General features: G+C 41.9%; 1 protein-coding gene across 2 annotated transcripts; it reads left to right on the plus strand.

Annotated features, from left to right (window-relative positions):
* The first annotated feature begins 34,271 nt into the window (after positions 1 to 34,271).
* Positions 34,272 to 38,036, plus strand: LOC136522213 (anthranilate O-methyltransferase 2). 2 transcript variants are annotated; one of them, XM_066516006.1, is made up of 4 exons: positions 34,272 to 34,409; positions 36,577 to 37,005; positions 37,131 to 37,394; positions 37,486 to 38,036. In XM_066516006.1, exons 1-4 carry the CDS (start codon positions 34,329 to 34,331, stop codon positions 37,852 to 37,854), a joined length of 1,143 nt encoding a protein of 380 aa, XP_066372103.1. In that variant the 5' UTR covers positions 34,272 to 34,328; the 3' UTR covers positions 37,855 to 38,036. The 2 variants fall into 2 exon arrangements, with proteins under 2 accessions (XP_066372103.1, XP_066372104.1); XM_066516007.1 differs by lacking the exon at positions 34,272 to 34,409 and adding an exon at positions 36,035 to 36,365.
* The last annotated feature ends 34,053 nt before the right edge of the window (positions 38,037 to 72,089 follow it).

The raw sequence follows: 72,089 nt of genomic DNA on the forward strand, positions 1-72,089 counted from the left end.
AGCACTTCACCGAGAGTAACCCAGTTTTATATTGAACCCAAAGGAACATGTATGAGAATAACCAAATCTAACTTATCCCAACTTCACAATCAAGGCTAGATAATAGGAGCAGAGAGGAGACTACTAAGGCCTTCTAGTTCTAACTTCGGTAAGCTTTGTCTTCGATTATTCAATTCTAGGGATAATACTAGAGAAAACACAAACAGAGTATGTTTCATATAGCAATACTGTCCTACTAGTCCTATTAACGAGAGGTGGACTACAAAGGATTCAATGAGGCTATAAAAGTCACCCTCGTCAGCTACCACCAATCCGGAAAATAGGGTACATCTACGAGTAACCGAGTCTAAGCATCATGCTTACACTATGAATACTACTTTAACATAGGAGCTACAAGGATTAAAGTACTCAAAAGAGAGTCGCAAACCTAAAGAACAATATGAACAAGATGCTTACTTGAATTAGAAGTTTATTACCAGAGAAATCTCAGAAGCAAGCTCAAGAAGAACTTGAATCCACCAGGTAGAAGCCATAGAAAGAGCACCGACAAGCTGGTACTCCTCTAGAACTCTTCCCTCACACTCGATCTCTCTATTTCTAGAACTAGACTAGATCCTATGGAGGACTAATCTTCTCTTCATTGCTAGCTCTGATCCTGGTGGACATATGAATTAGGGTTCCTGGCTTCTTGGCTCTTAGGATCAAATGAGCATTGCCTCAAGGGGGGGTATAGGCTAGATTATAGAGCCCTAGGTGTCCAACGTGAGCCCTTGGATCAAACCAACTTAAGCAATGACCTAGATGCATCCTCAAAGGCGGTGGGAAACCGACATAGGAAGCTAGTTGATAGGTGGGCCTACCAAGGGTCGGGCGGCCCCACATGTCAGCCACTCAGGCTTTGCTTTGGTGATGTGGCTTCTAGATACTTCTAGAGTCTTCCCATATAGATACCACAGTGGGATTTCGTATTTTCCTTTGACGATTAGGTCATCCTTGGATGTTTTCTGATTAAATCCTACTAGAAACATAGATTCACCAAAACTCATAGAATTTGTTAGTTTAAACCCCTAAGTCTACTTTAGTGATTCATTTATACCCTTATGCATGTTTAATTGATGGATAAAATATGTATGATAACTACCATCAACAACTCCCCCCACACTTAGGCTTTTACTCGTCCTCGATAAAAGGTTGGATTACTCAAGACATAACCTTAGGACAGGATATCAACATAAAATCATTCTCAGTTATGCATGTATTGTAGGATTCAAAGTGTCTACCATGAAACTTTGGACGGTTGAAGAATGGACCAGCTTGAAACAGATCACCATCTTCCGTCAGTCAAGTCAATTGGAGAAACATTTTAAGATTTTTTTAAAAACAAAACATAGCTTACCTTCTCCTTTTTGTGGTACTCTCAAATCACTCTGTATATATGGTATTTTTGGATCCTCACCAAGGCATAGATGTCTTTGCCTTCTTTTTACCTTCTCCTAAAAGCTTATGTGGAGCTTAGGTAGAGATAAATGTGAAAACAAACTTGCATTGCATATATTGTAAAGTCAAAACGAGGATCTGAGGAGAAAGATATCATACTCTTAGATCAAGATATGCATGTGTGTGGATATGTATATATGATGGCTAACCTAATTCTACTATGCTCCTTAAAACATATCTCTCTTGATTGAAACTTGGAAAACACTTTGCAAGGAAATATGGGCTATCTTATTCATCTCTTTTTCTCTCTTTTATCAGGCGGGCATCTAGGTACCCTTTGTTTTCAATATCTCGGACACTTGTCCATTTTTTCAATACTTTTTCTTTGAATAACTTTTGCATAGCCACATGCCTAGTTTCTGCAATTGAAACTTTTCAAGAAAGACATTTACAATAACTTGGAGCATTTATCCTATCAAACATATTTTGTGTCTATTCCCAGCGTAGAAGTAGAACATTTTTTGGTGGATGAAAAACATGGTGTTGCATACCCCTAGTGTAGGAGCAGCAGATATATGTGGAGTGTATGTGATCTTGATCTCGGGAGTATATGTAGAAGGTTTTCTAGTCTATCATATCTCATTCGGCTCTCATAGGACATTGTTTACCACAAAGGAGAGGTGTAGCTATTCATTTTTATTTTTTAAATAAAATTCTCCAATAACAAGACATCAAGAATCAAGTTCTCATTATTCTACTATATCTCATTCCACAACAACTTAAGTGACATGGGGTCCTTAATAATAAGTTCCCAACAAAAGCATGACTTGCAGGAAAAGTATTATGTGAGTCTACCCTTAAGTCATGACTAAAATAATCTTTCCTTAGGTTTTAAAGTTGTTTATTAATGGATTTTCAATTTGGTTTGAAATGGAAAGCGAAACATATAAAAATAGAGTGTATTGCGCTCATACTTGACCGTGGACGAAGCACGAGGTGAGGCGGTGCTGTGGTGGGTCGGGCGGCCCATGTAGGAGGCTGGGTGACCTGCTCTCAAACCCATCTCGGTCCAACTTTGGAGAGCACGGTTCTTGGTCCATTGCTTCCTGAATTTCATGATCTTCACGATTGGATCTTGTCTTTGTCGTCACGGTGTGTCTCCCCCACACTTGTTTTCCTGTATACCTTTATGCACAACATGTGGAGACAAACACATATCCAAAAGAAATAGCGAGCATATATTAAGAAGACTTTATTAATATATAAGGCACTTTATTACACAAGCACACATTAAGCACACACTTTTTTCTGACCTAACACAAACTTTTAACTATCTAAGCTAAGCGACAAACCTAAACATTAAACACGATCACACTTTTAACTATCCGATGGCAATAGGTGCCCACAGCGGTGGTGGCGGCTCGCCGAAGGGGTCACAACGATGTTGTGTGATGGACTCAGCCTTAAAGGCCTTATTCTAAGAAACTAACTACGTGTACGTGAGTGTGGGTGGGTGAGGAGTATAGTGGTCATGGTGGTGTGCCCTGGGGTGGCCTTGCCGATGATGGCCGACAGCTATGGTGGCTCGATGGAGCAGGGCGCACGTGGGTAGCACAACATAGAGACCTAGATCATCAACTAGCTACGGAAAATAGAAAAGGAGAAGCTTGGGGACTCACCGGTCACTCCAATCGGCCAGGGACACAGCGGTGAAGGAGAAGAGAGAGGGCGGCGCAAATGGCGCCAGTGAACTCCCGAATTGGGGAAAATGGAAGAAAGTGGAAAGGAGGAGGGGAAAGGGGAAGAGGAGGGGGAGATGAGGTGTTCCCGCCCTCGGCGGAGCGGATGGTGGAGAGGGCGAGGCGAGAGTGTCGCCGGCCAAGCCTATTTATAGGCCAGCTAGGCTGGTGTCCCGGCGGCGAGATATTTCTTGTGGCCATGCTAATCCACCATGCGGGCCCGCTGTTGACCTCATTAGGTCACATCACCATGGTTGGAGCTTGCCCATGCTCATGATGAGGTGCCTTGGTGGCTACTCCGGTCGCTCGGCGTGGAGGCGACCATGCAGCTGGCGTTGAAAAGCTCATAGTGAGGGGAAGAGAGGAGAGGAGGAGAAAGGAGGGGCGCCATGGGTCCTGTCGTGTCGCTGTGTCGCCGTTGACGTTCGCTGGCACTGGGGTGGTGCTGGTGGGCGTTGACACACGGGCTGCGCCATGTACTGCTGCCGGCAGCGAGGTTGACGACAGAGCTGACGGGTGGGGCCTAGGCATCCGCGGGAGGAAGAGGGGAGAAGGGAAGGGCAGGGCGAGCTAGGCCGCGGCCGCTGCGGCGTTGCTGGGCTGGCTCGCACGGGAGAAGGGGAGGAAGAGGGGAAGGGGTTGGGCTACTACGGTGGGCCGAGAGGGAGAGAGGGGAGAGATTGATCCCAAGTGGCTTTATCTATTTCCATTTCCTTTTTCTTTTTCCCAGCTCAAATATGCATATGTTTAAATGATTTTAAATTCAAATTTGAATGCATGAATGTGCAAAAATATACCACCATTAGTTCAACAAGTCAAGCAATCATTCACACACAAAGTTTCACACATGAATTCTTATGTTCCTATGTTAATTTATTTGTAAAAATTATTTAGGTTGGTTATATATGCTATCTCTTATGCAATATTTAAAAAGTTCAAAATTTTAGTGATTTTTAAACCAGGTCAATTTTTAGGGTGTTACAGTTATGAGCAGGAGAGACACTGATGTATGCTCTTGTCTATCTGTTGAAGAACAAAGCAGAAGGGTTATGCTTTGTGCAAATGAATGAGGAACATAGGATCTTGTGGCTCAAGACCTACCTAAGCACTACCTACTATCCTTAGATGCATCTGAACTTGCCTCTCCACTTTTGCAAATAGCCATGATAATTGTCTTATGCTATAGTTAACTTTTGTGGTGTAGCTCTAGCTAGTGGTGGTGATGACAGACTCCATTAGAAGCCTGACCAAGGCTCCTTGTATTTTTGTATAGCATAGGAAACATGGTGATGGATGTGAGGTTGTGTGGTCTATGTGGTGCAGACGTGAACGCCTGTTATTGTTAGCCTTTATGGTGGGCAGGGAACTTGGTGATGGATGGTAGTGTATCTTTATTGATTTTTAGTTCTTGAACTTGATTGCTACGGCTCATATCACTATGCTAGATTTGCACATCACTGCCGGATTTGTGAGAACCGTCAGTGATGTACCTTCACTGCCGGTTATGAGCTTGAAAATGAAAAAATGATTGGGGCTAGGCAAAAATCAGCAGTGAAGGACCACATCACTGTCGGTTTGTGGCTTGAACCGGCAGTGTTTTGGTGGCCACTCATTAGTACCGGTTTAAGCCAAGAGCCGACAGTGATTGGGCTCTATCACTGTCAGTTCTAGCCAAGAACCGACGGTGATAAGCCTACAACACAAAAAGGCTATAGCCGTCCTCTCCTTCCTCCTCTCTTCCATCCCGAGAACAGAGGCGTGCGTTTGGACCCTTCCCTCCATTATTGCGGCTGCTCTTCACCATGAAGCTAGTGCTTGGATTTTGAAGAATGGCTTGATCTTTTTGCTTTAAGGTTAGTAACAAACATCCACTCCTTTGATTTTGTTGCTTAATTAGCTTCATTTTGATGGCTACATTGCTTGATTCTCATTCTAGTTCTTTCTCCATTCTAGAGAGCACTTTTCCAATTGGACATTTGTGCAAGGCTCAAATTATGGTGAATCCATCATTCAAATGGTTGGTGTCTATGAACACATTTAAATTCCTAGCTAATTATTCCATGGTGGTCAAGATCATCATTGTTAGTATGTGATGCTATAATTAGTTCTTAGAAGTAGAGTAGAATAGATGTTCTTCATTGTTGCGCAATAATTGTTTTTTACTACGATTTTCAATTTACAGGGCCGGGGATACAATTTCAATTTTCCAATAATTAGTGTACAATAATGTTTTCCAAAAATGGTACTTTCGAGCTACAATTGTTGTTCATGAAGCTCGATTTCTTATTAATTCTTTGTAATTACCGTCTCAGTATTTTTGTGCAGAGATGGATCGAGAGTGGATGCATCTGTCCTGAATAGGCAAGCGGTACATGCATGGCGTCAGCCAGTTTATCACCGATGCCAAAGTCCATGCTGGGAATGGGAACCCCGTCTTCTGCCCATGCAAAGATTGCAAGAATCATAGGAACTTTTGTCAAATTGAGTCTATACGATCGCACTTGATTACTAGGGGGTTCATGCCAAACTATACGATATGGACTATGCATGGTGAGGTTGGTGTGAATATTCTATAGGAAAACGATGATGATGTGGACATGCCTGACGTAGCCATCCACGATGTTGACAAGGAACCCGGTGTCAATACGAAACCTATGGCCACAGTTAATAATGTGTTTAGGAACACGCTAGCTGACGACACCGAGGATAACGATGGCATTTCTCAGCTGCTACGTAATGTAGAGACCAGATGTCTTAGTGAAAGATAGCTGAGAAAGCTAGAGAAAATGAGACAAGATGGCAAAACACCATTGTATAGGAATTGTCCAATGAGCAAACTGGAAATTGACATCATGCTGTTAGAGTTCAAATCGACAAACGGATTGAGCGATAAAGGCTTCGATAAGTTGTTAGGTATAATAAGGAAAATGCTCCCAGAAAAAAATGAGTTGCCAGAAAAGACATACTTGGCCAAGCAAATGATCTGCCCCATTGGCCTCGAGGTTGAAAAAATCCACGCGTGTTCCAATAATTGCATATTGTACTGTGGAGAAAAATATAAAGACTTGGACAAGTTCCCCAAATGTGAAGCTCCACGGTATTTTGCTATGATGTGAATACTCCTATTTGGCCAATGATGCAATATTTCACATAACTCGCTGCTTTTCTGTCTTGTTCTTGTTTCTCATGAGTGTCATTGAGCCTGTGTGACACATCCATTCTCTAGCAACAGATCACTATGCCTTTGCTGATGGCTGGGGATGGATGTGTCACAAGGCTTCATGGCTTTCATGATATTTGCTTATCTTTGAATCTATGGTTTCTATGCCACCAATGAATGAGTTTTTTCACTATAGTAGCACACATTCTTGGTATTGAGGCCTATATATTTGATGACTGTGCTGTTATATTTGCCTAATACTTCTCTGTGTTTGGCCAATGATGCAAATTGAAAATTTAACTATGAGGAGGCTGCACTTATTTTTTTTGTCATCTATTATGTGGTTATCATGACTGTCATCAAGCCATGAGACACGTCCATTCCCATGCAACAGCTATTCATACCTTGCTGATGGCTGGGATGGACGTGTCTCATGGTTTCATGCCTCTCATGATCTTGGTTTGCTGCTTTCTCAGTTTATATTTGCCTTGGCAGCCTCCTATGATTGAGAATCTAGAAATTAGAGTAATAGTTGATTAAGTTGAGGCCTCACTGATATGATAATTTGATGATGATGCATCTTAGTGGTGAGACGTTGAATATCATCGATTTGGTCCCATCCAAACTGAAGATCTTCAATGCCTCACTCATGTGTTGTTTTTGCTTCTTTGACATGCCGAGGTTGGTGGAACTTTGATAATCTTGTCATGCCTATGATGATAACAGAACCACCATGTAACCAAGATTGCAATAACATGATGACCTTGAGTTTGTGAGGAACTGGAACTTTTCTCTCTTCTAAGTGGTTTCTTATGCTCCAAGCTCAAGATTAATGAAGGACCAAATGTTATCTAAGGCCAATTTGTTTGCCACTATTTCTTTTGAAAACCATCTTATACTCCTCTGTCTTTGTTGTTTCAAAGGGAAAATGGCTTGGTATGTTGTGTACCGCGGCAGGGAGCCTGGGGTGTATGCAACCTGGGCTAGATGCAATACACAGGTAAGTGGTTTTAAAAACTGCTACTACAAGAGCTTCCCTAACAAAGAAGAGGCAGAAGCATCCTACCTGGAGTTCAAGGGTTGTGAGGATGACAGTTTTTGTCAGGCCTCCACCAAAGGTGGTCAACAACAAACTGGCCTCTGTTATTTGTTGTGGCTATGGTGAAGTCTTTTTTTCTTGCTGGTGCTCGTGTGGCTCATTCTTACTCGTTGCTACACCTGCCTGTGATGCTCAAAAAGTGCCATGCAAACTTGTAATGACAATGACCTTGTGAGGTACTGTGACCCTAATGTTGTTGACTATTATAGGCGAGGACTGTTGTATCGTTTAAATTTGTCACTAGATGCTCCAAGGTCTTTGTCAATGAAAAGGCAAATTGAACTGAGGCAAACAAATCCTTGTTGTCTTGCTTGTTTTCCTGAGAAGTGTGGTAACCTCACCAAAACCATACATTGGTGCCCACACCTGTTGCCATGCGGCAAACCAAACAGCGCAAGGGGCACAAGTTCATACCACTAAACCCTCCATGCTACCAACCAAACAAGATGAAACTAGTATAGCACGCAACACTCAAGTGCAACCAAACACAAGAGGGTGAACGGTGTCAGCTGGGCTGGGAAGATCCTGGATGGTGCCTTCGTCCTGGATGACCGAGCTCGGAGCAACCAATCAGCCCCAACATGAAGAATACTATACTGCTTGATGTAGGGCTCCGAAACCCGAGCCAGGATAAACCGATATGTGTCCCTTGTGTGTTTGGAGTGTCAAAGTCACTAGAGACCCACACACCGTCCTCCGACGAACAACCCCGATGCTCGCCACAGTTTCGAACCCATGACACAACCCTCAATTCATCCTCACCCTAGCCGCTTCCTCTAACTCCTTTGCCTCCATCCGTCACCCTTTAGTAGCCCTGCTCCAAGTGTCTTCAGGCCATTCACGTCCACACCGCATCTCACCCTATATATTGCCTTCCCTGTCTCTGAGGAGGTCTCTCTTGAATTCTCCCCCGATAACCATCGCCACGGTTGCATAGGTGCTCTACGCAGTGCATTGTGTGCCTTAAGGGGATGAAACATGAAAAGACAGCGAGGCATTGTGGCGGCTCCTGGCATGCTCACACGGGTTCCACATCGGTTGCATCGAGTCATTAATTGACATGTGGCTCCACCAGCTCGCATGCGATGTGCCTAGTGTGCAGGTCCCAAATGGTGCTACAGAAGGCCAACAAAGAACCTCTCGAGACTCTTGTGCATCCGTCGCGTGAGCCATCACCACCGCCACCGGTTTAGTTCTGGGCTTCTGGCCAGGGGTGTGCCATGTACCGGCTACAGCCTGCAGGGTAGTTTAATTTCGACATAGAAATAGCTACACCGTTTCGAGATTTTATTGGGTATTTTATACTATGGAATATCTATAATTGTGCCATTTATTGGTTGTATATATGTAGGATAGTTATACATCTTGAGTTCAGATTCCGTATCAAACATGGCTAGACGCGAGTTGTTCTAACTATATATGAGCACAAATCATATGAATTCGGGTCACGTATACATAGTGAAAAACAGGATGAAAGAGACTTTCCACTACTTGATATTTACGGGAGGTGGAAAAAAATAGGATAAAATTTTGGCTCTTTAATATTATACTAGCAAACGTGACCGTGCGTTGCAACCAAATATATACCTTGTTGTATGGTCACATGAGGACTTGTGTCTCAGATATTTTTGTAACAATCATGTTGCAATATATATTGGAATTAGACTCTATAACATCGTTGGATGTATAAATGTAAACGGTTCTAACTTATATGAGCGCGTGTCACGAGTCTAGGTCCTACACCTGACAGTGAGAGACGCCTTATATGAGCATGTATCATGAGTCTAGGTCCCAGACCAGACAATGAGAGAAGCAAAAGCATCGTGGGAAGTAAAAACAGAAAAATTATTTCGCTCTTTAGTATTTTATATTGCATATATCCGTGCGTTGCAATAGAAGAAAAAAAACTATCAACCATTAATGTGAAGTAAAAACAGGAATGTTACATATCTATATATTTATTTTTCCTTTCTATAAAATTTTAGAACTATAGTTAATTTTATGATGACCATATCTATAATATAAGCTAATATTGGCAATAATATCGCAATGTTCTCTAAAATTTGTATCGAATTAAAATACAATATTGATATATATTTTTCTTCCATTGTAAGGCACATAACTCGAGTTTCGTGGCTACTTTTGAGAACCTATAAAAGTATGTAAGTACAATATTTGTTTAAAGTTGGCAAGGAGTTCTATCAAGGATTGGTCTGTTCGCTGATGCTCTCAATTTTTACATGGCAGCCCTCATCGAGAAATGTACTATATATACGTACAACATGGACAAACTAGATAGCACAATACTTAAGCATCCCCGATTTGATTAGTTGGACTATTGGCTGATTCGTGTTGAAATAGTAATAAATTTTATTCCTAGTTAAAACTACATCAATAATTTAAAATGAGAATATTTATTTTATTAGACAAGAGCCAAGAGTTCCACTGCTAGAGAACAGACTTTAGAACGATGTCCCAATTTGGCATTATCCTCGGCATTTTTTGCCACGTGAACCTTTAGTCCCGGTTGGGGTTACCAACCGGGACTAAAGGGTGCGCCAGGTTTGCTCGGCTGGAGGGCCTTTAGTCCCGGTTGGTAACACCAACCGGGACTAAAGGTCCATCTTTAGTCCTGGCTCGATGACCCGGGACTGAAGGTTCCACCTTTAGTCCCGGGATCGTTGTCCCGGCGCGGTAACCAGGACTAAAGGCCGTTACCGCCCGTGACAACAAGTCCATTCTGCAGTAGTGTTCACAAACCCATAATACTAAATAAAAACGCAAGAGTCAATAACTTTTATTTACATTTATAAGAAAAATGGAAGAGGTAAAATAAAAACAAAAAAGTCACAGGATCCAACGTGGGAAAGCCGAAAAGAGCAGACGGTAAAAAAGCAAAAAACAGAAACGAACCCAAAAAGAAAACAAATAAAAAACGAAAAAATCACAGAACCCAGCGTGGACAAGATGGAAAGGCCAAACGGTTAAAAAAACAGACGGGAACGGTTTTTCACATGTAACAAACGTAGCAGACGTATGCATGCGACTTTCCAAGTGGGTGACCGAGCAGGAAACGGAACCAAGAAAGGAAACAGAAACAGATGCGGGAATACCGCGAGAGCAGTAACCGCTCGTTAATTGGGTTGGAAAAAAAATTAATGTTGACAGAAATCTTGTCTCTTTATTATTAGGTACCGATACAGATTAGGTATAGATATAGATATAGATATAGATATAGATATAGATATAGATATAGATAGGACGGCTGATCTTCCCTAGAGAGTCCATCTCATTATACAACGGAGGTTCGGCCATATTAATTTTCCTATAACATCCAAAGTCCGAACCAACAAATGGTTTCCAATCCAATATCAGCCAATTACGTTGAGAGTCCATCTCATTATACAATGGATAGGATGCTTCTCAATCTCAGTTTCTATTATTATGACCATGACAGAAGCAGCTTCCTGTCGCATGAATAGGAAAATAATTAGGATTGGAATTTTATACTAATATCATCGTTGCATATAATATCATCTCCTCAGCTCATGTATGTTGAGAATCGAGATTAGTTCCTCACATTGCTGGATCTGATGAGATTTTTAATGCAGAGAGATACACATAAATCAATGATTTTGGTGCTTGATCCACTAGCAGAGGCATAGAGAAATTCTCCATAAAATAACCATAATAATTCCCCAGGGCACTCTGAAAAAAAACCTGATGACTGGAACATGCATTTTTTTATAAGGGGACATGCAGATTGAGTTTAATTATAAATCCAGCAACTTGTTGTGCACTGTGATTGAATGCATGCATCACTGATATTTAGTACTAGTGATTCTTATGGTTGTTTTATCCTCATGTACTCAAATGTTTACCTCAGCTTTTCTAGTACTTCTCTAGACTGCCCGAAGCTAAATTTTTTTTGGCAAGCATAGATAAATCATATTTTAAGCACCATTGATATTACCGCTTTGTACAATAAAAATGAGGGGCTTTGTTTTGATAACAAGCAGCCAAGCAGGTGTGGTGAACGCACTGTGATCTTACCGCTCTCGAGGTGGCAGGGTGCTACGTTTCACCAGCATTACAGTATGTAATTTTATTCGTCCTCAGCTCTCGTGTACATAAGCATTGATGATGTTTACAAGTTCAGAACCATAAAGTTCTTGCATTGGTTGTTTGGTCGTTTGGTCTTCCTCACCGCATGGGCCTCCTTCATTATTGTACCCGATCTGGTCCGCCACTTGAACACGGCATTTCGCCACCGCATGGGCCTCCTTCACTGTTCCCGATCTGGTCTGCTACATGGAACACTGCATTTCGCGCAGTAGTTAGAACCCATCAACACATCATTCCGTTTCCAATTTTCCATGAATAAAACAGAGTCAAATTCGATGGACGGCATGACAGCGTCAAAGCAAATTTCTTACTATCAAAGCAGGGAGGTTCGGCCGTCGCTCAGGCTAGCCATGTCGCCACAAAAGTTTACAGCCCTTCGATCTTTGATTCGACGTCCAGAGATCGTTTCTTCCACTGTTCGTGCCCGCGGCTTCTGGAGCCTTCGGTCCTTCAGTTATTCTCCGTCTCGGTGCTGTGCCCGTCCTCATCCTCTCGCCTCTACGCTCCTTTCCTCGCTCGCGAGTCGCCACGCGACTGAGGCGACGGCGCCGGCCGAACTCGGCGGTCGACGGCCCTCAGCGCGGCGGCAGCCACACTCCTCCTCCTCGTCTTGCTCCTCCTCCTCCTCCACCAACACCACCGCCACGCCACTTCCTACTCGCGAAGCAAGCCAGCGGGTCGCGCGGCCTAGGGTTTGGCCCCTCATCGCCGGTCGTCCCCACGGCCGCGCTGGCCAGCCACCTGAGGCCCTGACGCGGCGGACGGCTCTGGCGGCGGAGGGGCCTCCGTGGTAGCCGTGGATGGACACGGGGAGGTCACTGTCAGCAAACTCGGCTGGTGGATCTGAAGCGGCCGCTCGAGGGGCCCCTCCCGGCGGAGGATCTGAAGCTGGACCACAGGCCTGGACCTCGCGCCGGCAACGGAGGCGGTCGATCTGCGCCGAGCAGGCGGATTCGAGCGCGAGGCGTCCCCGTCTCCACTGGATCCAACTGGTGCTTTCTTCGCTGTTCTTTTGAGTTTGGCTCCAGCTTCAGCAAATTAATCCTCTATTTTCCAGGGCATACCGTATGACGCTAATGCTTAAAAAAATAGTGAACGTCCACAGGCTTCTTCAGGATTCAGTTGGAGATTATAAAAAGGTACTTTCCTTAGGTATCGCTTCTATGTGTCTTCCTATTGCCTCTACTTCCATTCTATGTGCGAACTTTTTCCAAGTCTTCTTATGTGGGTTTGCTCATCACGAATAGGCAGGAGGAACATGTGGCCAGTAAACTCCATTTCTGTTGGACGGCGAATTATTAGAGTAATACCCACCACCCCTTTAACTGTTCGACAGCTTGCATCAGGTGCAATTCGCTGACAAGGCCATGAGTCATTTTAAACCTATTAATAGTAGTCATATGCAGTATGCGATTGCTCAATGAATGAAAATTTGTTAGGCAGTCTCTGTCATCAGATTAGCTGGTTTGTGTACTTCACCGTTACAAGTCTTAGATTATCTTTTGTAGTGCTATACTAAATCAAATTGTCAGCGGACGTAACAACATGAAACATTACATGATATTTTAACTTCTCAGTCATGTGCTTGGGAGAGATGGCTACTCACCCTGATGAAAACTATGTACGGATTCAATCCCATTGGGAATTCTGGAAAGATGGACACAAATATTTTCATCCTATAACTGGCTTGACGTATGTACCTGATTATGTATGTAACCTAAAAAATAGGATGTCAGTGTTTGAGAGCGAGAATTTTTTTCTATAGCATTACAGTCTGATGAGTTCTGTTGGCTTGACAGACCCTTAGGTTTGGATTTATGATTCCATGCATGAATACCTTTTATGTATCTTGTCCAATTCCGCCTTTGTATTGCATAACTTGATTTTGGCTCTAGGTGTGCATGGGTTTTGTTGCAGTTGTGATAAAAGGATCCCTCTGTGCCACTAATTTATGGTTCCCAAATCTCTTCCATGCAGGCAAAGTATAGGACAACAATGTTGACATAATTCACGGTCGCTGCATCCTCAGGTCTCCAATCCCAGCCCCAAATCCAAATATTATTGCAGCTGGATTTTACTTACTATTTCTGTGTTTGGTTCTTGGTATTTTCTAAAATAATTTGTAATTTTAGGACTAGACCTACATTTAAATTGCTCTATGCTTTGCCATCTGCTGGTCAAAAAAAGGTCTAGTTGCAACAGTGATGCCCCTGCAAAATAGTTAGGGTAAACCCACGGCTTCCAATTAAAATTAATATAGTTGGATATGAGCAACTTTCCACTGCACTCCCATTTAAGATGTCCAACTGATTAAAGAAACTACTCGCATGTCTGCCTCTAAATTACATTAAAGAAACGTTAGTAACTAAGCTACAAAGGACGACCCTTGTCTATATCAAAGTAAGTTCCAAGAAGTTCAATGAGATACAGTAATCCTGCCTAATTTCAGCTCACGATGTTTTGCCTCGCTGCTAAACCCTACAGGTCTCGCAACTTAGAAGCTTTGGCCCGATTTACTTTCTACTGCTCTCGGCTGTTGGTTTTGCATGCAGTTTAGCTTCTAAGCTTTGGGCCAATTTAGTTTCTACTGCTCTCAGCTGTCGGTTTTGCGTACAGTTGTTTTGTACTTAGTTATCGATGATATTAGTATCACAACGAACTCTTGTTTGGTATATTTGAGTCTGGTTGCTTGGACTGCCCAATAATGTAGTACGTATAGATCTTTGGACGTGTCTATTTTATAATCTTTGATTCTATATACATGTATAGGTCAACTAATGATACACTTCTTATATTTGGATAAGGTGCACAGTTTAGATCAACGTTCAAGTTATTTGATCAAGCATCAGGGTGATCGGCTTTTATCAGTCAGCGGCGTTGATGTAAGAGGTCAATCTGCATTTCACGCCTCATCCATGCTGCAAGGTCCAAACGAGAAGTTGGTCACGATGAAGGTAATGGACAATCTAAATAAATTCTGTCTTCTGGATTATCTCAGGAGTCAGGATCTTTCTTAACTATCTGACTATTGTGATCTTCCTTATGTTATCTGTAGGTTAAACATGGTGACTGCGCTCCTGTTAAGACAATGAAGATGCAGAGACGACTGGTTGTTACAACTACAGCTTTATGTGGTTTGCAGAAAAGAGAAAATGATGATTCATCTGTTGGATATATTCACATTAGAGTTCAATGCAGTGTCCAAAAATGATTTTGTTAGTGCTGTGTACCTGGTTTGTTGACCTTATCTTCTGCCCTTTTTCCCTTTTCCATATCCTGAATGCAGTAATTGAGTTGGTCCGTGCCTGGTGCAATCTATTTTTTTGTCTACACTCCCAGCTGCTCACAGTACAGTTAGTAACTCCCTAAAGGGCATGGTCTTTACCTCTCTTAACAAAGGCAAGGGGAACTATCTCCTTATGGTTAGGTTTTCTAAATGTCTAAACTGAGAGATCTATGTTTACATCTGCGATTCCATGCTCCGGTCTTGAAAAAATATGTAGACATGTTTAGATCTGCGATTCCATGCTCTGTTCCTTGTGAAAGTAAACTTATATGTACTGGAAAAGTGATATTCTATAGTTCAATGTGCTGAACCATGCATATCAGTTGATGAAGGTAGGGATCGCATTTTAATCTCTGACAGTAACCAGCATAGGATCATCATTAGCAACAGCCATGGGATAATTCTAGATTATGCAGCCATAGCTTCCTGTTACCTTGAGTTATGATTTTATTTATATGACCACAAGGTTTACATCCATGCAGAGTTATGAATTGCCATTTTCCTCCACTTTGCAGATTGGATCTTCCGTGAACTTTGAGGATTAAGAGTTTGAGTCAGTCAAATTCTTGCACCCACCTTCAGCATTTTAGCATGCTGCCGAAGGCTGTCTATTTATTATAGATTCAGAGGTATTATCCTTAGTAGATTGCCTTCTCCTGTTATTTTTTTAACTATTTAAATCTCCATGATATTTTCTAATCCAATTATGATATGTCTATATTTTCTAGGTTGGGCTCTCTTGCTGATCTAGGGGTAGTATTTTCTCAATCCTGTAGAGAACACCTTCCAAGTTCAGTTCATCGTTTGGGTGAGTTATCCTCTTCCTCTGCCTTTCTTACATGTTATCCTGGGAATGACAATGATTTCTGCTACACACAACACTGATCATGTTCCTTGATCATTGATATGTCCACATTCTTCTTTCTCAATCCTCCCTATTTTTCAAGACATTTGTAAATTTTAGGTTCTGTGGAGGTGTTTCCTGTCTAAAATGATGCAACGTATTTCACATATTAGACAATGTGCATTTGCTATCCGAAAAGAAGATTGTGAACAAATTTACAAGTAGTTAGTTCTTTGATCTATCGTGTGTCCTAAAAAAAGAACATAGTGAAATCAGAAGAGATTTATTGCTCCATGATATTTTCCGATCCAATTATGATATATATGTCCGTATTTTCTAGGTTGGGCTCCCTTGCTTATCTAGGGGCAACACTTTCTCAATCCGTAGAGAACACCTTCCAAGCTCAGTTCATCATTTTGGTGAGTTATCCTCTTCCTCTGCCTTTCTTACATGTTATCCTGGAAATGGCAATGATTTCTGCTAGACACAACAGTGCCTCTACATTGTTCCAGTTAACCGGTCACCGCATGTCAAATCTTGCTGCCTCTTTTAACTTCAGGCATGTATGAACCGCGTTATGGATTCAGTGCTACACATCTCTGCAGACTGTAAAACATAATAAGTGTTGTCCACCTGCATTTTTTCAACTTAGGTACTTCCTCTCAAATCACTAATTTAGTCTCCACTTATGCTTTGTTTCACTACATTTTATTGAAACACAGGCCACATGGAATCGCAGCTGAACCTCCATCTCAGCAAAACAAAAAAAGCGCTCCACTCTCTTGTTCTAATATTTGTTGGCCGTACGTTCCATACCGTGCTATGTCAGCAAATCTAACATTCAACATATGAATTTGGTGTCAACTTTTCAGGTTTGCCTTCCTAGGTCTTAAGATCAGGAATACAGTCAAGATACCCAACGCTTCTTCCTTCACTGTAGCAGCAAGAAAAAAGAATAGCCTTCAGATTATTTTCTGTACATTCTTTCTATCTATGCCTTTAACTGACGATGACATAATATTATTATATGCTACATAGAATTTCTATTTCAAAGATATCTTTTCCAACTGCTCCAAAAAAAAGGCCACGTATTGGTTGATGTGTCATAATGGCCATGTATTAGCTGCTGCTGTGAGAGTTCCCAAAAAGATACAGGCCTCCTAATTGTTGACGAAAAGTTAAGTACACACATCTATCTTCGTATGACAAGTTAATTAAAACTGTGGCTGCTCTATAGCTAATGCTCTTGTGTTCGAACCGGCATATTTGTGGGGTTTTGAATCATATATATATATATATGCTGGTGCATATAGTTAGTTCTACTTTTTGTTACTGCCCTTGCATAGGATATATATACCTCAATAGGATATTCTTTCCTGATTTCTTAAAATAAATAGCTATACACCTGCATAGGATATGTGCACCTGCTTCTAACCTAATTATTTCCTGTACATTGTTTCTATCTATGCCTTTAACTAACAATGACGTAATATTATTATATGCTACATATAATTTCTATTTCAAAGATATCTTTCCAACTGCTCCAAAAAAAAGGCCATGTATTGGTTGCTGTGTCATAATGGGCATGTATTAGTTGCTGCTGTGATAGTTCCCCAAAAGATACAGGCCTCCTAATTCTTGACAAAAAGTTAAGTACACACATCTATCTTCGTATGACAAGTTAATTAAAATTGTGGCTGCTCTATAGCTAATGCTCTTGTGTTCGAACCGGCATATTTGTGGGGTTTTGAATCATATATATATATATATATATATATATATATATATATATATATATATGCTGGTGAATATAGCAAGTTCTACTTTTTGTTACTGCCCTTGCATAGGATATTCTTTCCTGATTTCTTAAAATAAATAGTTATATACCTGCATAGGAGATGTGCACCTGCTTCTAACCTAAAGTGTTTTTTTCTGGTTTGCTATGTACTTAATCTATTCTGATTGGTTAAGGACTATGATTCATATTGCATTGCTACAATACATGATTCAGAAGGTACATCCTGATCAATGTCTACTGGCTACTGTTGCCTTGGCGATTCTTATGCAGAGTCCGCAGTCATGAACAAAACGAGAGTGCTAAATGTTTTTGTGATTATTTGGCGTCACAGTTATGATTTAAGCTATGCAGCACTTCTAATTGTCCATCTCATCTTTTTCAGTGTCCAAGAAATAAAAAAGCACAGATGCGAACTCTGCCGAAAACGGACTCATCTGACCATAGGTACTTGCATTTAGTTTACTTTTGTTGTGCTTCCTACAACCTTACAAAATGACCAGTCTCGGCTTCCTTCCAAGTTTCACTCTGTACTTCGTTATCTGCAGTCCAAAGTTAGGCGAAAGAAAGGCTTAGGTTCCTATATGTATCATCATTTTTTCCATTCACTCAGATTATGAATATCCATAAGTACTTCATGGTATATCTCAAACCAATGGCTTAGGTTCCTATATGTATCGTCATTTTTACCATTCACTCAGATTATGAATATCCATAAGTACTTCATGATATATCTCAAACCAATTCAGTCTCTGCATTTGTAACTGCACGTGCGCGCGATGGTGCGAGCCCTTTCACCAGTCTATATTAAACTCCTAATATTGTTTCCATCCAAAGATTAAACATATTTTTTGCCTGCGCCTTAATCAGATGATTTGCCTGGCGCGCTGCTTTCACCAGTCTATATTAAGCTCCTATTACATTCAGTAAGTCACAAAAAATTAGATTACTACAGTTTTCCCTTACTGCTGGGACATTAGTAAGCTACTAACCTTTGTACTATAAGATCGTCAGGCAAATCATCAATAGCACAACATCAAACCATCAGGTCGATGCACGTTGATAAATTTAGATCCTTGTACATACAACCGTCATTTTCTTCTGCTCACATGAAAGTAGTAGTATTCTGTAATTCTGTTTATTTCATCACCACAATTAGTATAGCTTCGGATAATCTTATATCGCTGGCACTGTTGTTCTATATTGCTCTGTTATGCAGTATTGCCTTTGAATATTATACATGCCTGCTGTATTTAAAGTACTACAGCTCACACTTACCACTGATTAATTATTCAAACATTACTTGCCAATTTGCAAATTCTGATGCTATGTTTTCCCAGCCTGCCAAAATCGTCGACCCATGTTGAAAACAAACCTGCAAAGAGGAAACTGTTTGAGAAACAATCTACTCATGAGGAGGTTTATCCTGTTTGTATCCACAAATCATATCTTTTTACCACGTACACTGTACACCGCACGAACTGATGCATTCCCACACATACCAAATATGACTACAGACTTCCTGTTAACTATACTCAACTACCTCTGTCGATCACATACTTTTCCTCTCAGGAACTCAACATAGACGTCCAGATCACCGGACATGATGAAAGTACACACGAACAGCATCCGGAGGACCACCTAGACAGCCGAACAAAAAGGTATTAAACACAAACTATAGATCGAAGATTCCAGATTTTTGCCAGACTGTTTAGAATGATAAATTAGAACATGACCATATAATCCTTCTGTGCAACTTCTCAAGCAATAATAAGTATGAACTGCTTCCAGGCCAAGAGCTCAGGATACTAAACCGCAGGCCAAGTCTGGTGGACGCAGATCATCGTCAGGCAATCAGAAAAAGTGATATAGGCTTTTAGGTACATACTGGCATGGTATTTTAGAGTCGCCTTCTTCAACACTGCTATTATCATCTCAACCTATCTAATGTTTTGTACAGCTTGTAAAACCTCTTGATGCATCGCCTTGTCAATGGCCTGTCACAACGCGTACACCCAAGCTCATCTTCAACACAATGTACATTGGTATTTAGAACGCCGGTTCAAAACTTGGCTGCCTAAATTACTATGCCACCACGCAAACTGTGCGCTTTTGGGACCGTCTTCAGCGTTCTTGTATAGTCTAGGATCCCACTATCTAATGTTATGAAACTAGGAATACTACTTGCTACTAACTGTACTCTACCACCAACTATGACAGGCTATAACCTATGACTGAACCCATGGCGTCAACTGTTGTAATATATCAGTAACACTACCCTAACCTTCCAACTCGAAACATTGCCGGCTTCATGACATCCATGTATGTAATATAAGTACAATTTGGATCTCTGCGCTCTTATATGTACCATTTGATTTCCCGTTTAATTGCGCGGCGCGCGCGATGGCGCGCATGATGTACTAGTTGACATCAAACGAGAGGAGCAGCGCTTGCCGTCCACGAGCCAGCTGAGATTGGAGGGGATGTACAACTTGGAGTTTGGACATAGTAGAGACGGTTTGTTCTTAGTAACCGTCCCTATTGTGCACATATTAGAGACGAGTTTTTATTAGTAACAGTCGTTATTATGCACATATGAGAGACGGTGAATAATCTGTCACTAATGTTGTCCACAACGTAGATGCAAATTTAGAGGCGCTTCATTTCCCGTCGCTGATGTACATCCTGAACCATCACTAATTTACTTTTCTGCCGTAGTGGAGATGACGAGGTCGAGATCAGCGAGCAGCTGCACCTGCACCGTCTCCAGCAGCAGCCTGCAGTCCCTGTTCACCTTGTTAGGGTAAGTACATTGGTATTGTCTTATAGACGGTCTCATATAATGCCACGTAATTTTGAGATGGCTTAATAGACAACATGTATAATGGTTGTCTTTTTAAGTTGTTTCATAGTAAGTGACAATTCCTTAATTTATACATAGGATAAAAGCAAAGTTGTGAGTTCATACAAAGATACAATAATTGTCTCATAGTTCTAAATTTTAGCTCATGAGATGCTTGTTTCGTGAAACAACGACATTTTTCTCTCTCCCCTCTCTTTTCTTCTCCATGTGAGCAAAAATGACATTGTATGAGATGGAGTATGAGACTGCTAATTTGTAGCAATGTACTTGCCATTAACCTGAGAATGAACGACACCACATAGACATGAAATCAAAATAATTACCTAGTTTTTTATTAAAAAATAATAAACAATAGAGAAATATAGTTACTGGTACTAGATTTTGATACTCTCCCTACCTAATTTTGTAACTCCAGCATTTTTTCCTAAGTATATCTTCTATTTTTTCATCGTTTGATTCGATTTCTCCTATAGATGAACTATATCTTTTTTCATCCACTGTTTTTTTGTGCAAAATAATATACGTCACTGGTAGAGAACAGAGCTTTACTCCCGGTGGGGAACCCCCTCTAGTCCCGGTTCCCCACCCGGGAGCAAGCATCCGGGACTAAAGGGGGGTCCTTTAGTCCCGGGTCAGGAACCGGGACTAAAGGAGGACCTTTAGTCCCGGTTCGTATTACCAACCGGGACTAAAGGTGCCTCCTGACATGCCACGATGGCCGGCACCTTTAGTCCCGGTTGGTAATACGAACCAGGACTAAAGGTTTTTTTCCTTTTTTCTTTTCTTTTCATTTTATTGTTTTCTTTTCAAAATAGGTTTTCAAAGTCGTATTGTACGCTGCTAATTATACATTTATACGCGCGTATAGTATGTTTCGGTTCAAGCATAATGAACGTATTAAATCACACAATTCAAGCATAGAATATATATATATATATATATATATATATATATATATATATATATATATATATATATATGTATGTATATGTATGCATGCATCATATATATATTTACATGCATGCATGCATATGTGTATTTTACATTATATTATTTCATGTGCATATATTACAAAAAGATTGCATTGCAGTTGTTGTGATATAACAAGTTTCCTCTCATCCTCTAGCTTGGCTTCCATGGCAGTGTTGGGTCGAAGTAGAACTCGCCCTTGGAATCGATGACCTGCTCATTAAAAAATCCGGCTATAGACTCTTGAATTGCTTTGATTTGGTCTTGCCGTATGACCTTTTCCTCCAACCATCGAGTCTACAGGTTTGAATTAAAGGAAAATAAATTAATATATGTACATATATATATATAAAGACATAGTAACACAATCAATAATAATAATTAAATGAATATATAGTGTATTTTTAACGTACTTTGAGTCTCTCTGTAGGAGTTCTTTGGGAGACCACCTTGATAAACTTGCAAACATAGTAACCACAGTAGTTGTTCCCCTGTTCCTGCCTCAGACACCACTTTACGAGAAAAAGATTTGTCATCCAATCTGGTGATCCGGTGAAAGCTATATGTCTAATTAATAAAGATGATGCGATTTAGGGGGCTTACTTTCAAAGGGATTACATTAGTGGCGCTTTGCATTTTCCCATGTGTTGCTTCTCAATAAAGGTTTTCCAAACACTGCCCAATAAAAAATTTGCCACATCATCAGATATAGTTAATCATCATATTTGTGTGTATATATAGTTGCTAGAGATACCGAAATTACCTCTGGATAATATCTATCATATCTTAGTAGTCTTGTTGTGGTTTTCTCATCGAGTCATAGATTATCAAGTGACTTTTCACCAGATCGATGTCCATCAATATCCAGTGATTGCTGCATGTGTTTATAGGATATAACGCATAACACTCATTAATTAACTAGAATCAACATATGAGCCATTAAGGATGATCGACATTATTAACACTCACTTGAAGTTGTAGGGAAAGAGTATATCCTTCTTGTGGCGTTGGTTCACTAAGAAGTTCATGAGGTTACTCTCTGACTTAGACTTCTAATTAGTCTTTGTAGTAACTGGGTCTTTGAATACTATATGGGGATCAACAAAACCAATTTCATTGCAGCCTTCCTTTCTGAGCTCTGTCATTGTAAATCTGCATATATATAGTACTTGTTAGGATAATTTATATGCATATACACACATATGATGAGTTTAATAATAGATCGAAAGAATTATTACTTACAGGCAATAGCAGCTAATGATAACTTTGTCCAGAGAGGTCAGGTGGCATAGTTGATGAAATTCTGCAAAGTCAACATACATAACATCATCGCCACGGAACCAATGTTCGTCTCTAATTCTGACACCAATGCAGAAGTCTCCACCGGTAGATGCCTGCATGTACCACTTGTTTAGCAGGTACATTTGCGTCCCCAGATCAGATAAGGCTTGAGGGTTGTATAGACTCTGGCCTAGTACAAATTTTTTCTTCCAAATATCAACCTCCGCCGCACTCTCAATGTTTCCATCACCAAACATCTGGTAAAGGTCGAGACCAGTCTCATCAATAAATTCACCAAGGTGATCCAAATCGACATCCGGAGGTATGTTTGCCTGATGCATTAATCCTAAATTTGAACCATATTCATTACCAACAACTAGCGGGGGGACCGATTGGTGCGCTTGTTGTCCGAGTTGGGCAACTCCTTTCCCTGTCCGCTTCTTTTTCTGTGCCGCCTCAATTGACTTGGTGAGAGTGCAGTCATAGTCCGATAACGTTGATTTGGACGGCTTACGAGATTCCCATTGTTGTTGCTGGTAAGAAGCCACCCTTTTTCTTAGAATATCTGGAGCTACAAAGAAGTACGGTTTCTTCGGGTTTCTCCTTGCTTCTTGATTCTTTTTAAGTTTGTCATAGAATCTAGACATATCTTTTTTATATGCATCAGTTCCTTCTTCCTTCTCTTCAGATATTATTTTGGGAATAGCCATTGGTTTCACGGTGGCTTTCTTTGCCGGCGGGGACTGGTTCTTCATTTGCGGGGCTGGCCTCTTGCTAGGCTTCTTGGTAGGTGGGGGCGGGGGAGGCGTTGGAGACCTCCTTGGAGGTGTTGGCAGCGGCGTTGGAGACCTCCTTGGAGGTGGCAGCTGCGGCGTTGGAGACCTCCTTGGAGATGGTGTGGATGCAGCCTCGCCTTCCAACACAATGTCATCGTACAGAGCACTATGATGATCTGGCGATTGAACAATTGGATTTAGGATGGGGGAGGATTTGCTACAAAAAAGGAATGGCATATTATTATGAGTAGATTGTTAATTATTTAAGCCAATACAAATTAATGATGTAGTGTTTTCATCCGCACGTACCTATGGTGAGGTAGTTCAGGAGGAGGTGGAGCCGACATCCCTGGAATGATGATGTAGCGCTTGCGCCATAGAATGAATGTCTTCTCCACTTCTCCTAGAGTCTTCTCGCCATCACCTCCAGGAATGTCAAGAGGTAAATCACTAAAACCTTTTTCAGCTTTATCTACCGAGATGGTAGCATATCCTTCTGGGATTATATTCCCATGAATCCTTGGTGTCTTGGTTCGGTCGATAGGATTAACAAGACCGATAGCCACCTTGATTGTGGAATTCCCCTTTGGAATGTGTAGCTCACACGTTGTACAAGGTTCAGTGGTGTCATCCACAGGGAAGCGCAGTCCTATGTCCCCTTGATTTGGTATCTCCGTGGAAGCACAACTGCTTTTCAACTGAACAGATTGGCTAATGTTGATTCCTGGCTCTGATGCCTGCTTGCTTGCACTCACTGCTATTTGCACTTGCCTTCTGATTTCCTCCTGCATTCTCGCTTCAAGGTTTTTTCCCGCTCTTGTGCTTCATGCACCGCTTCCTCCAACCTCTAGAGCCGCTGTGCCTCTTCTTCCTTCTTTCTCTGGCGGCTTCTATAGGAAGGTCTATCCTGAGGGAATCCATGCTCCCACGAGACACTTCCTTTGCCTCTAGTTTGACCACCATGTTCAATAGTCCTGATGGCGTATGTCAGCTCATCCTTCTCTCTGTTGGGCCTGAACGCACCACTAGCAGTAGCTCTCTGAGCATAAAACAATCTTTCTGCTGCTTCTTGCAGTCTTGCGCCATAAACGCACTTCCCTGTCTCCTGGTCTAGTGTTCCCCCATGAGCGAAAAACTAATTCTTTGCACGTTCTCCCCACTCGAGTGATTCTGGTCTGATACCCTTGGCAAGAAGGTCTGCTTCCATTTTGTTCCACTTCTTAATGGTAGTTGGGTAGCCACCTGATCCCAAGTTATGGTGGCATGTCTTCTGTTGGGCATTACGTTGGTTCTTTATCACCCGACTCACACCCTCTTCTGAAGTCTTGTACTGTACAAACTCATCCCAATAGGGCCTCTGCTTTGAGATCGGGCCTAGGACAGTAAAATCTGGTGCTATGTTCTTCTTGACATACATCGTGTATAGGTGTTTTTTCCAAGTCTGAAATTGGGTGGCCATCTTCTTCATTGCCCAATCCCTAACTCGCTCCTTCAATTCATCACCATCTATTATATCATCATAACCATCTGTTTGGAGCGTGAAATGTACCAAGACATCTTTCCAAATTAACGTCTTGTCACGATCGGAGACAAAACTGATATGAGGAGCATTGGTCTTCTTCTTCCATTCGCGGGTACTGATCGGGAGCCGGTCCCGTACAAGGTAACCACAGTGTTGCACAAATTTCATTTTATTCGGCCCCCCGGTTCTCCTGTATCCACATTGAACTCCGAGATGATGAAGCGGCCCTCCAATGGCTTTTTGGGACCTCGAACATTTTTACTCTTCGTTGTAGTTGTTGATGTCGATCCAGAGGGCTACAAAACATAAACATTATTTTTAATGGCATGAGCACACATAAGACATATGATAATATATATAGCTAATAATAAAAAATATATACTTGGCCAATATGTTGTTGCTCATTTTGTTCAAGAGCTAAGTACTGACTCCCGTCATCTGCATCCTCTTGCACGTTATTTTTAGCACCATCATCGCCGGCAACTTGAGTGCCAGTGTTGATCAAATTCATCATCAACTCCTCCTCATCCATGTTTCTCGGGTCGGCCATCTAGCTTCAAAAAACAAAACCAATATATAGTACGTCAAATCTTTGCTTACATGCGTAAAATCTACGAACAATATGCATTATTAAATCTTGCCCCTCGGTCACGGATGCAATTCGCCACACTAGGGCGAACTGCGTCGGTACTAGGGCGAATTAGGGCTATACATAAATGGCCGAGGGCGAATTGCGTCGGTGACTAGGGCAAACCACATCAGTGACATCAACAGCGCGGTTCACCCTGGTGTGATTGTTTAGCGTTAACGATAATGATAATACGAATGTTGATCGACTAGGCCGCAAGAGAGGGCGGTGTGACAAGAGTGGCGGTGCTCCACTCCGCCGTATATATGTCTATACACATGGGTGAACGAGGGCGGCGGTGCTCCGCTGTATACATAGAAACGCATGGGCGAACGAGGGCGGCGGTGCTCCGCGACGTATATATACATGCATATGAATACAAATGACGTATATATACGTGTCGGCGTGGTGGCCAGTGTGCTGACGACGATGACGTGAGGCGGGCCGGCGTGCTGACGATGACGACATGAGGCAGGCCGGGGCAGTGTCGGTGCGTGATGTTGTGATCCTATGTACCATGTGAACCATGTAGTCATTCATCATATGAGAAAATTCTATGCTGATAATGTAAGTATAAGTCATTATGAAATGTAACTATATGTGTCTTATTGCTAATATAACCATTACTATTTCTAAAATGATAAGAATTTATTTTCTTCTTCTACAGGCACAGTACTTCGTCTCTGATGCTATGATATAAAGTTTGAAGATAGTCTTCCCGGAAAAAATATGTAATGCTCATATTACTTTCGCAACATTAATATATTATATCTGTATATTCAAAGTTCACAAATGAAGAAACGTTGAAGTTTTCCTTCATTTTATATGATATTTGCGTATATAAAATCTAGGACATTTGTAATTTACTTTAGAACATCTATATTCGGTATCACAACAAAATATAACATTTTTTGAAGTTTTTCAGCCACCGTCTGAGAATGTATAGAGAGACGAACTGATCACCTCGAGCTCGGCAGTGGAGGGCCTCGGACGCGCGCGGAGGAGGGCACGGTGGAGGGCCACGGGCGCGCGCGGTGGAGGCCGCACAAGGAAGAAGAGGGCAGTGGTGTCACAGAAGGCGAACGGACGGCGGCGCGAGAAAGAAGAGGGCGGCGGTGTTCGACGAGGAGAAGAGGAGCGGATCGATCTACGCCAGGCGCTGGCTATTATATACCAGAGAGATTTACTCCCGGTGCCAGCCACCAGCTGGGAGTAAAGGGTCTTTACTCCCGGTGCGAGTTACCAACCGGGAGTAAAGGTCCCTTTACTCCCGGTGCGTGTTACCAACCGGGAGTAAAGGTATACCTTTACTCCCGGTTGGTAACACGCACCGGGAGTAAAGGGTTTTTTTTGGCGGGCCACGAAACTGCAGCCCACCTGTACTCCCAGGTGGGCTTTCCATCCGGGAGTAAAGGTGGCCTGCAGTTTCGTTTCCCGCCTGTTTTAAGCAATAGTCTTGTTAAATACAATAGAAATGCAATAGTTTTTGTTAAATACATAGTAAATTAAATAAAAGGCATAAAATTATTTTGTTAAAAATATGGATTTTCTTTTTCTTTATTGCACATAGGAAAAATCTATAACCTAACTTTTTTTATTTTTTGTTACAATTATAAAACATAATGTAACTAATATTTATTATTTCGTTAATGCAAAAATGTAGTGTTTAATTAAAATTATTAAAACTATTGGTTTTGGACAGGAAATTTGTTTTCACTTCATTTTAACGTTAATATTTTAATTTTTCATCACTCAATATCCTAATTTACCTTTTTGAGAGAGAAATCCCACCAAATCAAACATTGATTTAATTTGAAATATGACATAATAAACATCTGAATTCACAATTATTACATAATATCTCAAACACACACTACATTAAATCACTATATCATCAAGTGGGCATAGCAGTGAACTTCTTCTTTACGTATGTCCCTTGGTTATGATCGCGTCGTAACCATGGAGTGTCCTCATCATTTACCAAGATGCTAGGGTCTTTGTTCACTTTGAAGGGCGGAATTCGGTCATCCTTTTCATAATCTTCTGACATGTCCGACTTGTCCTCAATTCCCACGATGACTCTTTTCCCTGAAAGAACTATGTGGCGCTTTGGCTCTTTGGTTGAGTCATTATCGTTTTTTCCTCTTTTTGGTTTGGTAGACATATCATTGATATAGAACACCTGATTCACATCCTTGGCAAGGACGAATGGTTCATCTTTGTACCCAATATTACTAAGGTCTACTATTGTCATTCCATACTCGTTGTCTACTGTTACCCCGCCTCCGGTCACCTTGACCCATTGACACTTGAACAATGGGATCTTCAAAGTAGGTGCATATTCTAGTTCCCATATTTCATCTATGTGTCCATAATATGTCTGCTTATTCTCATTCGGGTCTGTGGCATCTATGCGGACACCACTGTTTTGGTTGGTACTCCTTTTATCTTGAGCTACTGTGTAGAATATGTTCCCATTTATCTCGTACCCTTTGTATGTGACGATATGCCATGATGGTTGCATAGCCAATAAATACAGTTGCTCATGGATGCTCTCATCACCTTGACATTTTTTTCGCAACCAACCACCGAAAGTTTCCATGTGCTTACGCGTAATCCAAGCTTCAGTCTTCCCTAGAAACTCAGATCATAAGAGATCCTTGTGTGTCTCAATATACAGATGTACCAAAGAGGAGTTCTATAGAACTGTGTAGTGCGCTTTATTGAAATAATCATCATCCGTACCAATATATGTTTTCCTCCCTAGTATCCCCTTTCCGCTTAGTCTCCCCTTATGTCTCGATTCAGGAACACCAATCGAGTCAAGGTCGGGAATAAAGTCAACATAGAACTCAATGACCTCTTCTATTCCATAGCCCTTGGCGATGCTTCCTTCTGGGCGAGCACGGTTGTGAACATATTTCTTCAGGACTCCCATGAATCTCTCTAAGAGGAACATGTTGTGTAGGAACACAGGATCGAGAATGAAAATCTCCTTGACTAGGTGAACTAGGAGGTGTGTCATAATATTAAAGAAGGAAGGAGGGAACACCAACTCAAAGCTGACGAGACATTGAACCACATCATTCTGTAGTTTAGCTAGATCAGTTGGATCAATTGCCTTCTAAGAAATTGCATTGAGGAATGCACATAGCTTCATGGTGGCTAGACGTACATTTGGAGGTAGAATTCCTCTTAATGCAACTGGAAGTAATTGCGTCATGAGAACGTGACAGTCATGGGACTTTAAGTTACAGAATTTCTTCTCTGGCACATTTATAATACCCTTTATATTCGAGGAGAATCCAGATGGTACCTTGATGTTGTTTAAGCATTCAAACATGAGTTCCTTCTCCTCTTTGCTTAGAGTGTAGCTAGCAGGACGTAAGTAATGGCGTCCATCATCTGTCTTCTCTGGATGCAGGTTGTCTCTTTCTCTCAAACAACGTAGGTCCTGTCGTGCTTCAAATGTGTCCTTAGGCTTTCCATACACACCCATGAAGCCTAGCAGGTTCACACAAAGATTCTTCGTCAGGTGCATCACGTCGATCGAGCTATGGACCTCTAGGACTTGCCAATAGGGTAGGTCCCAAAATATGGACTTCTTCTTCCACATGGGTGCGTGACCGTTAGCGTCGTTCGGAACAGGTTGGCTTCCATGTCCTTTTCCAAAGACGACTTTCACATCATTGACCATATCGAGTACATCCTCACCGGTTCGGTTGTGAGGCTTGGTCAGGTGGTCTGCCTTCCCTTTAAAATGCTTGCCTTTCTTTCTTACGGGGTGATTTGTAGGAAGAAATCGACGATGGCCAAGGTACACGACCTTTCGACATTTTTTCAAGAATACACCTCTAATATCACCGAAGCATTGTGTGCATGCATTATATCCCTTGTTTGACTGTCCTGAAAGATTACTTAGAGCAGGCCAATCATTGATTGTTACGAACAACAATGCTCGCAGATCAAAGTGTTCCTGTTTGTACTCATCCCACACACGTACACCTTCTTTATTCCACAAAATGAGAAGTTCGTCAATAAGTGGTCTCAGGTACATATCGATGTCATTGCCAGGTTGCTTCGGGCCTTGGATGAGCACAGGCATCATAATGAACTTCCGCTTTATGCATAACCAAGGAGGAATGTTGTAGATACTTATAGTAACAGGCCAAGTGCTATGACTACTGTTCTGCTCTCCAAAAGGATTGATACCATCTGTACTTAAAGCAAACCTTAAGTTTCTTGCGTCATTTGCAAACTCCGGGAATTCTCTGTCGATTGCTCTCCACTGGGACCCATCAGCAGGGTGTCTCAACATATTGTCTACCTTACGGTCTTCTTTGTGCCATCGCAACAATTTTGCATGTTCTTTGTTTCTGAACAGACGTTTCAAGCGTGGTATTATAGGAGCATACCACATAACCTTGGCAGGGATTTTCTTCCGTGGACGTTCGCCCTCAACATCACCAGGGTCATCTCGCCTGATCTTATACCGCGACGCATGGCATACCGGGCATGCATCCAATTTCTCATACTCTTTGCCTCGGTACAGGATGCAGTCATTAGGACATGCATGTATCTTCTCGATTTCTAGCCCCATAGGACAGGCAACTTGTTTTGCTTCGTAGGTAGTGGCGGGCAATTCATTGTCCTTCGGAAGCATCTTCTTTTAGATTTTTAGTAACTCTCCAAATCCCTTGTCAGATACACCATTCTTTGACTTCCATTGTAACAATTCTAGTGTGGTTCCCAACTTTTTCTGCCCTGCATCACAAGTTGGGTACAACAATTTCTTGTGATCTTCTAGCATCCGCTTGAACTTGATCTTCTCCTTTTCACTTTCACATTCTCTTTGTGCGTCACGAATGACCTGAGAAAGATCATCAGCCGGCTCATCTTCTGCGGCTACCTCATCTTCAGCTTCTCCCATTGCAGTATCATTGAAGCACACACCATCGGGAATAATATCATTGTCGTCCCATTGTTCTTCTTCACCTTCTTCCATTACAACACCGGTTTCTCCGTGCTTCGTCCGACAAATATAGTTTGGCATGAAACCCGACTTGAACAAGTGTGAATGAAGAGTCCTTGAGCAAGGATATTCCACCGTATTCTTACATATGGCACATGGGCAGCACATGAAACCGTCGTGTTTGTTTGCCTCAGCCGCACGTAACAAAGAATGCACGCCGTCAATGAACTCTTGGGAGCGGCGATCAGCATTATACATCCAATGCCGGCTCATCTGCATTACATGACATAAATATCATATTAAAACCTAGATCATAATTAATTATTTATACAACATGCGTGCCACCACAAAAGATACAAATTTATGAAAGCATCGCTACAATGTAGACAATCCCAACTACCACTAAAAGAACTAAAGCTAAAATATATTTCAGGAGCACAAGGATTTCGCGACCAATCTCAACTAAAATAGATAGATCCCCCGATTGTGCAACATCTTTGGGCTTCTTCGGCTGGATCACTGCCTCATTAGCCGCCGTATCTGCCTGTTGTGCAAGATATTTTTGCACGAGTTCAACATACTCTTCCTCCCAGTAGAAGCCTGAACATCGTCCACTGCCATCCCACTTAAATTAAAACAAAAAATTAGAACTTTAATCACAACCATCATGAAAATAGGTATAAACTAACCATAATCATTAAATACGATAAAATAACTCACATTGCGATCCGGACACTTGTAGAAGATACGATCCTTGTTGGGACCCTCCTTCTTCACTCGGTACTCTATCACAATCTTCGTCTCATCACGACACTTGCCGCATGGAATGAGAGGGAGGCCCGGCCTAAGTCTCTTTGGAAACCCATGAGAGGCCGAGGACCCGGAAGCAGTTGCCATCTACTCTCTATACTCATTTTTTAATACACTATAAATTTCTCCTTTTATAAACAAATAAAATTAAGAAACTATAAAATTATCTATATCTCTATACTCATTTTTAATACATTATAGCTCAAAAACATGTTTTAATAAATAACCATCCGTACTAGTTGACCTTGCTTACGTGATCATCTCGGCGAGCATTTCTCCACCGGACGGCACCGTACTTGGTCAAGGAAGAGCTCTGATTCTACGAGGAAGGGAACACGGTCTTCCACGACCATTGTCGCTTTCCCTCGTAGAATCAAAGCTCCTCCTTGATATCCGTTACTGCTCGGCAGAGAGCATGCTCGCCGAGCTGAACACGGTCCGCAAGTTCAACTAGTACGGATTTTCTATAATTTTCTAACTATTTTCTAAGTTTATATTTATATACTACGTTTGGGTACGGTGATTGACAGACTACTGCGACGATATCGGGACATGTGAATAAATAATCATCCGTACTAGTTGAATTTGCTTACGTGATCATCTCGGCGAGCATTTCTCCACCGGACGGCACCGTACTTGGTCAAGGAAGAGCTCCGATTCTACGAGGAAGGGAACACGGTCTTCCACGACCGTTGCCGCTCTCCCTCGTAGAATCAAAGCTCCTCCTTGACGTCCGTTACCGCTCGGCAGAGAACATGCTCGCCGAGCTGAACATGGTCCGCAACTTCAACTAGTACGGATTTTCTATAATTTTCTAACTATTTTCTAAGTTTATATTTATATATACTACGTTTGGGTACGGTGATTGACAGACTACTGCGACGATATCGGGACATGTGAATAAATAACCATCCGTACTAGTTGACCTTGCTTACGTGATCATCTCGGTGAGCATTTCTCCACCGGACGGCACCGTATTTGGTTAAGGAAGAGCTCCGATTTTACGAGGAAGGGAACACGGTCTTCCACGACCGTTGTCGCTCTCCCTCGTAGAATCAAAGCTCCTCCTTGACGTCCGTTACCACTCGGCAGAGAACATGCTCGCCGAGATGAACACGGTCCGCAAGTTCAACTAGTACGGATTTTCTATAATTTTCTAACTATTTTCTAAGTTTATATTTATATATATACTATGTTTGGGTACGGTGATTGACAGACTACTGCGACGATATCGGGACATGTGAATAAATAATCATCCGTACTAGTTGAACTTGCTTACATGATCATCTCGGCGAGCATTTCTCCACCAGACGGCACCGTACTTGGCCACGGAAGAGCTCTGATTCTACGAGGAAGGGAACACGGTCTTCCACGACCGTTGCCGCTCTCCCTCGTAGAATCAAATCTCCTCCTTGACGTCCGTTACCGCTCGACAGAGAACATGCTCGCCGAGCTGAACACGGTCCGCAAGTTCAACTAGTACGGATTTGCTATAATTTTTTAACTATTTTCTAAGTTTATATTTATATATACTTTAACCTTCTTTCATGTAAATATGCAAGCTTGAAGTGATTTTGAGCTCAAATTGCTTACAAATGAAAAAAACCACAATAAAGTACCATATATATATAGTGAACAAAATGACATAAGACAATGGTGAAAAATGAGAGTATGAGATTGGTAACCTTTACAACTGAAGAATAGACGGAGGAATCGAAGAAATCGACGGAGGAATCGAAGAATGGATGGAGGAACAATGGAGGGAGGGAGGAAGCAAGAACACTAGTGCAGTGAGCTTCAAAATGTGCTGAGCTCGGGCTCGGGGAGGAAGAAGGAGACGACCGATATATAAAGGGGGGACATTTAGTCCCGGTTGGAGGCTCCAACCGGGACTAAAGGTAACTTTCCAACCCCGGGCGTAGCCACGGCCCGGGGTAGACCTTTACTCCCGGTTAGAGCCACCAACCGGGAGTAAAAGTATACCTTTAGTCCCGGTTGGTGGTTCCAACCGGGACTAAAGGTCTTTGCCACCTCTGTCTGGCGCACTAGCCATTGGGCAGGGACCTTTAGTCCCGGTTGGAGCCACCAACCGGGACTAAAGGTATTTCTAGTCCCAGGCGCAAAAAATTTCAGGACTAGAGCCTATTTTAACCGAGAATTAAAGGTCTGTTCTCTACTAGTGCGTGGACGAAAATAAATCCCACAGGGTCGGAACGGAAGTACTCTTGTTCGCACCACTTACTTAGCACGGATAGATGATAGTGGATGATCGCTGTGTGTGTGGCACAGACGCACACGATAGGTGGCCGGTGACCCCAATCCACAAGCCCCCAGGACCCCACGTACAGCTGCATAGGGAGACAGCATAATTAAGGCCTGTTTAGATTTTAAAAAATTTTGTGCAGTACTCGTCACATCGAATCTTGTGGCACATGCATGGAGTACTAAATGTAGACGAAAAAAAACTAATTGTACAGTTGGGTGAGAAATCGCGAGACGAAACTTTTGAACCTAATTAATCCATAATTAGACACTAGTTGCTAAATACAAACGAAAGTGCTACAATAGCCAAAATCCAAAAATTTTTGGATCTAAACGGGGCCTCAGAGAAAGCGGCGTCGTTGCAATGACACTTCGTTTGCTTGCTAAAGGAAGCTAGCAGTGTACGCCTTATATTGACCGACCGACCGTAGGTGCTAGGTTGTGGTATAGTGCATGCCACTTAGCTTCACCGACGAAAAAACGCAGTCAATAATAGGGGCCACTAATTCTGCTCATGAATTGGAGGGATGGTGATGGAAATGGAAGTATGGCACATAAATTGGCCACCTGATTCACGTGCAACAGCACTACTGTGCGTGTTTCAGCTACGTCACTGTTACACGGTCATGGCAAATTTATCTATAAATTTGGCCCTTCACACAGCTTTAGTTTGCAAAATTGTTGGTGCTTGTATGTGCTGAGCTTTGGCTTGGGTACTTCTCTACACCATAGCTGAAGCTATCCTCAACTACTCGCAGCCATGCCAATGAGAATCGAGCGTGATCTCCACATGGCCACGGGGAATGGAGAAAGTAGCTACACAAAAAACTCTAGGATTCAAGTAATATTTCTCTCATATTTATTTATTTTCCAGCATGCACAACTGCTTTTTCTGTTGCATACTATACTTAGTTGGGCATCATCAGGAATTGGGTCTCATTAACATGAAGTGGCATTTTTCTTATGTTTTAGAGTCATTAGAATTGGTAACACTACCTACTACCTGTGATAGTGTAATCAGAATTGAGAGTGGGTTTAAACAAGACTCTTGGAGACGCATGCTCTTACGTTGCGTAGAGTTTGGTAGGTGTGTGGACATGCAGCATGGCAACAGCACACTCGTACACTAGAGCACGTCACATGAGATCTAATCCTGATGCATGCGCGCATGCATGGCTCATCATGTGTGGCAGATAAGCTTTATTATTGGAAATAAAGCTATTTGTTTATTCTGAATTCAATTAATGCCGAGTAGACATGAATTCCCCCAATGTGTACCATAAGATTTGTTATGCAAATAGTTATATATTCCTTACCATTATGAATCACGATTGTATAGCCAACCATTGCTGGTAGAATAATGCTAGATACTCGGGATCATGTTACTATTATTTCTTTCTCCTTCATATTGACCTTTTTTATTTTTGCAAATAAATGACGAGCTACAAAAGGTTTCGTTTCTTTCGCGTCATAGTTGATAACCCATTTTTTCATTTTAAAGAGTGACATCCTATATCCACTATCTCGATCAGGTAATGGAGGTGAGAGTAAACAGAATAATAATGAATGAAAAAAGAGAAAATCTTTTAGTTGGATAAGAGACAGATGTAGCCAAGTGGATCAAGAAAGTGGATTGTGAATCCACTATGCACGGGTTCAATTCCTGTCGTTCATCCATCATATTATTGCAAATTTCAAAAATGTATTTTTTCATATTCCTAGTTACGTATTTACTTACGGTGACAAAGAATAAAACCGTCACTATTTTTTCCTTTTCCTAGTTAGCAATGTCAACAAGGTATCATAAGTAAATGGATCCTAGTTGTTCAATCCTTTGATAACCAAGGTCAATCTTTGCTAAAGAGAAATGGTCACTACGTCTCAAACTCAATAGAATTGGATCCATTCCAAACAACGAGAATTGAGATTCTTGATTTCTTTCAGTTCAAGGACCCGGAGAAGTGTTTTCATAACAAATCCTTGGTTTAACTGAATAAATAAAGAAAATAGACACATTCTCTTCATCTTAGATGTATGGATCTTCTTAATTGAAAGATCTCTTGGCTAACTGTTTTATTTCGAATCAAAGATATCGGCGGAGACCGGTTCATTCGTCCTATTCTGATATTGAGGACCAATAGGTCCTAGATTCTCTTTCAAATAGAGCCCTGAAAGGAGAAGAGAAACTAAAATACCAATAGACCTTGTGTTTTTTGAATGTCCAGTGCCAAAGTCGCTGAATGGGTAAATCACCAATTCAATACATACACGTGTACGTTCCACGTGCTAGCATTTGCCGACATCTCCGTTGTCTGACCTGACACATATGAAGAGCTAGATACATTGGCACATGCCCTCACATGCACGGATGCACCATATCCTCTAATTATAGCCTAATGATAAATGCTATATATATATATGGAAAAATAATTATTTTTTCCGAACTTTTTCTAATGATTTATTTGTGGCCATGAATTGGAGAGATGGTGATGACGAAGTGGCACATAAGTGAGCAGCTGATTCACGTGCAATCGCGCTGTGCCTGTTTTGGCTACGTCGCTGCTACGAGCATGCATGTGAAACATGGCAAATTTATCTATAAATTTAGCCCTTCACACAGCTTTAGTTTGCAAAATTGTTGTGCTTGTATGTGCGCTGAGCTTTGGCTTGGGTACTTCTATCTCTGCACCTTAGCTGAAGCCTCAACTCGCAGCCAGCATGCCCATGAGAATCGAGCGTGATCCACATGGCCACAGGGAACGGAGAAACTAACTACACAAAAAATTCTAGGATTCAAGTAATAATTCTCTCAGTTATTTATTTTCCAGTGTGCACAACTGCTTCTTCTGTTGCATACTATATGTACTTGTTTCTACTTGTCTCATGCATTAACATGAAATGGCATTTTTCTTTCGTTCTACAATCTTGGTAACACTACCTACCTGTGAGATAGTAATAAGAAGATCTGAGAAAGTAATAACACATGTTTCTGTTGGATGGCAATACAGGAGAAAGCTATGTTTCAGATTAAGCCGGTCCTTGAGGAGGCCACTAGAGAAGTATACACAGCTCTCCTCCCTAAAACCATGGTCGTGGCCGACTTAGGCTGCTCATCGGGGCCTAACACACTGCGCTTCGTTTCCGAGGTGATTGGCATCATAGCTCGCCATTGCAAGGAACTCGACCGACGACATGACCGCCCGCCACAGCTTCAGTTCTTCCTGAATGACCTGCCCGGAAACGACTTCAACAATCTCTTCCAGCTGATCGAGCAGTTCAATAAGTCGACGGCAAGAAAACACAAGGGAGAGGCAGAGGCAGGGGCACTGCCTCCGTCCTATATCACCGGGTTGCCGGGCTCCTACTACACTAGGATCTTCCCTAGTGAAAGCGTCTACCTTTTCCACTCTTTGTTCTGCCTTCAGTGGCGCTCTCAGGTATGTATGCATGCTGGCAAGATGCAGTTCACACACGTCTTTGTATTTCGCTCGTGGACTCAGCATTATCTCGTAGTTGCTTTTTGTTTCATCCTCTCTTTTTTTGTGTGTATATATATATATAGGCACCGGAGCAACTGAAGGGCACCAAAAAAACATGCCTAGATATCTATATCACAAAGACTATGTCACCATCGATGGTGAAGCTGTTTCAACAGCAGTTTCAGAAGGACTTCTCCCTCTTCCTCAAGCTACGCTACGAGGAGCTCGTGTCTGGCGGCCAAATGGTTCTAACATTTATTGGAAGGAAGCATGAGGATGTGCTCACTGGAGAGTCCAACCATCTTTACGGATTGCTTGCGCAGTCGCTGAAATCCCTAGTTGATGAGGTAAACTAAATACAAAGTACTGTGGTTTTGATCACTCTACTAGCTAGTGACTTCAATTAATTTGCGGTAAATTGGACTTTGATCTTCGCAGGGTCTTGTGGAGAAGGAAAAGCTTGAGTCATTCTATCTACCGATGTACTCACCATCGGTTGGTGAAGTGGAGGCAATAGTGAAGCAAGTTGGGTTGTTCAACATGAATCATGTCAAAGTATTCGAGACAAATTGGGATCCCTACGATGACTCGGAAAGTGATGTTGTGCATAACAGTATTAGGAGCGGTGAAAATGTCGCTAAGTGCCTACGAGCAGTGATGGAGCCGCTGGTTGCAAGCCAATTTGGAGAAGCCATACTCGACAAGTTATTCCAAGAGTACGCTCGCCGTGTTGCCAAACACCTTGAGAATGAGAAAACCAAGCATGCTGTGCTCGTCCTGTCCTTGAAGAAACCAATCCATGTGTGAAGTGTTTTCTTTACCACTCTCTCTCTAGTTAATATCACAGGCTACTAGTAGTACTTCTCCAGGAAATTCGATATGTATGTTTGTGTGTGTGTGTACATGTGTGTGTATCATGTGTACTGTATGCCATGGTGTTTTTGTTATCTTCCCTGTGGGTTATTGAATCCGAACGATGGTGACTTAAATATCAAGTATGTTTTTTGCGAATCAAATATCAAGGAATTTTAAATAACGATATGTTCCCGTGTGCCTTCGGCGTCGCGCACAATACATAGGACATGTCGTCGGAGCCACACGCTGACGTGTTCGTATCCGATCATTATTTAAAACTGTCCAAATACGCAAGACACACCGGTGAGATCTCTTGATAACCAAAACCCGACAAGTCCAGAAGAGACTTTGTTAGAGCATGCGGCGGCTATGAGCTGCTCTAGCTGGCCTGGCCGTTCTAGGGCGTCATAATTGGTTGAAGCAACAAACAAGGAATAGCATGATAGGGCTTGAGTAAGTTGATTTTGTGTGTTATCAATCAGCCATCACCCTTTATATATATAGGGTGGCTAGTCTTTTCGATGAACACATAAATTCTATTCTAGTCTTCATCCAGCCAAGCATTTAGTAATATTTTAAGTACACTTTTTCCCACCTTTTTCATAGTGGGTTGAGCCAAATTCTCAATGAAAATGGGATTTTCAACTTCATCAACCAGTATTTCTATGGAGCCGATTATAATTAATGTTTGCTTGATGGCCTTCATAGGAGGAGGAGCAGCCTCCCTTTAAGGCACATACACTTGCTTTGGAGATGACTAGACTTCTTTTTTATAGGCTGATTCACCAAATCAAACTTTTGCTTGGTATACTTGTTCATAAGTCGATCAAAAGCTGGTTGTGATTGCACCTTCTTGCTGGAATTCTTAATTTTATTGGTCTTCCAAATCCCAATGCAATCTAAAGTTGCTTTGGTTTATAGGTGCACGAGGGTCTTGAATCCACTTTAACTAGGCTAATTTGAAGAAAAAAACACCCTTACTATTTTTGTTGTTTAATTAATGCCCTGGACAACAACAATAACATCTTTTTTTTTGCTCTCTCATGGGAGATTTTGATTGCCACCGAGCCCAAAAGAATTGATAGAAATGTTAATATTCTCCAAACCATCCACGAACCTCTCAAGCATGATTTCACGACCTGAGGTCTTCTTAATCTTAGTAGTCTTTTCTAGGGATCTCTAATTATCAAATTTTCCCAGTAGTAGATTCAGCTTGATTAGGCCGAACCAAGATAGCAGGATTCTTTAATTTCACAGCATTAACAGGAACGACATTGTGTCACCCTATATCCCTAATAAACTCAGTCAGCCTTTATTAATAACCAATTGGACTTGCATCCCAAAGATATTGCAATCATCAGTAGCATGAGAAAGCATAATTATTATGCCATTTACCATATGTATGGCGCTTCAGTTCATCGAGCGGCAACATAAAGGCTGTGACAATTTAGTGTATCCATTCTTCAACATCTTACCAAAAATGCGATCACACTTGGATATATTGAATGTAAATTCCATCTCCTTTTGCCGATTTTTGTGAGTTAGCTTGAGGGAAGATCAATGAATTGATTTAGTTTGTGTTGGCCAAATAAATTCAGTGATAAAACAACAAGTAGTTTCATCGTTCGAGCCATCTGAATGCCAGTCAATAGCATGCATATTAGGATAGATGATGTGACTTATAAGATAGATGATGTGACTTATAAGATTCTCCAAAATTGTTTCGGTTTTCAACGACTGAAGCTTTTTATAACAACTGATTAACAAAGAGAAACTTAAAATGCTCTAGCTTCTCTTTGGTATTAGACCACAAAGCAATAAAAGCCAAATTAGCAAGATCTTTTCAGAAATTGTTAAATTAAAACATCGGTTTTTAACATATCTGAATCTTTTAAGATAATCAAGGATAGATTCGTCACACCCTTGCTTAAACTGATATCAAATTAGACAATTTAAGACCACTGGTTCCATTGTAGAAAAGTTCATAAAACTTCACTTCTAGTCTTCCCAAGAACTAATAGAGCAAGGTTGCAATGAAGAATACCACGAAAAAACAGTATCAGTAAGAGATAACAAAAAGTTACAAATTCTTATATGTTCCATGGTACTAGCTTCACCCACTTGAGCAAGAAATATGATAATATGCTCATTTGTATTTTTATTATCTTCACCACTGGATTTATAAAAGTTGGGTATTGTCGACTAAAGATGCTTGGCAGTCCACCGAGGGGACTACCCACGATAGTAGATTGATTAGAGAGGTGCACGTGAACAGAAACTAGATGGTGACAGAGACACAAGATTAGAAAGGTTCAGGCCGTCAGCTCGACGTAATACCCTAATCCTGTGTTCTATTGGTTTATATTGGCTATCATATGAGATTGCGTGTGTTTTGAGGGGGTTCCCTACCCGCCTTATATAGCCCAGGGGTAGGGTTACATGCCGATCAGGTCTAGGTCTAATCGGGTAACAAATAATCATTTCATAGAATCTTATATTCGGCATATCCTAACAGATCCTATGCTATCTTCAGGATATCGCCGAGGTGCCTTGCGGGGTGCTCCGAGCAGTGACGTGCGCCGCAAGCCTTCGTCTTGTGGGCTAGACCAGTCCCTGTTGGTGCGGCCCATGTACATTGTCGTGGGTACCTGGGGTCAGACCCTCCACAGGTACTTTCCAACCGATCAGTTTAAAGATTATTGCCATGAGGCCGGATTGCTTGTTTGAGGACTATTCGCATATGCATTAGCTTGATAAATCCTTACGGTGTTTTAGGAGGATTTGGCACACTGTATGATGAGCAAAAGGGGCATGTGGTGTCGTTGAATTGCTATCATTTTGTGTGGTAGAAACTGATGGTTACATAAAGATAACAATCGGTTTAGTAGTAATAGACCCCCCCCTAAATTGGCCATATCAGTTTCAGCCGTCGAAAAGGCCAATCTGGGATGGCTGGGCAATGCATAGCTCATTTGTTCCTCGAAAAAGCCAAACAACATCCCAATTGAGGTAGGCTAGCAATGGAGCTGACCTCCTAAATTATGTGTTGTGGGTTCTTAACCACAACTAGAAATTAGTGGTCGATGTGTGGGACTTCGGTGGTTAACACTCAATGACATGAGAGGTTTATCCTGGTTCAGGCTTCGATGCCCTAGGTCCAGCAAGAGAGTTTTTCATGTTAGAGTGCTCGAGCAGGTTCTTACAATGAGAGGCAGAGAGTAGGATAGCAATGGGCTAGTTTTGATCTAGGGTTTGGGAATGGATTTGATTCCCCCTACGGGGCCCCTTCCCTCTCCTATCTTTGGAGGGCAAGGGGACTACAAGAAGTGGGTCAAGGGAGTGCTAGGGTTTCTCCATCCTAGTATTCATGGTGTTGGGGTGACCCTACTCTAGGCGTGGTCATAGCCAACAATGTAGAAACCGCCTCTGGCATTCTGTAGATGGCAGGGACGGACTGGTATTCTACCATTCCACCCATCCATTTGCATCTATCATACGCCAAGGGGGATAAGGACCAGGGGAGGCTGACACGTGGACCTCAAGCGCTCATATCCTTTGCAATGGAGAAGCCGGCTCATGTCCCTTGTCGTGTTCTGTCACACCCTGAGCGTGACCCCTAGCCAAAATAGGTGGACAACACCATGCTCATATGGGGGGACAACATCCTATCAAGGGACTGATGGCCCTACTCCTTTGCGTAGGTGTCAAGCACCTATAGCGCGATAGGGACCTATCGGGAGGTCCGAGGCATTTCTCAAGCTTACTGTCGAGCCTTGTTTGGTTAGACAGGACACCAGGATAGCGGGGGACCAAATAGCCCAGTCCTTGGCCTCATCCTCAGGCTAGCTTTCCTTGGCCAAAGCCCTCAAGCGATGTAGGCTCGGTAATGGAGACGGGGATCCCGATCTTCCATCAGGTGATGGTAACTATCGTTGTGGCAGAGAATGACACACCGATCCGGCTTCAGATCGAAAGATCGAACCCTGCAATCTTAGCACCACAGCTCCTCTGGTTATCAACCAAGTCATGGACCAGGTTGACCTCGCCAAGAAGGCTAATCCCTGCCTGCGCAATGAAGAACACAAGCAAGAACAAGAAAGAACACAACCAAATTGCAGATGAATGATTATCTCACGAAGTTGGGGTCTCACAAATCGATGAACGATGAAACTATTCTTGACAGAATAATCTAAGCAAAACCCTGAACCCTAATGGAGGGGCGGCAGCTGTTTATGAAGACTCTAGGGTCATGCTAGACCCCTAGACGTGCCCCTAATGGGCCCAAACTCGATACATGGTCCAACGGACCAAAAGACGGTGTCGCAGCACCCTGGCAGATTCTGGACGCTGACTTGTTTCGATGATTCCTGTTGATTCCGAATAGCTTTTGACGTGAAACTACTTGGATTGGCTTCCTTATCAAATTAGCTTTCCATCCATATGTGGATCATCGAAAACGGAGTCCGGATGCGTCCTGGGTGACCAGTTTAAGGCAGACTGGTCCTGGAGGCCGAGGCAGACTCGAATTCTTGTTGGACTGGGCCTCTGGCTTGTGTTGGACGTCCTTGCTGGTCATCATCACCTCCACCACTTCCTCTAAGTCCTTCATGACCCTCTCCAATGTTCCTAAGCAAGATAACATCATTAGGTAGTAGTCTATTCTCAAAAGTATGAAAAGTATCGCTTAAGAACGAGCTCACCTCTAAATTGAGTTGTCGCTTTCGAGCCCGGGTCATTGGACCTTGCATGACGGTTGGAGGATCAGCGGGTACCTCTGAAGAAGTGATGTCCTCATCATCCTCCCCCTCTTGAATTGGAGTCGTCCTCGACTCAAGCTCATCTTCTTCTCCCAAATAAGGTTTCAAATCTGCAATGTTAAAGGTGGGACTAACCCCGAACTCGGGTGGCAATTCAAGTTTGTAGGCATTATCATTTATTTTCTCAATGATCTTATAAGGACCAGCTGCTCTTGGCATTAATTTAGACTTACGCAGCTCAGGAAATCTATCTTTTCTCAAATGTAACCAAACCAAATCACCCGGTTCAAGTTTAATCTCTTTTCTACCTTTACTACCAGCAATTCTATACTTTTCATTCATTCTTTCAATATTTGCTTTAGTTGTTTCGTGCAACTTACGAATAAAATCAGCACGCTCTCTAGCATCACTATGTATTCTCTCAGTGGTAGGTAAAGGCAAAAGATCAATAGGAGCACTGGGGGTTAAAACCATACACTACCTGAAAAGGACTTACCTTGGTGGTGGAATGTTCCGCCCTGTTATATGCAAACTCCACATGCGGCAAACACTCTTCCCACATCTTCAAATTGCGCTTCAAAATGGCTCTCAACATGGTGGACAATGTTCGATTCACAACCTCAGTTTGCCCATCAGTTTGGGGATGACATGTTGTAGAAAACAGCAGCTTGGTCCCCAATTTATTCCACAACGTGCGCCAAAAATGACTCAAGAATTTTGCATCGCGATCTGAAACAATAGTAGAAGGCATACCATGCAAGCGAACGATTTCTTGAAAGAAAAGGTCAGCAATATGAACAGCATCGTCGCTCTTATGACAAGGAATAAAATGTGCCATCTTAGAAAAATGATCAACCACCACAAAAATACTATCCCTCCCCCTCTTAGTCCTTGGCAAATCCCAACACAAAATCCATAGATATATCAGCCCAAGGAGTAGAAGGAACAGGAAGAGGCATATACAAACCATGTGGATTCAACCGCGACTTAGCTTTTTGACATGTGGCACACCGAGCCACGTACCGCTCTACATCTCGCCTCATCCTTGGCCAAAAGAAGTGTGTGGACAGCACCTCCTCTGTCTTCTTGGCACCAAAATAGTCCCATCAATCCGCCTCCATGTGCCTCCTGCAACAACAAAAGATGAACGGAAACCAACTGGAATGCATAGGCGGTTAGCTCTAAACAAAAACCCATCGCTGATCATAAACTTATTCCATGTGCGTCCCTCTCTACAATTAAGCAACACATCCTTAAAATCAGGATCAAGCGCATATTGTTCTTTAATGGATTGAAGACCAAAAATCCAGCAATCAAGTTGGGACAGCAATGTATATCTTCTAGACAAAGCATCAGCAATCACATTATCCTTCCCTTTCTTGTGTTTGATAATATAAGGAAAAGATTCAATAAATTCAACCCATTTAGCATGCCTACGATTCAGATTATTTTGAGAGCGAAGATACTTAAGCGATTCATGATCAGAATGAATAACAAATTCTTTAGGCCACAAATAATGACGCCATGTCTCTAAAGAACGAACAAGTGCATACAATTCTTTATCATACGTGGAATAATTAAGAATAGGACCATGCAATTTTTCACTAAAGTAAGCAACTAGGTTTACCATCTTGCATCAAAATACCACCAATGCCAACTCCACTAGCATCACATTCTAGCTCAAAAGTCTTACCAAAATTTGGAAGTTGCAGCAATGGTGCGTGTGTAAGCTTGTCCTTCAAAGTGTCAAAGGACTCCTCTTGTGCCTCTCCCCAATGAAACACCACTCCTTTCTTCGTCAACTCATGCAATGGGGCAGCAATGGTGCTGAAATCTTTGACGAAGCGGTGGTAGAATCCTGCAAGACCAAGAAAACTCCTCACCTGTGTGACGGTTTGGGGAACCGGCCAGCTCTTTATGGCTTCAATTTTCATCTCGTCCACCTCAATTCCCTGTGGAGTTACAACATAGCCAAGAAAAGAAACTCGATCCGTGCAAAAGATGCACTTCTCAAGGTTACCAAATAGACGTGCATCACGTAAAGCATTAAAAACAGCACGTAAGTGATCCATATGTTCATCAAAAGACTTGCTGTAAATCAATATATCATCAAAGTAAACTACCACAAAATGTCCAATAAAAGCTCTTAAAACCTCATTCATTAAGCGCATGAAAGTGCTAGGTGCATTTGTCAAACCAAAAGGCATTACTAACCACTCATACAACCCGAATTTGGTTTTAAACGCAGTTTTCCATTCATCTCCAAGTTTCATTCTAATTTGGTGGTAGCCACTTCGCAAGTCAATCTTAGTGAAAATTATAGAACCACACAACTCATCTAGCATGTCGTCTAGCCTAGGAATAGGATGACGATACCGAATAGTAATATTATTGATGGCTCTACAATCAACACACATACGCCAAGTTCCATCTTTCTTAGGAACCAAAAGTACAGGAACAGCACAAGGACTAAGGCTTTCACGTACATACCCGCGGTCCAAAAGGATCTTGGACTTGCCGCTGAATTTCCTTAGTCTCCTCAGGATTGGTTCGATAGGCAGCTCGGTTGGGCAAGGTTGCTCCTAGAATCAAATCGATTTGATGCTCTATCCCTCTCATAGGTGGCAGCCCTAGGGGTATCTCAGCTAGGAAAAATGTCCTCATACTCCTGCAAAAGGTTAGTGACAGCAGGAGGTACCGAGCTAACAATATCATCAAGCGAAAACATAGCTCGTTTGCATACCAAAGCATAGCAAATATCATCATCAGAAATTTCAGCAAAGTCACATTTTGTTGCAAGCATAACACCACCCTTCAATTTAATCCCCTCAGCCTTAGAAATAGATGTAGACTTATCCTTTTTAGGTGGGAAAATAGAATTAGCAACTTGCTGATTTTCAGATTGAACATCATTCAAACTAGCAGCGCGTTCTCTATCAGCTTGTACAATTTGAGCAGGGGTCAAAGGTACCAAAGTAATTTTCTTTCCTTTATGCACAAAAGTGTATTTATTACTTCTACCATGGTGTGTAGCATCATTATCATGTTCCCAAGGATGACCCAATAAGAGTGAACAAGCTTGCATAGGTACCACATCACAATCAACAGAATCAGCATAAGAACCAATGGAAAATGAAAACTCTGCAAGTTTGTGTTACCTTTGCTTTACCTAGAATCATTTAGCCACTGAATATGGTATGGACGTGGGTGTGGGCGTGTGGTCAAGCCAAGCTTCTTGACCAAATCAGAACTCACCAAATTGTTGCAGCTACCTCCATCTATAATGACACGTGCTCGACGGTTCGCTGATGATGAAGAAAATCTAGAACAAGTTATGGCATTGTAGCTTCTCAGGTTGCTGGACTTGTGAGCTGAGCACCCGCTGTACAATGATGCTCCTATAGGATGCCGTGGCCTCGTCACCAAGGACTTCGCCGTCCTCCTCATCTGCATCTTGGTCTTCTTCATCCTCAATGTCAGAGGTGCTGATGTAACCATCTTCTGTAGCAATATATGTCCTGCTGACTTGGGCAAGTCCTTCTGCACATGGCCAATGCCATGGCAGTGGTGGCACTGAATACCCGAAGTGCGTCTCGTCGATGCAATGGATGAGGAACTCTTGGTAGGCACCTGCAAAGAATTTTTACCTGAATCTGAAGGTCTTGCGGGAGGTGCCTTAGGTGTAGCGGAAACTCCAGAGGTTGCTGGTCGCTTGCTCGCTGGTGGAGGTGCCCAAAAAGTGGTTGGCTTGGTCAGCCCCGAAGATGGTGCCGAGCGTGGCGTGTATGTGCTAGTGCTGACCTTGCTCTTGCCCTGCTGTTCATGCCCCTGCAATTCCTTTTCTACAAGCATAGCAAACTGAAACAACTGGTTGATAGTGTTAAATTCTTTATAATCAACAATGTCCCTGAATCTCATGCCTCAAACCCAAATAAAAACGACAAATGGCATCTTCGTTTCCCTCCACAACACTACAGCGCATCAATCCCTTTTGGAGCTCACCATAGTAATCCTGTACAGATTTATCTCCTTGTTCTAAACGCATCAATTTCTTACGCAAGTCTCTATGATAAGAAGGAGGAACAAAACAATCACGCATAGCTACCTTAAGTTCTTCACATGTACCAGGTAAAGCATTCTGTGCAGCTAGCCCTATTCCACCAAATAATGGCAAAATCCTTAAACTCACTAGTAGCTTGTCTAACTCTATGCTGCTCAGGTACAAGGTGGGCACTAAACTTTTGTTCTACCGTCATCTCCCAAAAAAGATATCCCTCGGCATCATAATGCCCCAAAAAAGATGGTATTGTGAACTTAATTTTAGCATAAGGATCATCGGGCACACAGTGATTATTACCTTGACGGTGGTGGTGGACACCACCCATACCTGTCGTGTTGCGGCGAAGATGTTGTCGTAATCTCTCTTGTTGGAAAGTTGCTCGACCTATGTTCTTGTTGGCATCATACACCGTGTCTTGACCATCGATGTTGCTGCTGGAGACGTCGTTGTTGCCCGCCACAAAGGTTTCCAACTCAGTAACCTTGTCGGTTAGCATGGAAATTTGCTTGTCCAATCTCTTCATGATATTGCCAATGTTGAGTTCAATGAGTGCGTTAGTGACGGCCTTCCTGACGGCCTCATTCATCCTTTTTTGGGCATCCTCTACAATAGCTTGTAGTTGCTCTTGACTAACACACTCGTTGAAACCCTTAGGATTGTTATCTCCAGCCTGTTCACCTCCTGCCATTGTAAACACAAAAACAGGAACAAACGGTGAAAGTTATCCCTACCAAATGACTACGTGGTTGCAGTGGTGTCTCTTTTCATAGCAAGTGGAAGCGTCTTACCAATCTCTTACAAAGTTCTTACCAACACAAGCAGTGGGCGGTACAACCGGCGGCTGGTTCATGATACCTGTGAGGTAGTGGTACCGAGATTACAAGGCCCTTTTTCTATACTGATCTGAAGAATTTATGGAGCTTGGAAGGCAAACAAAGAGTAATATGTATATCTGGCACACAAATCAGTAACAGAAAGTAATGCTGAATTATAGTCTAAAGTACTTATTCTCGTTGCTGGTCTAAAATGTTCCAAGTACCAGGCGTGTGACAAAATTATGGTGGATAGAAAGGTGACAGGTGTGTGAAAAACAAGTACGGTGGATGGAAACAGCAACACAAACAAGGAACCAAACAGCACACGCTAATACAGCTCACTTTGGTCTTCTCTATATGCGCCTCTAGATATTGTTCCTCTTTTGCCCCTCTCTTTTTTTCTATTTTCTGGGCTGTCGTTGTTTTTTGGGAAATTTCAACTTTTTTATTTTATTTTTTTTTTTTGATATTTTTCCTTTACTTAGGAGCACAAAAGAAGTAACCACAGAAAATATGAGCTCAAACAAGTGAAAGACGTGGCCTGTGGAATTTTCAGAAAACTTACTCAAAATCGACAAAAACCTTGTGACCACGAAAAGAGGATCTTGTGACCACTTTTTGACCAATCTAAAATTTTCCAACCCTGGCAAGTCAAGGGATGGACAGATCTTAATTTTTTCTGATTGATTTTGATATATGGAACGTCGAAATCAGAGTCCGTATGCGAAAACTAGACCAATTTTAAGAATTAGCTCCGAATTAGAGGACAAAACGGGAACAATGTGTGCAAAATTGGTCACAACAGCAAAGATTTGATGGAAACGATGGGGGAAAACACACGAACTGGACTCTAACACAACCTAACCAGCAACAAGACCTTGACCAGGACACAAACTCAACACGACGGACTCTAAAACCGAAATATACAAAGGATATGGCGCGGAAGGTTCTAGGACAAGAAAAACGAGTATGGCACTGGACTATGGGACGAACGTGAAACACTCAAAACTAGGGAATAAATGTGAACCTGATGGTATACCTTAGCTCTGATTACCACTTAATGGAGATGGGAATCCCAATCTTCCGTCAGGTGATGGTATCTATCGTTGTGGCGGAGAATGACACGCCGATCCGGCTTCAGATCGAAAGATCGAACCCTACAATCTTAGCACCATAGCTCCTCTGGTTATCAACCAAGTCATAGATTAGGTTGACCTCACCAATAAGGCTAATCCCTACCTGCGCAACGAAGAACACAAGCAAGAACAAGAAAGAACGCAACCAAATTATAGATGGATGATTATCTCACGAAGTTGGGGTCTCACAAACCGATGAACGGCGAAACTGTTCTTAACAGAATAATCTAAGCAAAACTCGAACCCTAATGGAGGGGTGGTGGCTGTTTATGAAGACTCTAGTGTCATGAAAGACCCCTGGACGCACCCCTAATGGGCCCAAACTCGATACATGGTCCAACGAACCAAAAGACGGTGTCGCAGTACCCTGGCAGATTCTGGACGCTGACTTATTTCGATGATTCCTATTGATTCCGAATAGCTTTTGACGTGAAACTACTTGGAATGGCTTCCTTAGCAAATTAGCTTTCCATCCATGTGTGGATCATCGAAAATGGAGTCCGGATGCGTCCTGGGTGACCAGTTTAAGGCAGACTAATCCTGGAGGCCGAGGCAGACTCGAATTCTTGTTGGACTAGGCCTCCGGCTTGTGTTGGACGTCCTTGCTGGTCATCATCACCTCCACCACTTCCTCTAAGTCCTTCATGACCCTCTCCAATGTTCCTAAGAAAGACAACATCATTAGGTAGTAGTCTATTCTCAAAAGTATGAAAAGTATCGCTTAAGAACGAGCTCACCTCTAAATTGAGTTGTCGCTTTCGAGCCCGGGTCATTGGACCTTGCATGACGGTTGAAGGATCAGTGGGTACCTCTGAAGAAGTGATGTCCTCATCACTTGGGCCTTGTGGGGTTTGGTTGGTATCTAGTGGGAGTGCTAGCACACCGACTGGGTGTAGCCCTAAAGCCCCTATCTGATTGGTAGAATCATTCAGGGGGTTAATTATGTTGTAGAAGTGTTGAGTGAAGAGTTTAAGTTACTCCATCATAGGTATTCATTAATATGCATCTTAAGGAAATAATAATAATTTTATATTTCTTTCCTTCCTTTTATTAACATTAGATATAAAGTTGCTAAAATTTTCTTGCATTTGAATTCCAACTAATCTAGTATATTCATTAACCATAAATACACATTCATCATGTGTTATACCATATCTAGGTGTTTGTTAATCTTTTTTACCTTAGATGTAGATGTAGCAAAAAGGTGATCAAAGTTGACATCTAGGATCTTCTTGAGAGCTCCCTACTGATCCACCTCGAAGCATGCTAGGGCATACTCCAAATCGACAGTAGCTAAAGCCTCCGTGCTCTCCTCTAGCATCTTGCAGATCTACTCAAAAAGTTGAACAGCCAAAGGCTTGATGCCGAGCTTAGGATTAGTTGGATTTGTATGATCATCCTTCTTTTCATCGGGCATCTTAGTAGATAGATCGCTCAGCGGAGTCATCAAAAAGTGTGTTGACGCTGATTCGGGTTACACACCGGTAGGAGATAGATCACCCTAGGCCACACATGACCTAGATATGCAATGGAGGGTTCTAAATGACGAGGCTGACCAGCAAGTCGATCAGGTCAATTTGATGCTCGTTCTTCGCTCGAAATAACCCTACGGATATCCCTCGAGAAGACTCATCGGAGGGACACACAGCAGGGATGCCCTAGGATTTGCAAGGCTACCTAAAACATGAGCAAAATCTCATTGAGAGATGTGCTAAATAGTAAGGGGTTGAAAAAATCTTTAGGTAGAAGATAAAAAACAAAGGTAAATTGATTTTGACGAGTGGATAGATGGATCTATCAATCGAACATAATCCTCTCATATAAATATAGGGGGCGGTCTTATACCAATAAAAAACTCATAACCATTGATTAATCATGTATACAACAGGCGAAATACATACTTTTCTAACCACAACATACAAAAGCTTAAGCTCATTAATTTTAACTGTTCTCGCATCAGCTCAAGAAAACAATGTAATGGCAAGCCAGCAATGCATGAACCATAAAGTTGGATTATGAATATCAATAGCTCTAGGTGCATCACACTTAGTTTGTCCAGTTTTTTCTTCTAAAGGTCGCATTTATTGAAGTTCAGTACCATATTATCTAAGATTAAGACACTCCTTTTTTATGAAAACCAAACATTATTCATAGTTCTTCGCTTGCTAAAGATAGAGAGAAGATCTTGCTCTTCAAAATGCATACAATTTATAGAGAAATTGTTCGAGGGTGAAAAGATAATATAGAGGATGATTTTTATTCATATGACTCTCTAAACTTGGGTTTAGAGATAGAGAGAGAGTCTAGAAAAGAAATAGTATTGAAGATGCTCTAAGACCCTCCACAGAGTGGGGTAGTGTCTAGAAAAAATAGTATTGAAGATGCTCAAAGGCCTCCCGGCGTGGGGACACGGCAGCGCGGCGAGGGCCGGTGTAGGATCGAGATGGCGACTATAGGGGTGAATAGTCATTTCTAAAACTTAATCGCGTCGGCTAACCGAATTAAGTGTGGAATTAAAACTATCGGTCTAGCCAAGACTACACCCCTCTATCTATGTTCTCTAGCACCTTGCAAGGATCCTAATTAAGCAACAAAGGTGCCGGGCTAACTAGAGCTCACCTAACCAATTCTAGGAGCAAGGTCACATAAACCTATGCCACTAGTATTTCAAGCAATGAGGGAGCTCCTACACATGCTAGTAAGCAAAAGCACAAAGCCAACTAAGCTCACTAGCAATGCTCAATAATAAGGCAACCAATGCCAAATTAGAGAGCGCAAATACTTAGCTACACAAACTAAGCAAAGTGACTAACAAGGTTACACAAACCAAATTAGCAACGCAAGGGAGCTACTTCTATGCTACACAAGCAAGAAGGTAACTAGTTTGCTACACAAGCTAACTAATTACAAGAGCAATTACATAAGCACAATGTATATAAAAGTAATCACAAGCTTGTGTAAGGGGATTGCAAACCAACGGGAAGAACAAGGTTGACACGGTGATTTTCTCTCAAGGTTCATGTGCTTGCCAACACGCTACGTCCCTGTTGTGTCGACCGCTCACTTGGTGGTTTGGCGGCTAACTGGCATCACCCGCCAAGCCCGCACGTCAGGCACCGCAAGAACCTACCCCGAAAGTGAGGGTAGCTCAATGACACACTCAACTAGAGTTGCTCTTCGCGGCTCCTGCGGGGCGAGCACAATGTCCCTCACAAAGCTGTTCTCTGGAGCACCGCACAAGCTTCTTGCGGGCTTCGATGGAGACTACCACCAAGCCGTCTAGGAGGCGGCAACCTCTAAGAGTAACAAGCACCACCGGCTTGCAACTCGATCATCTAGTGCCACTCGATGCAATCTCACAGTGCAACGCACTAAAATCACACTCACTTGCAATCGATTCGCACTCTTGCAAGCACAAGTGAGTTAGAGGGCATCCAAGCACTCCTACACAAGCCACATAGGTGTGAGGGTGCTTAGCAACCAGCCCAAGGCTGGCCACACACTCTTTTTATAGCCCCAAGGGCTAAAATAGCCGTTACCCCTTCACTGGGCAAAATACGCACTGACCGGACGCGCAGGTCACAGAGTCCGGTCGCTAGGATGACTCCACGCGTCCCCTCCTTTCTAAGCCGACCGTTTGGCTTCAACAGCTAGCTCCCGCATGTGCATACTCTTGACCGGACGCGCCTAGGTCCAACGACTGGACGCGCCAAGGCCGAGTCCGGTTACCAACACATTTCTGCACAACTGACCGGACTTGCCTTTCTCCAACGACCGGACTCGACTCTCCCAGCGTCCGGTCACTTACAGAGAGGTTTCAGAGATGTTTTTCAGCGACCGGACGCGTCTGGTCATCACTGACCGGACTCTCCATGCATCTGGTTACTTCTGGACATGCTAAAAACACTGACCGGACACTGTGACCAGACTCGTAGGTGCTGACCGGACGCGCAGGTCCCAGAGTCCGGTCATAGACCTTCCAACGCTAAAACAGCTATAACTCTTAGCTCCGAACTCCGATTTCAATGATCTTGGACATTTTGGAAAGCTTACTCAGAGGGCTACACATCCCACATGCATACTTGATCCAAATCACAATGGATCAAAACAGTATTTGAATCCAAGGACCATCCTATAGTTCGGAGTACACCAAAAAACCTTTTTCTCTTCTCTAAGTTGATCCACAACAACCCTAACTTCTTCTCCTTTGCAAATGTGCTAACACAACCATGTGTATGTGTGTTAGCTTTTCACAAACATTTTCCAAAGGATTAGTCACTCAACTTGCCACGCCACTCGATCCTAGCGATGATGCAAAGTTAGATCACTCGAGTGGCACTAGATGACTGATATGCAAACAAGTTTGCCCCTCTTGATAGTACGGCCATATATCCTTAACCCGTTCATCAACTTCTCTATACACCTATGACCGGTGAAATGAAATGCCCTAGGTTATACCTTTGCCTTGCACATTCAATTCCATCTCCTCCAATGTCGATGCAACACATGCACGAACATGATCAACAATGATATGATCCACTTCATATCATCACGTGATCATATTGGTTCATTGATCTTGACTTCACTTGCTTTTCACCGTTGCCTTCATCCATCGGTGCCAAGTCTTGCTCAAGCTTCACCGCCACGCGGTCCATCACTCCAAAGCCTTCGACTTGCCCTTCACGCTTGCAACCGGTCCATCAAGCCAAGTCTTGTCTTAATCTTCTCTACCTTGATCACATGACTCAATGTCATGTCTCATGTGCAATAAGCTCCTTCATCATCACATGTGTGAGCTTTGTAACATCTCCAAACTATTTTTACCTTCACGACATATGTTGCTCACACACATGTACTTGTGGACTAATGACATGTGTATCTCACATAAACACAATTAGTCCACCTAGGGTTGTCACTCAATTACCAAAACCACACGAGGACCTTTCAATCTCTCCCTTTTTGGTAATTGATGATAACTCTACAAAGATATGGAAATTAAGCTCTTTTGGATTCATGTTGCTTGCCCAAGCAATTTTACCATGTGTAAATGATTTTGGACAAGTACCACAAACCCGAAATGGTAGTATTAGCTCCCCCTACATATGTGCTAGAGTGTTTATTTTGAAGCTCGCACATATGCATAGATTGAATTTGTGGGAGAGTAATTACTACTAAATGATGCTAAGGTGTATAAAGTAAACCTTTGAAGCATGATACCAATCGGAGTTGCACCTTTAAGTTCATCCTTAGCACCATGGTTAGCGAGATATCACTTGGAAATAAAATCACTAGATACCTTGTTAGATCAACATTAAAACCAAGGTACTAGCATTACTTGAAAAGCATACCAAGTGTCTAGCTATCATCCTATGCATGATAGTTTTCATTTCATCAATCAAATTATACAACTAGCATACCTCACACAAGCATGCATATTGAATTTAAGAACTTATGCAATGCAAGCAAGCACATGAATATGCACATATCAAATGCAATCAATCAAAGTTCATGAGCTTGCTCCCCCTATTTGTGTGCTTCTCTTGTCCAAGAATTTTGATCAATCTCTTTTCTTCAATGTTGCTCCCTCTTTGTCCATGTCCATGTCCAACCTCTACTTCTTTGTTTCAATCTCTCTCAAAGCTTTCATATCTTATCTCTCCCCCTTGTACAATCTTAATCTTAAAGCTTTCATATCTTTGTACAATCTCTCCCCCTTTGTCATCAATTTCCATAAAAGGTGTGCTTCTCATTGATGCAAAGGTATGCATTTTGGGGTAGATGGTTGAGACTTGAATCTTGCATTTTTTATGGATATCACTTGATTGTTGGAATGACACCACTTGTAGATACCACTTGTAACTTGTACCACTTGTATCTTGTGTAGGGCTTTTTGAGATACCACACATAGGATCTTTGATCTTGATATCAATTTGTGTGACACATCTCCCTATGTGATAGCATGGGTCATCCATTTGAAACACTTGAGCTCTTGTAGGTGAGGGATTCATTCTTCATTTGATGATCACTTAAAGTTGAGGATCACTTGTGGAACCATCGTCTTGCATGATTGATACCATGTGTAGATGTGATACCACTTGAAAGAATCTTCTAGTATGGAACCACTTGTTGGATTTATCAATAAAAACCATTTCTTGAACATTTGCTATCTTTATGAGTACCACTTATAGGATATCACTTGTGAGTTGATCTAGACATCACTTGTAGATTCTTGATGAAATACTTGAGTTTAGATACCACTTGTAACAAATAAACTAGATATCCATTTGCATTGTTGTCTTGTGCTTGTACTCTTATCACTATCATGAGCTTCTATGGTTGACTTGAACTAAATTGATTTGCTTAAGCTTCCAAGTCCGGTTTAAACCACTGACAAGCTTCTTCACACCTCTTGCAAGGGTTATCTTGCCAATGTTGTACTTGTCACTTGTTAGCAATCCAAATTAAGTCAAGTAATTGGGTTTACTAGCTCATGAACAAATTCATATACTAACCACTAGATCAATTTATCATTCAAGCAATAGTGGTAGGCTATGAATGTAAACATTTCATTTGTTATGCATGATCCTATGAAGCATGTACTATATGCACTAACCACATACTAGTAAGGGATGAAATGATCATGCACATTACAATGATACCTTTGCTATGTTGGAGTAGGGGATAGTCACATAGATTCCAATTCATTACTCTAATAGCAATGTGAAGTCCAATTATAAGCTTGGTGAAGACCAACAGATACCATTTTGAATTCCATTCTTCACCCACATGAAATAAATACCACTTATGATCAAGTGCACTTTCTTGTTGTGGTTGGCTTGCTTCATCTTTTGATCAATGCTTGCATGAGAGCATCAACATGAGAATACCACTTGAAATATCATGATTAGCTCTCATTTGGGTGTTGCTTGCTTTTCTTGATCAATCCTTTTGATTGCTTCAACTAAGCATCTCAAATGTTTCTCGGATTACCACTTCCATGTTAGCCTTCTAAGTACCACACTTGGTTTACCTACTCATAGGCGGCAAGCCTCTACAATAGGGAGAATTGACCTCTCTCTAAGAACCATTCTTGATACTCACTTAAAATGACTTGATTGATTGATCCAAGTGATGGACTTAACTTGATGAGTAACCTCGATTCCTTCTTTAAGTCCATTTGTTTCTACTTGTTTAAGTCTTTTTCTTTCTACCAAATGATTTTCAATAGTCACTAGAACTTAAACTTCATCTTCATCTTAAGTTTGATCTTGATCTTCCAATTTGAATACCGAATGTGTGCAAAGTACACTCCATAATCAAATGGCCTTGTACTATTTGACTGTCATGCTTAAAGATCATATTAATACCAAACTTAGGTGCCTCAATTACTTATAAACATGTTTCCAACTTGAGGACCTTTGAATCAAAGTGACTCTAGATCAATCCAACATTTGTCACTTTTCTAGCAGATTTTGTACTCTTCAAAGAAAAATGCATATGTCCCAAAGTACAAATCCAAATTCTACGAAATTTGGTGGAGATGTACTTAACTAAGTTATATAGAATCTATAAAAATTTGAGATTCATTTGACTTCTAGATTGCTACCAGATTTTAATTCTTCCATCACTGCTACATGCTGAAAACTGCTGCACGATAGCTGACAAGATTCACTCCAAAACTGAAGCATCTTTTATCCAATTCTCATGAAATTTGTACAGCATCTTATACCATAAGTCTAGAGCATGTACACCAATTTTTATATCAAGACAATAAGTTTTGATCGCTCAAACATGGCTAAGATCACAGCTAGCTCCGATTTTGCAATATATGACAGATTTCAATCATTTGAGCTATACTTCAAATGTGAACCAAACTTGAAATCAACTTGTTTGAATACTTTCACAAGACATAAATTCATTCAATCCACTTACTATATGTCATCATATGAACTTATCCAATACAAATCAATCCATACTTGATTACTAATCAATTTATCCTATTTAAACATCTTATAGCAAGCAACATTGCATATTTATCCAATTCAATCAACTCATATGCACTCAAATGAAATGATCAACAAGATATATACCTTGGTTTACTCATGATCATCCAATTTGCAAGCTTTAACTCAAGTATTTTTGCAAGCCATCAAATAATCCAATAAATCACCACAACTTGATCATGACACTTGTATGTTGAAGCACATTTGGACTTCACTAATTCTTGGCTTGGTATTGGGATAGAATTGCATTAAGCTTCAATGCTTGATTCAACATATGGTGATTAATATGAAAACAATTGAAACAAGCCTCTAATGCCATGGTACCTACACACATTCATCCACTTTTTGATGGTACCCAAATAATTTTGGGTCCTCTCAAGTTAGGAGCAACATACTTAGGCAATGCCTTAGTATGAGTAGCGGGATATTTTGCAAGAGCAACCATAGAGGTACCATTACCATCCTTTCTAAGCATAGAATCATCATCAATTGAAATAGGCTTAGGAGTGTTACCTAGGGGACATGAATGTGCCATGTGTCCCATTTCCCAGCATGAGTAGCACTTTCTCTTTGCTTGAGCCTTTTCTTCCTTGCTCATGTTGTGCTTCTCATTGCCTTGCTTCTCCTTGTTTGCTTGTGCCTTCTTCTCAAGCTTGTTTGGACAACCCAAAGCTAGGTGGTGGCCCAATGTGTTACAACTATATCATCTCATGTGAGTAATCTTCTCTATTTTCTCTTCTTTGTTCTTGCTCATTTGCTTTACATCTTGATTCATCCATGGGCGCAATGCTCTTTCTCTTGCTTTTCCACCCCTTTTAGTTTTCTTCTTCTTTATCATCAAATCACCACCATCTTCATGGTTGATCTTGATTTGCTCTTGGGGTGTCTTCTCTTGCTCAACTTGTGGCTTTGGTTGAGGCTCTTCTAGTTGCTTCGCCAATTGCTTGGTTGGGCACATTGAGGTAAGGTGACCCCAAGTGCGGCACTAGAAGCACTTCACATGCTTGAGCCTCTCTTCTTCTTTTATCTTCTTGAGCTTCTCAATGTTAGTGATGTAGACTAGGCCCGATCTTCCGAAAGGTATGATAGCGTCGATTGGTGGAGACTTGACGTTCACGATCTAGGCTTCGAACCAAGACTAATTCAGACCCCCGCAATCGTTACACCATTGCTCCATTGGTTATCAACCACGCGAACGCGATTGACCTCGCCGAGAAGGCTTTCCTGCAAGCGAATCGAGAACACAAGCAAGAACGGGATGATCGCAATCTGAAATTGCAAATAAATATGAGGCTTATGAAAATAAGATGGAGTTCAAGTCCTTATTCAAAAGGACTAATCGCCACAGGCGAACAAGATCAAGAACTGGGGCCCTGGTTCACAGCAAGCAGCCTTGGAGGCACAGTTGCAGCAAAACGGTGTCTGTTTCACGAGGAAATCAAGAACTAAACAAAACCCAAACCCTAAGAAGAGTGACGGCTGGTATTTATAGAGTCTTGGGCGTCACCCCCCTAGACGCGCCCCCTAATGGGCCCAAACATGATACACGGTCCAACGGACCAAAAACTGGTGTTGCAGCACCCTGGCAGATTCTGGACGCTGACTTGTTTCGACGATTCCTATTGATTCCGAAGAGCTTTTGACGTGAAACCACTTGGATTGTCTTCCTTATCAAATTAGCTTTCCATCCATATGTGGATCATCGAAAACGGAGTCCGGATGCGTCCTGGGTGACCAGTTTAAGGCAGACTAGTCCTGGAGCCCGAACCGGACTCGAACTTGAGTTGGACTCGGCTTCCACCACGAAAAAGATGAATTGGACGCCCATGCTGGACCTTCTCCTCTACTTGGCTTGTATGCGATGAAGTAGTGATGTCCTCATCATCCTCCCTTTCTTGAATTGAAGTCGTCCTCGACTGAAGTAGATCGTCTCCTCCATTGGATGACAGCAACGATGGTTCTGAAAGAAGACGTTCATCTTGGCGCCCCATCCTTCGCAAAGGCGGCTGCCATGGTGGCTTCCCTGTTGGGAATTCATCCTCCTTCTCCTATAAAAGGTTAGTACCAACAAGAGGCATAGCACTAGGAGTAGGATCAAGTGGACATATCGGTGATGTACAAGTTAGAGCATAACATGGTTCATCATGATCAACAAGAACAGATTTAAGAGCAAATAAAACTTCTTTCATGTTACTTGATGGTTCATTTGTTGGTTTGCTAAAGTCTTTATCATGGCCTTTCTTTTTCTTTTCAGCAAGTTCCTTTTCATATTGCACAATTTCAGCAGGTGATAAAGGAAGTAAAGCAATGGTCTTTCCTTTAAACATAAAAGTATATCTATTTTGCCTACCATGATGTACAACATTATTATCATATTGCCAAGGGCAGCCTAACAAAAGCGAACAAGCTTGCATAGGCACGACATCAAAATCAGCATAAACATGGTATGGCCCAGTAGAAAATTGCACACGAGCAGATTGTGTTACCTTTGCCTTACCACTATTGTTGAACCACTGAACATGGTATGAATGTAGAAGAGCACGTGTAGATAAACCAAGAGTCTTGACAAGCTCAGAACTTACTAAATTATTGCTGCTCCCTCCATCAATTATAGAACAAACACGGAAATTATTGACAATGAGGAACATTTGAAACAAATTATGGCGTTGTAGCTTGTCTACTGGCTCAACTTGTGTACTCAAAACACGCTGAACAAGGATTGATTTATAGTCTGCAGTGCATGCCACACTATCAATTACCTCATCAGGATCTTCAGCACTATCCACAAATTTATCTGCATAAAGATCAGTTGCAAGTGCAAATTCATTCTCTTCATCACTAGCACTAGCATACCCACCATCATCAGTAGCAATATATGCGCGTTTGCTGGGGCATTCTTTAGCAATATGTCCCATGTCCTTGCAGCGGTGGCACACAACTTTAGAAGAGCTGCTAGAGGAAGGTGTAGCAGATCCACTGGAAGAAGGTGTGATAGGAGAATTCTTCTTTACAGGCGCTGGTGGTGTCTGCACATTAGCAAATTTACTCACCTTGGTTGGACATGAAGGAACGGATGGAGTCGCGGATGGAGTCATAGATCGCCTAGGTTGTCGTCCCTGTACTTCTCTTTCAGCTTTAATAGCATAATGATATAATTGGGAAAATCTTGTCCATTCTTTATAGTCAAGAACATCCTGTATTTCACGACATAAACCTCCAAAAAATCTAGAACACTTATCCATATCATCCTCTTGTATGTTACTACGTGCTAGACCAATTAAAAGCTCCTGATAATATTCCTCAACAGTTTTACTACCTTGATTTAAACGTTGCAGTTTTAATCGCAGATCACGCTGATAGTATGGAGGAACAAATCTTGATTTCATTCGTCATTTAAGAACAGTCCAGGTTTGAGGTATTTGAGCATTAGCATTAGCATTAGCATTATTGCAAATATCATTCCACCAGAAAAGAGCAAAACTAGTAAACTCACTAGTAGCAAGTCTAACTCTATATTCTTCAGGTACTTGATGGGAGCTAAATTTTTTATCTACAGCCATCTCCCAATCTAAATATGCTTCAGGATTAGCAGAACCAGAAAAAGGAGGTATCTTAAGCTTGGTTTTAGAGAAAAGATCATTATTACCTTGGTTGTTACCTCTCATACCACGTCGGCTAAAGTTTAACCAATTACGGTTACGTGCATCCTCAGCACATCATTGAGCTTCGGCTTCAGCCTCCACGTCACCATTGTCCTCCTCAGAGAGATCATCATCATCATCTTTAGGACATGGTTCCGGATGTCATTGTTCAACATCTTCAATCCTCTTGGCCAAATTGGTGATTTGTTGAAGGATCTCATTGAACTTGTCATCAAGAACGGCACGGAGCTTATTCTTAGAAACACAGTCATTGAAATCCATAGGTGCGTCCTCATTTCCTTGGCCGTTGCCTCCGGCTTTTCCTGACATGGTTAGTAGAAAGAAAAAGACAACACAAATAGTATTATCCCTACCAACTACTTAGGTTGTGGACAAGGAAAAATAAGGCACTCAACTTTCAAGCGTCTTACCACAGTCTTACAAGTGTTCTTACCAAAGCAACAGGCGGTGCAATCGGTCGGTGACTGTGATACCATTGTAGCTTGAGTGTAACAGTTGCAAGGCAACCTGTACTTGGTTAGAAAAAAGTGGAGCTTGGATAGGCACAATATAGTAGCAAGGAATAACAAAATTCGCAACTGAATAGCAAAGCTAAATAAGTATCCCAAGTACTTGTCTTAGTTGCTGGCCTACTCACGTTCCAAGTACCAGATGTATCAAGTGATGTGGACAGCAAGAATATGATTAGGAACAAGGTAGAAATCAGCACACACAAATATAGCTCAAATGGCGCTCTCTATGTGCTCCTCTAGATATTGTTCCACTTTTGCCTATCTCTTTTTTTCTATTTTTGGGCTGTCGTTGTTTTTTGGGATTCCTTGACTTTTTCTTTTTATTTTTTTGATATTTTTTCTTCACTTAGGAGCACAAAAGAAGTAACCACAGAAAATTTGAGCTTAAACAAGTGAAAGACGTGGCCTGTGGAATTTCCAGAAGACGTGCTCGAAATCGATAAAGACCTTGTGACCACGAAAAGAGGATCTTGTGACCACTTTTTGGCCAATCTTAAATTTTCGAACCCTGATAAGGTAGGGATGGATGGATCCAAAAATTTTTTCTGATCGATTTACACATATGGAACGTCAAAAATGGAGTTCGTATATGAAAACTAGACCAGTTTTAAGAACGGACTCCGAATTAGAGGACAAAACGGGAACAATGTGCACAAAATTGGTCACGACAGCAAGGATTTGATGAAAACAGTGAAGACAAGTGTAACAAATAAGATGGCATGGACTAGGGTTTGATGAATACAAAGGAATCACAGCAATACTTGAAGGTGTTCACAAATTATGATGAAAAACAAAGGGAAAACACAAACTGGACTTAAAAAACGATCTAAAACCAGCAACAAGAACTTAACCTAGGGCACAAACTCAACAACGCGAAACAGAGACGAAATTGCACGGCACAATGAGGCTATAGGACAGGGAATATGTGATGATGTATATTTTTTTGGCTTTTTGTGGACTATAGGTAATGCAAAAACAGTAATAATCTAAAGGGGGAAAACAAAGGTATACCTAACGGGCAACAAGGTCTCTGATACCACTTGATGTAGACTAGGCCCGATCTTCCGAAAGGTATGATAGCGTCGATTGGTGAAGACTCGATGTTCACAATCTAGGCTTCGAACCAAGACTGATTCGGACCCCCGCAACCGTTACACCATTGCTCCATTGGTTATCAACCACGCGAACGCGATTGACCTCGCCGAGAAGGCTTTCCTGCAAGCGAATCGAGAACACAAGCAAGAACGGGATGATCGCAATCTGAAATTGCAAATAAATATGAGGCTTATGAAAATAAGATGGAGTTCAAGTCTTTATTCTAAAGGACTAATCACCACAGGCGAACAAGATCAAAAACTGAGGCCCTGGTTCACAGCAAGCAGCCTTGGCGGCACAGTTGCAGCAAAACGGTGTCTGTTTCACGAGGAAATCAAGAACTAAACAAAACACAAACCCTAAGGAGAGCGACGGCTGGTATTTATAGAGTTTTGGGCGTCACCCCCCTGGACGCGCCCCCTAATGGGCCCAAACATGATACACGGTCCAACAGACCAAAAACTGGTGTCGCAGCACCCTGGCAGATTCTGGACGCTGACTTGTTTCGACGATTCCTGTTGATTCCGAAGAGCTTTTGACGTGAAACCACTTGGATTGGCTTCCTTATCAAATTAGCTTTCCATCCATATGTGGATGATCGAAAACGGAGTCCGGATGCGTCCTGGGTGACCAGTTTAAGTCAGACTGGTCCTGGAGCCCGAACCGGACTCGAACTTGAGTTGGACTCGGCTTCCACCACGAAAAAGATGAATTGGACGCCCATGCTGGACCTTCTCCTCTACTTGGCTTGTATGCGATGAAGTAGTGATGTCCTCATCATCCTCCCTTTCTTGAATTGAAGTCGTCCTCGACTGAAGTAGATCGTCTCCTCCATTGGATGACAGCAACGATGGTTCTGAAAGAAGACGTTCATCTTGGCGCCCCATCCTTCGCAAAGGCGGCTGCCATGGTGGCTTCCCTGTTGGGAATTCATCCTCCTTCTCCTATAAAAGGTTAGTACCAACAAGAGGCATAGCACTAGGAGTAGGATCAAGTGGACATATCGGTGATGTACAAGTTAGAGCATAACATGGTTCATCATGATCAACAAGAACAGATTTAAGAGCAAATAAAACTTCTTTCATGTTACTTGATGGTTCATTTGTTGGTTTGCTAAAGTCTTTATCATGGCCTTTCTTTTTCTTTTCAGCAAGTTCCTTTTCATATTGCACAATTTCAGCAGGTGATAAAGGAAGTAAAGCAATGGTCTTTCCTTTAAACATAAAAGTATATCTATTTTGCCTACCATGATGTACAACATTATTATCATATTGCCAAGGGCAGCCTAACAAAAGCGAACAAGCTTGCATAGGCACGACATCAAAATCAGCATAAACATGGTATGGCCCAGTAGAAAATTGCACACGAGCAGATTGTGTTACCTTTGCCTTACCACTATTGTTGAACCACTGAACATGGTATGAATGTAGAAGAGCACGTGTAGATAAACCAAGAGTCTTGACAAGCTCAGAACTTACTAAATTATTGCTGCTCCCTCCATCAATTATAGAACGAACACGGAAATTATTGACAATGAGGAACATTTGAAACAAATTATGGCGTTGTAGCTTGTCTACTGGCTCAACTTGTGTACTCAAAACACGCTGAACAAGGATTGATTTATAGTCTGCAGTGCATGCCACACTATCAATTACCTCATCAGGATCTTCAGCACTATCCACAAATTTATCTGCATAAAGATCAGTTGCAAGTGCAAATTCATTCTCTTCATCACTAGCACTAGCATACCCACCATCATCAGTAGCAATATATGCGCGTTTGCTGGGGCATTCTTTAGCAATATGTCCCATGTCCTTGCAGCGGTGGCACACAACTTTAGAAGAGCTGCTAGAGGAAGGTGTAGCAGATCCACTGGAAGAAGGTGTGATAGGAGAATTCTTCTTTACAGGCGCTGGTGGTGTCTGCACATTAGCAAATTTACTCACCTTGGTTGGACGTGAAGGAACGGATGGAGTCGCGGATGGAGTCATAGATCGCCTAGGTTGTCGTCCCTGTACTTCTCTTTCAGCTTTAATAGCATAATGATATAATTGGGAAAATCTTGTCCATTCTTTATAGTCAAGAACATCCTGTATTTCACGACATAAACCTCCAAAAAATCTAGAACACTTATCCATATCATCCTCTTGTATGTTACTACGTGCTAGACCAATTAAAAGCTCCTGATAATATTCCTCAACAGTTTTACTACCTTGATTTAAACGTTGCAGTTTTAATCGCAGATCACGCTGATAGTATGGAGGAACAAATCTTGATTTCATTCGTCATTTAAGAACAGTCCAGGTTTGAGGTATTTGAGCATTAGCATTAGCATTAGCATTATTGCAAATATCATTCCACCAGAAAAGAGCAAAACTAGTAAACTCACTAGTAGCAAGTCTAACTCTATATTCTTCAGGTACTTGATGGGAGCTAAATTTTTTATCTACAGCCATCTCCCAATCTAAATATGCTTCAGGATTAGCAGAACCAGAAAAAGGAGGTATCTTAAGCTTGGTTTTAGAGAAAAGATCATTATTACCTTGGTTGTTACCTCTCATACCACGTCGGCTAAAGTTTAACCAATTACGGTTACGTGCATCCTCAGCACATCATTGAGCTTCGGCTTCAGCCTCCACGTCACCATTGTCCTCCTCAGAGAGATCATCATCATCATCTTTAGGACATGGTTCCGGATGTCATTGTTCAACATCTTCAATCCTCTTGGCCAAATTGGTGATTTGTTGAAGGATCTCATTGAACTTGTCATCAAGAACGGCACGGAGCTTATTCTTAGAAACACAGTCATTGAAATCCATAGGTGCGTCCTCATTTCCTTGGCCGTTGCCTCCGGCTTTTCCTGACATGGTTAGTAGAAAGAAAAAGACAACACAAATAGTATTATCCCTACCAACTACTTAGGTTGTGGACAAGGAAAAATAAGGCACTCAACTTTCAAGCGTCTTACCACAGTCTTACAAGTGTTCTTACCAAAGCAACAGGCGGTGCAATCGGTCGGTGACTGTGATACCATTGTAGCTTGAGTGTAACAGTTGCAAGGCAACCTGTACTTGGTTAGAAAAAAGTGGAGCTTGGATAGGCACAATATAGTAGCAAGGAATAACAAAATTCGCAACTGAATAGCAAAGCTAAATAAGTATCCCAAGTACTTGTCTTAGTTGCTGGCCTACTCACGTTCCAAGTACCAGATGTATCAAGTGATGTGGACAGCAAGAATATGATTAGGAACAAGGTAGAAATCAGCACACACAAATATAGCTCAAATGGCGCTCTCTATGTGCTCCTCTAGATATTGTTCCACTTTTGCCTATCTCTTTTTTTCTATTTTTGGGCTGTCGTTGTTTTTTGGGATTCCTTGACTTTTTCTTTTTATTTTTTTGATATTTTTTCTTCACTTAGGAGCACAAAAGAAGTAACCACAGAAAATTTGAGCTTAAACAAGTGAAAGACGTGGCCTGTGGAATTTCCAGAAGACGTGCTCGAAATCGATAAAGACCTTGTGACCACGAAAAGAGGATCTTGTGACCACTTTTTGGCCAATCTTAAATTTTCGAACCCTGATAAGGTAGGGATGGATGGATCCAAAAATTTTTTCTGATCGATTTACACATATGGAACGTCAAAAATGGAGTTCGTATATGAAAACTAGACCAGTTTTAAGAACGGACTCCGAATTAGAGGACAAAACGGGAACAATGTGCACAAAATTGGTCACGACAGCAAGGATTTGATGAAAACAGTGAAGACAAGTGTAACAAATAAGATGGCATGGACTAGGGTTTGATGAATACAAAGGAATCACAGCAATACTTGAAGGTGTTCACAAATTATGATGAAAAACAAAGGGAAAACACAAACTGGACTTAAAAAACGATCTAAAACCAGCAACAAGAACTTAACCTAGGGCACAAACTCAACAACGCGAAACAGAGACGAAATTGCACGGCACAATGAGGCTATAGGACAGGGAATATGTGATGATGTATATTTTTTTGGCTTTTTGTGGACTATAGGTAATGCAAAAACAGTAATAATCTAAAGGGGGAAAACAAAGGTATACCTAACGGGCAACAAGGTCTCTGATACCACTTGATGTAGACTAGGCCCGATCTTCCGAAAGGTATGATAGCGTCGATTGGTGAAGACTCGATGTTCACAATCTAGGCTTCGAACCAAGACTGATTCGGACCCCCGCAACCGTTACACCATTGCTCCATTGGTTATCAACCACGCGAACGCGATTGACCTCGCCGAGAAGGCTTTCCTGCAAGCGAATCGAGAACACAAGCAAGAACGGGATGATCGCAATCTGAAATTGCAAATAAATATGAGGCTTATGAAAATAAGATGGAGTTCAAGTCTTTATTCTAAAGGACTAATCACCACAGGCGAACAAGATCAAAAACTGAGGCCCTGGTTCACAGCAAGCAGCCTTGGCGGCACAGTTGCAGCAAAACGGTGTCTGTTTCACGAGGAAATCAAGAACTAAACAAAACACAAACCCTAAGGAGAGCGACGGCTGGTATTTATAGAGTTTTGGGCGTCACCCCCCTGGACGCGCCCCCTAATGGGCCCAAACATGATACACGGTCCAACAGACCAAAAACTGGTGTCGCAGCACCCTGGCAGATTCTGGACGCTGACTTGTTTCGACGATTCCTGTTGATTCCGAAGAGCTTTTGACGTGAAACCACTTGGATTGGCTTCCTTATCAAATTAGCTTTCCATCCATATGTGGATGATCGAAAACGGAGTCCGGATGCGTCCTGGGTGACCAGTTTAAGTCAGACTGGTCCTGGAGCCCGAACCGGACTCGAACTTGAGTTGGACTCGGCTTCCACCACGAAAAAGATGAATTGGACGCCCATGCTGGACCTTCTCCTCTACTTGGCTTGTATGCGATGAAGTAGTGATGTCCTCATCAGTTAGGGCAACCATTTGCAAGATGTCTCACTTCATAACACCAGTAGCACATGGTATGAGAGAGCTTTCTTTGTTGTATCTTCTTCATCTTTCTTTCTCTCTTTATTTCGCCCTTTGTCATATTCTTCTTGAAGCCAAGGCCACACTTGTCATCATAGTTTCTTTGAGTCTTCAACATGTAGTCAAAGGTGACTTTTAAGTTGTAGCACCTCTCTAGCTTGTTGCACAATTTTTTACTTGTTCATTGAGCTCATTGTTCTCCTTCAAAAGGTTAGTTTCACAAGACATAGAAGTAGAACAAGCATCTATATATGAAGAGCATGGCATATCTAATAAATCATCACAAGTGGTGGATACATACTTCTTGCCTACATCACAAGGGTTAGCAACAATTTATGATTTATCATTTGATCCATGTAATGAGCTCTCTTTATTTTTAAGTTTCTTTGTAAACATTTTAATGAGAGAAGCATGTTATTCTAATAATTCATCATGAGATGCAAGAAGTGTCTCATGATTCAATTTTAGCTCATCATGTGAAGATTTAAAAGCATCAAGTAATTTCTTATGTTCTTCACAAAAGTTCTTTAGAAATGAGTTTTTATTTTCTAATTTCAATGTTTTAGCTTTCTCATTTTCTAAAGACATGGTTATGCTAGCAAGTCTACTAACAAGCTCATCATATGAATCAACATGATTAACCACATTAGCATTTGATACCTTGGTGTCACCTTGTGACATGAAACAATGTGGTGCAGTTGGAGAGCTTGTAGTAGCATCATCATCATGGCTTGAGCATGAACCAACATCGTCAAGATCACCACCAAGTGTGCTTGAGGTAGAATCTTTATGTGCAACACTTGTGGCATCATCATCAACCTTGTCAAGTGAACTTGTAGTGGATCGATCATCATCATCATCACTTGACCATGAGGTGGAGCAATCTTCCACAATCACCAAATTGTGGTTATGCTCAACACACTCATGTGCCTCCGCCTTGTGATCATCCTCCTTCTTGAATTTCCCATCATCACTTGTGGAGGAGTCACCGTAGAAGGCTTGGAGTGCCATCCACATATCATGAGCACTTTCCAAGTCCCACACACGTCTAAAAACATCATCATGTAAAGCACACGTTAGATAATAAAGAGCACGATGATCAAGTTGTAAGCAATCCTCTTGCGCTTGGGTTAGGTTGTCCTTATCCAAAGCATCATGAGAAAAACCAACAACAATGATCTGCCATGCCTTGGGACCCAATTCATGAAAATGATCAAGCATATGACGTTTCCACCGTGCATAGTGTGTGCCATCAAAAATGTGTGAGTCATAAGCAACTTCTAGCCCAAAGTTCACCATCCTCTCGGGTCAATAAAGACCACAAATGAGAGACCTAGCTCCGATACCACTTGTAGGATCGAGATGGCGACTAGAGGGGGGTGAATAATCATTTCTAAAACTTAATCGCATCGGCTAACCGAAACAAGTGCGGAATTAAAACTATCGGTCTAGCCAAGACTACACCCCTCTATCTATGTTCTCTAGCACCTTGCAAAGATCCTAATTAAGCAACAAAGGTGCTGGGCTAACTGGAGCTCACCTAACCAATTCGAGGAGCAAGGTCACATAAATCTATGCCACTAGTATTTCAAGCAATGAGGGAGCTCCTACACATGCTAGTAAGCAAAAGCACAAAGCCAACTAAGCTCACTAGCAATGCTCAATAATAAGGCAATCAATGTCAAATTAGAGAGCGCAAATACTTAGCTACACAAACTAAGCAAAGTGACTAACAAGGTTACACAAACCAAATTAGCCACATAAGGGAGCTACTTCTATGCTACAAAAGCAAGAAGGTAACTAGTGAGCTACACAAGCTAACTAATTACAAGAGCAACTACACAAGCACAATGTATATAAAAGTAATCACAAGCTTGTGTAAGAGGATTGCAAACCAACAGGAAGAACATGGTTGACACGATGATTTTCTCTCAAGGTTCACGTGCTTGCCAACACGCTACGTCCCTGTTGTGTCAACCGCTCACTTGGTCGTTTAGCGGCTAATTGGCATCACCCGCCAAGCCCGCACGTCAGGCACCACAAGAACCTACCCCGAAAGTGAGGGTAGCTCAATGACACGCTCAACTAGAGTTGCTCTTCGTAGCTCCCACGGGCGCGAGCACAATGCCCCTTACAAAGCTCTTCTCTGGAGCATAACACAAGCTTCTTGCAGGCTTTGACAGAGACCACCACCAAGCCATCTAGGAGGTGGCAACCTCCAAGAGTAACAAGCATCACCGGCATGCAACTCGATCACCTAGTGCCACTCGATGCAATCTCACAATGCAACGCACTAGAATCACACTCACTCGTAATCGATTCGCACTCTTACAAGCACAAGTGAGTTAGAGGACATCCAAGCACTCCTACACAAGCCACATAGGCATGAGGGTGCTCAGCAACCAGCCCAAGGCCAGCCACACACTCCTTTTATAGCCCCAAGGGCTAAAATAGCCATTACCACTTGACTGGACAAAACGCACATTGACCGAACACGCAGGTCATAACGACCGAACACGCAGGTCGCAGAGTCCGGTCGCTAGGATGACGCCACGCGTCCCCTCCTTTCGAAGCCTACCGTTGGGCTTCAACGGCTAGCTCCCACGTGCGCATACTTTTGACCGGACGCGCCTAGGTCCTACGACCGGACGTGCCAAGGCTGAGTCCGGTTACCAACACATTTCTACACAACTGATCGGACTCACCTTTCTCCTACGATCGGACTCGACTCTCCCAGCGTCCGGTCACTTACAGAGAGGTTTTAGAGACGTTTTTCAGCGACCGGACGCATCCGGTCATCACTGACCGAACTCTCCATGCGTCCGGTCGCTTCTAGACACGCTAAAAACACTGGTCGGACACTGTGGCTAGACTCGCAGGTGCTGACTGGACGCGCAGGTCGCAGAGTCCAGTCATAGACCTTTTAGCGCTAAAACGGTTATAACTCTTAGCTCCGAACTCCAATTTCTATGATCTTAGACATTTTGGAAAGCTTACTCAGAGGGCTACACATACCACATGCATAATTGATCCAAATCATAATAGATCAAAATAGTATTCCAATCCAAGGACCATCCTATAGTTCAGAGTACACCAAAAAGCCTTTTTCTCTTCTCTAAGTTGATTCACAACAACTCTAACTTCTTCTCCTTTGCAAATGTGCCGACACCACTAAGTGTGCACCACCATGTGTATGTGTGTTAGCTTTTCACAAACATTTTCCAAAGGATTAGTCACTCAACTTGCCACGCCACTCAATCCTAGCGATGATGCAAAGTTAGATCACTCGAGTGGCACTAGATGACCGATATGCAAACATGTTTGCCCCTCTTGATAGTACGGCCATCTATCCTAAACCCAGTCATCAACTTCTCTACACACCTATGACCGGTGAAATAAAATGCCCTAGGTTATGCCTTTGTCTTGCGCATTCCATTCCATCTCCTCCAATGTCGATGCAACACATGCACCAACAAGCATCTAATTGTGAAGAGCATGGCATATCTAATAAATCATCATAAGAGGTGGATACATGCTTCTTGACTACATCACAAGGGTTAGCAACATTTTGCAATTTATCATTTGATCCATGTGATGAGCTCTCATTATTTTTAAGTTTCTTTGTAAATACTTTAATAAGAGAAGCATGTTGTTCTAATAATTCATCATGAGATGCAAGTAGTGTCTCATGATTCAATTTTAGCTCATCATGTGAAGATTTATAAGCATCAAGTAATTTCTTATGTTCTTCAAAAGAGTTCTTTAGAAATGAGTTTTTATTTTCTAATTTCAATGTTTTAGCTTTCTCATTTTCTAAAGACATGGTCATGCTAGCAAGTCTACTAACAAGCTCATCATATGAATCAACATGATCAACCACATTATCATTTGTTACCTTGGTGTCACCTTGTGACATGAAGCAATGTGGTGATGTAGTTGGAGAGCTTGTAGTAGCATCTTCATCAAGGCTTGAGCATGAACCATCATCACCATCAAGTGTGCATGGGGTAGCATCATCACTTGCAACACTTGTGGCATCATCATCAACCTTGTCAAGTGAACTTGTGGTAGATCGATCATCATCATCATCACTTGACCATGAGGTGAAGCAATCTTCCACAATCACCAAATTATGGTTATGCTCAACACACTCATGTGCCTCCATCTTGGACTCATCATCATCGTCGAAGACCGTCCCATATTTCTCAATGAGATAACTCCAAATCTCATGGGCGGTCTTCATGTCAATGATCTCTCCAAATATACAATCATGCAAAGATCTATACATGATGTTAGTAGCTTGGATGTCAAGATCTAGGCATTTCTCTTGTGCTTGAGTTAGATTATCTTCATCCAACACATGAGAAAAGCCTACATCTACCATCCACCATATTTGAGGGCAAATAAACTTAAAATTGCAAATCATCCCATTTTTCCATCGTGTAAAGTGTGTGCCATAAAAAATGTGTGGACAATCAACATCTAGCCCATAAGCCTCCATCCTCTCGGGTCGGTGAAGACCACAAAGGAGAGACCTGCTCTGATACCACTTGTAGGGTCGAGATGGGGGACTAGAGGGGGGTGAATAGTCCTTTCTAAAATTAATCGTGTCGGCTAACCAAAACAAGTGTGGAATTAGAACTATCAGCCTAGCCAAGACTACACCCCTCTATCTATGTTCTCTAGCACCTTCCAAAGATACTGATTAAGCAACAAAGGTGTCGGGCTAGCAAGAGCTCACCTAACCAATTCTAGGAGCAAGGTCACATAAACATATGCCACTAGTACTTTAAGCAACAAGGGAGCTCCTACACATGCTAGTAAGCAAAAGCACAAAGCCACCTAATGCTCACTAGCAATGCTCAATAACAAGGCAACCAATGCCAAATTAGAGAGCGCAAATACTTAGCTACACAAACTAAGTAAAGTGACTAACAAGGTTACACAAACCTAATTAGCCACACAAGGGAGCTACTTCTATGCTACACAAGCAAGAAGGTAACTAGTAAGCTACACAAGCTAACTAGTTACAAGAGCAACTACACAAGCACAATGTATATGAAAGTAATTACAAGCTTGTGTAACAAGGATGCAAACCAACGGGAAGAACAAGGTTGACAAGATGATTTTTCTCCCGAGGTTC

The sequence above is a fragment of the Miscanthus floridulus genome, chromosome 18 (assembly GCF_019320115.1).
Source record: "Miscanthus floridulus cultivar M001 chromosome 18, ASM1932011v1, whole genome shotgun sequence".
NCBI classification, from domain to species: domain Eukaryota; kingdom Viridiplantae; phylum Streptophyta; class Magnoliopsida; order Poales; family Poaceae; genus Miscanthus; species Miscanthus floridulus.

Coding starts and splice junctions, on each gene's coding strand:
- LOC136522213 (XM_066516006.1), top strand. CDS start 34,329: ATGCCAATGAGAATCGAGCGTGATCTCCACATGGCCACGGGGAATGGA. Junction 37,006..37,130: donor GCCTTCAGTGGCGCTCTCAG/GTATGTATGCAT, acceptor ATATATATATAG/GCACCGGAGCAACTGAAGGG. Junction 37,395..37,485: donor TGAAATCCCTAGTTGATGAG/GTAAACTAAATA, acceptor TGATCTTCGCAG/GGTCTTGTGGAGAAGGAAAA.